At 38.6% G+C, this 72,089-nt stretch overlaps 3 protein-coding genes and 1 pseudogene across 3 annotated transcripts; all 4 read left to right on the top strand.

The window, feature by feature from the left end:
• Window positions 1-8,730: 8,730 nt before the first annotated feature.
• Window positions 8,731-9,313, top strand: LOC149241272 (pathogenesis-related protein PR-1 pseudogene; annotated as a pseudogene).
• A 24,631-nt stretch (window positions 9,314-33,944) lies between these two features.
• LOC149241271 (pathogenesis-related protein PR-1-like) lies at window positions 33,945-34,607 on the top strand. Its single transcript, XM_089370490.1, has one exon. It carries the CDS (start codon window positions 33,945-33,947, stop codon window positions 34,605-34,607), a length of 663 nt encoding a protein of 220 aa, XP_089226616.1.
• Window positions 34,608-40,896: 6,289 nt separating this feature from the next.
• LOC149241270 (uncharacterized) lies at window positions 40,897-41,652 on the top strand. The gene has a single exon (XM_089370489.1). The coding sequence runs from the start codon at window positions 40,897-40,899 to the stop codon at window positions 41,650-41,652; it is 756 nt and encodes a 251-aa protein (XP_089226615.1).
• Window positions 41,653-42,651: 999 nt separating this feature from the next.
• On the top strand, window positions 42,652-45,374 carry LOC149241269 (uncharacterized). The gene is made up of 4 exons (XM_089370488.1): window positions 42,652-43,300; window positions 43,520-44,632; window positions 44,729-45,039; window positions 45,093-45,374. Exons 1-4 carry the CDS (start codon window positions 42,652-42,654, stop codon window positions 45,372-45,374), a joined length of 2,355 nt encoding a protein of 784 aa, XP_089226614.1.
• Window positions 45,375-72,089: the final 26,715 nt, after the last annotated feature.

The raw sequence follows: 72,089 nt of genomic DNA, 5'->3' as shown, positions 1-72,089 counted from the left end.
TCTAACGGGCATCATAGGAATACATCTATGAAGCCATTTTGTAAGCTAGATGTAAAGTTTGATCTTCCCACATATAATGGAGAATCTAATGCAGAGAAACTAAACAATTGGATTATACATATTGAGATCTATTTTTGGATTCAGAAGATCGAGGAAGATGAGGCAAAGATCCAATTAACATCTCTTCCGTTGAGTGGCACCGATCTCATCTAGTGGGAGAGAAAGTCTTAGAAAGGCAACAAAAACTTGGGTAATTTCCTTTCTTCTTCGTCCAATTTTGTTTCTTCATTATAAGATCAATTTTATCCTTTGGGTTATTGAAAAAAGGCTTTAATGGAATGACAATATTTAAGACAAGGAAAGGGCCAAAATTTACAAATATTCATATAAGAGTTTAGAAAACAAGAATTGAATTTGGGCATTTCACGTGATTCACCCTAAATTGTAACAAAGTATATTGGTGCTTTACATAGTTACATAAAACATTGTTTGTTATTATTTGAGCCTAATACTATTGATGTGGTTAGTGTGAAGCCCATTCACCTTGAAAGCAAGTGAAAGAATGATAAAAAAGAGAAACCAAATAGATCATCTTTCAAGCCTCAAAATGGCAAGTTCAAAGGAAAAGGAAAGGGAATAGACAAAAAGACAGCTACAGCCAAGGAGGAAGGAGAAAATCCACCTTTCAAAGATTGCAAGTAGGAATTCCATGATGATGAACATTGTTGGAAGTTTCATCTTCAGTTGAAACCAAAGAGATTTGGTGGGAAGAATAATAAAAAAATGGTGGCAACAGGACCTTGCATCTGATTCTGGTGATGAGACACTGATCACGGCAGTGGGCACACAAGGTACTCTTTCTCTTCGTGCTAATGAAAATTCTGAATTGCATGCAAGTACAAGTTCTTCAAATGAACCTCTTCTTTATGAATGAAAGAGAATTGAATTGTTCTACATTAGAGTCATAATGAAACATACTAAAGTGGAAACCTTGTTTGATCCAAGCTCACAAGAAACTTTGATTTTAGAATACTTGTTTAGAAAGATAGGATTATAAACCAAGCGTCATACGAAGCCCTAGCCTCTTGGTTGGGTGTGTGAGAAAGCAAATTTACATGAAACCAAGAAATGTAGAGCTAGATTTGTGATTGCATCCAAACTAGTAGATGAGGTTGATGTTGATGTTGTACCCTTGGATATATGTGTTATTGTATTAGGGAGTTTGTATTTGTATGACAGGAAATCAATTTTCTTTTGCCATGAATACAAGTATCATCACATGAAAGATGAGGTGGAATACATTGTTAGAGCTCATCGTGCCAAAATCAATGTTAATCTTGTAAGTGCATGTCACATGAAGAGATTGATCATTTCGAGCAAAGGGTGCATGCTTATGGTTGTGAGAGAAAAGGATGTTGAGAGATATAAAGAATTGTAAGGTTGTGATCCCACTCATAAAATGGAATTGTATGAAATTGTTTCTAACTATGATGGGTTTTTCAGAAACCAAGTGGGTTGCCTCCAAAGTGTGAGATCCAACCTGAGATTCACTTAGAGCAGGAATCTCCTTTACCCAACATTGGTATGTGCAGGTTGTTAGCCATTAAGAAGGAGGAGATAGAGAAACAAGTACATGAATTGGTCAACCAAGGGGCTAGAATGCCAAGTTCTTCTCCATGTGGTTCACCCATAGTGTTGGTGCCAAAGAAGGATGGCACGTGGAGGATATGCATAAACTACATAGAAATAAACAAAATAATGGTGAAGAATCGATACCCTCTCCATAGCATTCATGATTTGTTATATCAATTGAAAAATGATGTCTATTTCACAAAACTAGACTTGTGCAACCGTTATCATCAGGCCAAGATTACAAAACAGGATGTATGGAAGACCGCATTCAAGACAAAATAAGGGTTTTTTGAATGGCTAGTGATTCCGTCCAGGCTATGCAATGCTCCAATAACATTCATGAGCGTGATGAATGATATCTTCAGGCCTTTTCTTGATTATTTTTACTTGTGTATCTTTATGAAATTATTGTTTACTGTAGGACATGGGATGATCATGCTACTCATGTTCAAAAGGTGCTTGATCTTTTGTAAAAAGAAAAATTGTATGTTAAAGTGTCTAAGTGTGAGTTTGGGGAAACCTCTTTTGTTTACTTAGGTCACATTGTTGGAGGTGGACAATTCAAAATAGATCCTTATAAAATTAATGTGATTTTAAAGTGGTCGAAACCCACCAATGTTATATAGGTTTGTAGGTTTTTGGGTGCATTACAGTACTTGAGAAGGTTCATTACCAATTTCTCGGCCATTGCATCCCCTTTACAAGCATTGATGAGCATGAAGAAAACATTTTAGTGGGGAGGAAAGCTAAAGAAATCCTTTGATACATTAAAAGAGAAGATCAATACCTCACTAATTTTGGCCTTACCTGACGTCCAACAGCCTTAAAAGATGGAGACCGATGGCAGTGGATACGCCATGGACGTAGTATTGATGCAACTGAGGAAACCTATATGTTACCATTGATAGAAATTCTCCCAAGATGTTGTGAACTATCCCACATACGACAAGGAATTTTATGCCTTGGTTCAAAGCGTGAAGAAGTGGAAGCACTATTTGATCATCAAGGAGACCATAATTCACACAGATCATGAACCCATACAATACCTTTAGTCGCAAGCTAGGATTCAACAAAGACATCATTTCAAATGGATCGGATTCCTCCAGCAGTTTCATTTGGTAATAAAATACAAGAAGGACACTAGGAACAAAGTGGCAGATATGCTTTCTCACCCTCCTATATATGCATCTATAATTTTGCAAAATTCCTCTTTATCTTTTGAAAGTTATGCTTAACAATATGTTGATGATGATCATTTTAAAAAAATTTATGCAAATCTAACTCATGGATCACAGATGGATAATTATTATTTGCAGGGAAAGTTGTTCTATCACCATGGAAATTTTTTTATCCCAACCAATGAATGAATACATGTAATTGAGAGGCACATACCTCTCTTGATTCAAGTCATTTTGGTGTGGGGAAAACTTTGTGTCATTTGCAGAGGTTGTGTTACTGGCCCCACATGAAAAATGTTGTAACTGGATATGTAAAGGGTGTGTGTTGTGTTCAGTTAGAAAGCCCACTAATAGAAAATTAGGGCTCTACAAACCACTCCCTGTTTCAATGTGTCCATGCGAAAGTGTGTCAATGATTTTGTAGGCGATTTTCCTTTGTCTAGGGAAGGTCACAAATATTTGTATTTCATTGTGGATCGATTTAGAAAAATGTGTGTATTAATTCCTTGTAATAAGTAGGTCACTAGAGAGAAGATTGCTCATCTCTTCTTCTAGTTTGTATGGGTCCACTTTGGGTTGCCCACATCCATTGTGTTTGATCAAGAATCTCATTTTCTTGGAGATTTTTGGATAGGTTTCTGATGAATGATGGACACCAAGTTGAAGAGAGCACAAAATTTCATCTGTAGACAGATAGAAAAACAGAGGTTATTAATTGTACAATGACACACTTACTCAGAGGCTATTGTGGCAAGCATCCCAAGTTTTGGGATAAGCAATGTCATTATGTACAACATGCATACAATCGAGTAGTGCATTCGTCCACTCAAAGCACACCGTTCAAGACATGCATTGACTATTTGTCAAAGGATCCCATAGACATGATATTTGTAAGAGATGAAGATTCTAGTGGGCAACATGACAAAGACAAAGCATGAAAGTTCATTTAGTGGATTTAGATGATTCACCAGGTAGTGCAGGAGAAGTTGGAGAAAATTCAAGATCGATACAAATCTCGACATGACAAGCACCGAGTTGATCACCAATTCCAGGTAGGAGACAAAGTGTGGCTCCACATCAGAAAAGATAAAATGAAAAGGGAAGAAGATGATTTGTGACCAAAATGATATGGCCCATTCACCATGCTAGAGAAGATTGGAGACAATGATTTTTGTCTTGATTTGCGAGCATACATGCAGATGTACTATGTGGTGAACATTGAAAACTTGAAGATTTATGAGCCTTTGTTGATGATGGAAACCAAAGAGGTTGGACAAGTTCCTACAATGGATGATTTTGCACCTGAATACTCGGAAGAGCTACCAGAGGATATCATTCTCGACAGGAAGACTAGGATTTCACGACGAGGAGATGTGGAGTAGCTTCATATTAGTTTCAAAATAAAGCATCCAAGTAAGGATCGATGAATGGAAAAGGAGAAATCGAGGGAGCAATTTCCTCACTTTCCAATTGACTCATAAATCTTTTGGCTGTCCAAAAGCTCATTAGTGGGGAGGAATGATCTGGGTGGATCAATAAATAGAAGTGACTATGGAATACCCAAAAAATAAAAGTCATCATATGGAAGTGGAACTAGGACCATATTGTAGTGTTTGTTTCCCTAATTCCAATGGTGAGAATGACACTCAAATTTGAGTTTGAATGCTCAAGTTATAGTTGGTCAGGGTTCTGGTCAGACTTGGCCAAGTGGCAGTCACTAATGAGACAAAAATTTAGAGAAGGGGTGACACAGGAAAAATCATGGTCAGAGAGGGTGAATTTGGCACCTCTTTAATTCATCTAGTAACCCTTAATTTCTAGCAATTTTTTTTAACTATATGGTTCTAAAAAAATAAAGTAAAAATTATGTTTTGTGGTGTCAGATTGCCAACCCTACCACATCCCAATGACCCAATGACATCACTACGTTTATGTTGAATATATGTTTGAATTAAATCGTGGATGGGCCACCCTCGATGGACCCACCCTACCAATATGCAATACAACACAACCACATGGCGGGAGGTTGGCGGGGTTTGAACCCACCCAAACCAGGTTGACCGGCCTGTAAAAGGGCAGCCCCAACTATATACACATACCATTAGAAAAAAGAAATAAATGTTCCATATTCAGGCATGACGAGGTTGATACCGAGATCATCCCCATACTATTTGCCATTGCCACCAACAGGTCAATGACCCCACGTTGGTCGCTCTGCCCACCAACACTACTTAAACCATAACCAAATGCATTTGAGCTAGACCGATGGAGGGTAGACCATCAAAACCTTGAGCGGCCAGGAGGACCTCAACCATGAGCATGGAATCCTGCTAGAAGCTAAATATATTCCCTTAGGGGCCAAAGGTGGCACTGTCAGAATTTTACAAGTTTATAGTCATTTTTCCACGTTTTCTTGCGAGGAGTCCAAACGTGCAGTCCACTTCTCTAGACCAAGTCTCCATTTTCAGGCCATCATCAAAAATGGAGGTATATGGGTTATTATTGTAAAGATTCTTGTAATTCATTTCTTTGCTACCACTAAATGAAAGAAGGCCTCCCCACTTTGAGAACGACCCGATGTGTAGCCCACATTGGGTGAACTCCGTAATCAAATCATTTGTGTGCCTTTGATCTCGTGGTTGCTTTCTGATTTATGTGTCTTTTCCATGTGTTATGTTACTTGGTTAATATGCTATTTTATATGCATCCTTGAATTTAAAAGATCTCAATCGCCAACTAGTTATCTTCGAAGGTTAGTTTATGGTTAATATATTCTTTAAACTGAGTTACTATGTCCAAGATAGTTTGTCTATCTTGAGAAAACATTTTGTGTATTTATATATGTAGTATTACATTGCTTAATACATAGAGCTCAACTTAATTTTATGTATAATAAGCTCTACTTTTGACGTCTTATCAATCATTTGGTTTATTGAACTTTATCAAGTATACTGAATTGTTAGACTATAATAAATTTTTTGAAATATTAATTTAATGTCAACGTCTACAAAACATTCTAAGAGAATATTATATTTGTATTCATTCTTCTTAAACATCAAAAATATGAGTAATTCGTTTAACCCAAATGATATAAGAAATGTCCAATATCCCCTTTTTTTATGCAGTGCATGAGTTTTTTTTTTGAATAATAAAATAAGCAGCAGTTAAATTAAGAGAATGTTGAGTTAAGGAAAACTTAAGATAAAGAAAAAAAAGGTTATGATGACACACATATTGTGTGAATGAGTATCCGATTCTAATCTCGTTTTCACTTGTGGAACAAATTGTTTTATTTAATGGTTGAAATGGGAGATACGAAATATTCATTTTTTCTCAAGAAGAATGTTGAGAGAAAAAGGAGACATTCACAATAGTAGTTGACTAAGGTCTTGAAGTTGGCTAGTTGTAAAAAAAATCTATGTGGATGACCTTACAATTGGATGGAGAGTCATCCCCAAAACTTTGTTACGGTCAACAGGATTTAGGTAGCTTAATGACCCTTTAATTGACAGTGATACATATCATTGTTCTATAAATAAATATTAGCCACTCATGATTTTTGAAAATTATTTGCTAAAAGCCGTTGAATATTTTTGTCAACTATATATAGAACTAATTGATGCAATTAATTTGTATATTTTATTTTTCATTTGTCACCGTATCGAGGGATGTATACACTATTCTAATGTCATTGAAATAATAAGCTAATATTTTCATTGTTGAAAATAGCTGTAGTTAATAATTAAAATTATCTTTGAATTACATAGTACAAATATTTTCATAATATACAAATTTCCGTAGCGAAATACACCATTTTTTTATATTTATATAGTTTTAAAAAACTAGGAAAGCGAACCTCCATAACGGATATATGATATAAGACTTCTAATATTGTATCATTACCATGTATGCATGAAGAATGATTGTATCTCTTTTTAGCAAAATCGGAATGTAATTGTTTTGAAAAGGTTTTTGATTAATAAATGACAAACACGTTATGAAGATACAATAATGGGATCGTAGATTCACAACAATGAAAAGAGTGGTTGAGATAAATTCTTATAGTAAAACAGTGTGTGGTTTAATAAGAGAGAGATAAAATCTTAATTAAAAGGAAAATGAATGTTATGAATATACTTAAAATGGATATTAAGTAACACTATATGATCTTTTTAAAGATAAATCAACCGTAAATAAAATTTAGTATTGGAGTTATATAAGTTAATTATTATTTTTTATAAATAAAACATAAAATGATAATATTTTGTGATATTATGAGATTTTAATGGCATTTATTTAAATGAATGTTATGAATATACTTAAAATGGATATTAAGTGACACTATACGATTTTTTTAAAGATAAATCAACCGTAAATAAAATTTAGTATTGGAGTTATATAAGTTAATTATTATTTTTTTATAAATAAAACATAAAATAATAATATTTTGGGATATTATGAGATGTTAATGGCATTTGTTTAAATGAAATAAATAAAATTTTAGTTTTGGTAATGGTATTGGAAAATGATTTTTATTTTGATTAAATAATAAGTAATAATTATAATAATTTAATTTTAAACTCACAAAGAAATAAGGTACCAAATTAATGCTAAAGAAACATGGACAAGATACCTTAAGATAAGATACCAAATTAATGTTAAAGAGACAGGGAGAAGAGACTTCCTAAATGAGATAATTCTATGTTATGTAAAATTATTTTATTTTATTTTAGATAATAAATATTAATAATAACCATTTAAGTTTAAGATTATAATACAGTGTGGTATCAAATTGGTGTTACTTCTATGTTATGTAAAATTATTTTATTTTATTTTAGATAATAAATATTAATAATAACAATTTAAGTTTAAGATTATAATACAGTGTGATATCAAATTGGTGTTACGAAATTTAGTTAAACAACTCATTTCTAATATTTCATTAGTAAAATTTATTGAGATATATCTATTTTTTATTTTAAAATAAATTTAAAACTTTTTAACAAAAATAAATATTTTTATCATTAAACACATTCATGAAATTTAGTTAAATAACTCATTTATAACATTTCACTAGTAAAATTTACTGAGATATATATATATATATTTTATTTTTTTTAAATGAATTTAAAACTTCTTAACAGAAAGTACATACCTTATCATTAAACACATTCCAATTGTACTCAATCATAACACACTCTCATGTGATTGGATAACTTTCATTTTAAAAGGATATAATTTTGGATTTCATTTTTTATGTCATGTGATTGCATAACATTTACATATAAACTTTCGCATAAGAAGGATATAATTTGTAGATTGATTGGTTTCATTTTTCCTTTTGTTTAACTTTAGGTAGTGTAAATATGTTTTAATGAACAAAACAGTTTTTGTTCTCTGCTTACAGGGTTTTAATGAACACAACGATTTTTGTTCTCTACTTATAATAATTTCTCAAATAGAGAACTCACATGTACTCCCATGTAAGATTTGCAGATTTTTCCCTATGAATAGTAAAGTATAGATGTAAAAAATATGAATTATCCGGAAAGTGATACTATAAGAATAAAATCCTTATAGGACATGCAGCCCAACAAGTCGGGATGCGAACAAAAACATAAAATACATGGGGATCTGCTGCTATGCTGTAAGAACAAAATCATACCATATAAGACATCCAACTCGGATCGACCATGACAGTTGGGATACTTGCCTTGTAAAGTTGCATCACATTAAATGAAGGAAGAGAACCACGAAAAACAACTTGAAAACGCTGACAAGGAATAACCATACATGGCAGTTTTGATTGGAATGTTGCTTATTTAGATGCTGTTCAGTTGTGATTCAGTTTGGAAATTTGATTTAGAACGGCATCTTCTGCAAGTCCCATTCCATAAATTGACGAGGAGGAGAATAACAAAGCTATCAAAGATTGTAGAGAGCAGAGTGAACAGGAGGACTGATCGTGAGACCATGAAGATGAAGTTGTTTCTCCACTTTCAAGCTCTCCTGTCCTTTCATTTGTTATTGTGTCTGGTTTCCAGTGCGGTTCTTGTTGCTGCTGCTGATCGAGCATTGGTGTCCCAATTCATTGGACCCCAAAACAAAGCGAGAGCCGAGGTTGGGGTTCCTCCCCTTGTGTGGGATGAGAAAGTCGCCAGATACGCAGAGGCATATGCCAAGCAGAGAAAAGGTGACTGCGCTTTGCAGCACTCGAACGGTCCGTATGGCGAAAATATCTTCTGGGGATCAAGTGGAGCTGACTGGCAGCCAAAGGATGCAACCAGCGGATGGATCGGCGAGAAGCGTTTCTTCAACTATGCAACTCGTACGTGCGACCAGTTTGAAAAATGCGGCCACTACACTCAGGTAGTGTGGAAGAATTCTGCAAAAATCGGCTGCGCAAAGGTCATCTGCGACGACGGTGGCACTTTCATTACCTGTAACTATGATCCTCCTGGGAATTTCATCGGTGAAAAGCCATATTAAGGGTCCAACTGATCTGAGCTTCACTCTGTTAAATTATCATAAGCATCCCTTCCTGAATAGTGCCCTCATAGCATTGAAACATGTCTAAAACATATGGCTTTTCCTTCCGGCTTCCTACTTGTCAGGCTTAGTAGCTTCATCACTGACAATACCATCTGCTATTACTAAGTTATAATCTAAGTATTTAGTACTTCCGTTTAATATATTAAGGTTTTTCCAGGTTCTAATGTTTAAGAATAAAATTCTCAAGTGAAAGATATATTTTATAAATCGTAATTGTATTGCATGCATTCTTTTGAATGTAGCCTACCCGTAGAGCCTTCTAATCCGTGAATGAATGAGATATTTCAGAGCATAAATAAATTAGACCACTGTGTAGAATCTCATTTTCATGGAATTAAATGTAACTGCATAGAAAGCGACTTATATGGTAATTAGTGGGAAATCTTTTAAAAATATTTATATATCTGGATAGTATTATAAATTAATTGATTAAACAAATGTTGATAGCAATTACAAGATTCATGTGAGATTTATAATGTTGAGAATCTGTAAAGTCAAGACCACAGTGGGGTAGGAAACATGAAAATGATTTAAAAACTTTTGATTTTATTAATTGGATTGTGTATTTCAGGCCAAAAAAAACGTATTTTTACACTACTAAATTTATATCACTTTTAATTTTTTTTATATAAATAAATGTTTAACTATAATTAATGTTTTATAATGTTTTAGAGAGATATATAAGTTAAACTCATTTAAAATAATACAAAAGTAATATTTAAATTTTTTTTCTCCTCGGGTTCATTAAATATAATATTAATATATATTCATAATATAAAAGAATAAATAAAATTATAATAAAATGTATTAAAAAGCTCTATTAAGTTATAACAATAGATAATATTTATTGAGAAAATGAATTGAAAAAAAAACAAACTATTTTTATTTATTGAGAAACGTAATTGTTTTTCCATTGTTTATGTGTTTACATACAATCACTTTAATTTTAATTTATTTCTTAATATTTTTTTTTTTTTTTTTGGTCCAAAGTGACTTCAAAAAGAACAAAGTAATTTTATTTATTGGGAAGTTTAATTGTTTTTCAATGGTTTATGTGTTTATTACATACAATTATTCTAATTTTAATTTTTTATATTCTTTTCTTTGTATTTAATTTCATATTTTTTGGGTTTTTCTTTGATGTTTGTTAGCACTCGAGCTCAGCCTATGAACTTGTGTTGAGTCTTTGCACCTTTTCACTTGAGGTTCACTGGACATCTTTTAGCATGATGATCACAATGTCATGCTTGCAGCCATGTTCTCACTAGGCACGAATTTTGTCTTCATGTGTACAAGTTGTATTCGCTATGTAAGCATATGTCGCACTCACACACGAAGTTGTATACAATATCGCACAACTGTTGTCGCGGTCATTCAATGATCCATCATAAATGTCGTGCTTGTCACTCACTCCCTTCGGTGAGTCACATTGCTTGTATGTTTTCTTGTTCATTCGAGGTGTCTTATCATCAAGTCATATTGAGTGTGTGTTCGAAAGTTCGTGTAGGAAAAAGTTCAATCGCTCACACACTTAGTCATTTTGTTGAAGCTCTAGCGATCGAACCAACCCCAATAATTGGACCTTCGCTAAGCTGCACTGTAGAGTCTCGGCTATCAATGATCATTACTGCTACCCAAAATTGCACACAGCTTGAGGTTGCCTCCCAGGCAGTCTGCAATGCCTAATCTTGTAATCGACCTGACTAACTATCATCGAGAAAAGCACAGAAGTTTCTTAGCAAGCCATCTCAATCTGCGTTGCCCGCAAGCAAAGTCATCAATCCTCCAGCTAGTCAATCAAAGAGTTTAACTGGGTAGTGACGTCGAGCCTCACTCCAAAAAATTGTGTAGAAGCTGCCAAGCATGCCCGCCTCTGTTGACCGAATAAATTGCGTAGACATGCCTGACAAAGACCTACTTCCAGTCATTGTACTGTCCTAAAAAATTACACAGTTCTGTCAGTCAATCACCTTATCAGTCGGCCTGTTATTCCCCCTGAAAACTGCATAGTTTTCATGGGTTGTCTCCCAGTTGTTTAGCATCATGCTTAGCCCATAAACTACGCAGGGATGTCCTGCATGCTAGCCTCCTAGCTCTGCGCAGTTTTGGTCAGAAAGCTCCCGCAACCCACTGCGAGCGTCACTAGAGAATCTGTGCAGTTTTCACTGCCAGTGTCTCCCTACTTCTTACATTCTCTCCCCAGAAAAATTACGTAGATCTATTAGGTCCCTATAATACTAGTGATTCCCCCGTTACTATTGTCATTTTAGCCCCTTATTGTTATTGTTGTGCCCTAGTTGTCCCCACATTGTTATGATTGTGCCCCATAGAAGTCCACTATTGTTATTGTTGTGCCCTTATATTATTATTGTTATGTCGGATTTGATTATATTGTGACCCGTTAGACTCCTATATATAGAAAGGAGGTTTTTTCATTTGAATCATCCAATAATTATGGATTTGTGTAAAGTAAAGGAGGTTTGCCCCATGAAGGGGTTGATTTTGAAGTCGTTTACTTATCTTTGATTCTATTTTGTGAGTTGGTTGCATAATATTTGGTATAAGAGCTTTGGATTCTATGGTTTCGCTGCTCCAAATAGGTCATCGTGGAATTTTCACTATAACTTTTTTTAGACGACGTTTCAAACGAAAAATAAAAAACCCATTTGAGACACAACATTGATGACCCTAGCATCCACATTTCATAGCTTATATTGCTATATTTTCAGAGATATGATCCAAGTTAGGGTTTTTTGTAGGATCTCGAATTACATGCCAAAAAGGCGACCTTGAGAAAATCATCATAACTTTATCTCTGAGTATCAGATTGAAATTTCGTCAAAATTTACAGAAAGAGGAAGAAATTTAGTTTTATGTGCATGTTTTTCAGGTCCGAAGGTTGAAATAGTGACATGTGGCAGTTCATACAATTTCTGTCTACTAAAAAAGTGTAGAATCAGGTCATCTTGGGATAATATGTATTGAATAGTCCTATGCTTTCTATTCCAATGCGTGGTACTGATGTTGTACTAGGGGTCCAATGGCTACAATATTTGTGTACAATAGCTTTTAATTCTCAAGAACTTTTCATGAAATTTTGTTGGGAAGGAAAGAAAGTGCAATTAAGGGGTATCGTAGGGAAACAAAGAAATATAATCAGTTGTAATGGCATGACAAAGGTTCTAATGAAATAATAACGGGGCATAATTGCACAATTATGTTCACTAGAAGTTCCTGCATTGGAATCATCTATTTATCCAGATCTCCAAAATGTCTTGTACGATCATTCCAAGGTGTTTGAGACTCCCAAAGGCCTCCCACCTATTCGTGATCATGATCATGCTATTCATTTTATTCCAGGAAGTGTTCCTCCAAACATGAGGCCTTAAAGAGATCCCTATGCCGAAAAGAGTGAAATTTAACGTATCGGTGCGAAAATGCTGAGCTTGGTATAATTCAACCTAGTCAAAGTTCTTTCTCTCCTCCAGTAGTATTGGTGTACAAGAAGGATGGATCATGTTGCATGTTTCCAAATTATAGGGAGCTCAAGAAGATCACTATTAAACATAAATTTCCCATTCCTGTCATTGATGAATTATTGGATGAATTACATGGAGTAATTTACTTCACCAAGTTGGATCTTCGTTCAGGATATCATCAAATGATAATGAAGACTAAAGACATTCTAAAAACAACATTTAGAACTGATGAGGGTCATTATGAATTTTTGGTCATGCCTTTTGTCGTTACCAATGCACCTTCTACATTTTAAGGTTTGATGAATTCCATTTTCAAACCATTCCTTAGAAAATTTGTTTTAGTATTTTTTTATGATAAATTCCATTTCAAACCATTCCTTGGAAGGATCATGTTCAACATGTTGATAGGGTGCTCAAACTATTGGAGGAGAAACAATTATATGCAAAAACCTCTAAATGTTTCTTTAGAGTACATGATGTGGAATATCTGGGTCATATTATATCTCATGAAGGTGTTAAGGTAGACCCTAGAAAAATTAAATCCATTAAGGAATGAAAATCCCCACATCCATAAAGCATCTGCAAGGATTTCTTGGGTTGACAGGGTATTATCGCAAGTTTTTTAAGAATTATGGGAAAATAACAGCACCTCTAACAACATTACTTAAGAAAGATTCTTTTTCTTAGACTCCAAAAACAATGAAGGCCTTTGAATATCTTAAAGAGGAAATGTGTCAAGCAATAGTCATAGCTCCACCAGACTTCACAAAATCCTTTATTGTGGAATGTGGTGAGGAAATGGAATTGTCAAAGTTTTAATCCAAGAAGGAAGACCCATTTCTTTTGAAAGTCGTCCAATCAAAGGAAAGTATTTACACAAAGCTATCTATGAGAAGGAAATGCTAACAATACTACATGCATATAAGAAATGGTGACCTTACCTAATGGGAAGAAACTTCAAGGTAAAAATAGATCATGATCATCTTAAATACTTTTTAGAAAAAACATTATCTTCAGAAGAGTAGAAAAAATGGGTCACAAAAATGTTAGGTTATGACTTTGAAATCATCTACAAAAAAGGAAAGAAAAATGTTGTTGTAGATGCACTCTCATGAAAGGATGAGGATGTGAAAGCATCGCATTGTGCCATATCTATCATCCAACCAATTTGGAGAAACAAAGCAAGGGATGGATGGAAGAATGACAAAGAAGAGTGGGCACTCATTCAAAAGTTGCAGCAAGATCCCAATACATCTAATACATTTACCTAGAAATATGATTTGTTATGGTACAGAGATCGCTTACACCTTTGTAAAAATTCCCAACTCAAAAAAAATATTCTTCTGGAATTACACACCTCTCACTTAAGAGGGCACTCAATATTTTTAAAAACTTACCATACGGTTAAGAAGGATTTCTTTTGGTATGGCCCTAAATCTGATATTCAAATGTTTGTGGCATATTGTTTGGTTTTCCAACAAAATAAAGTTGAGACAATTAAGACCATGGGTCTGTTACAACTCTTATCAATTCCAAGTCAATGTTGGGAGGAGGTTTCAATGGATTTTATCACAGGTTTACCTAAGTCCAAAGGAAAGAGTATCATCATGGTGGTAGTTGATAGACTTAGGAAGTATGAACACTTTTGTGCATTATCTCATCCATTTAAAGCCAATACAATTTCTATTGCATTTATGGAAACAACTTAAAATCTACATGGAAACCCAAAGATTATTGTAAGCGACAGAGATCCCATTTTCATTGGAAATTTTTGGATTGAGTTATTTTCTTGTTTGGGTACTCATTTAGATCATAGATCATCTTATCATCCTGATTCTGATGGCAAAATTGAGATATTGAACAAATTTTTAGAAGGATAGCTTCAGTGCTTTGTATCTAATAAACAAACACAATGGGTGAAGTGGTTTCCACTAGCTGAATGGTGGTATAACACGTCCTTCCATACTGTAGAAAAAATGACCCCATTTATGACACTTTATGGATATCATCCACCATCCATCACAACATATTTAAGAGAAAATTCTAAGGTTCAAGTAGTAGAAGATCACATCGAGCATCAACAACAGGTTCTCCAACTCTTAACGGATAACCTCACTTTGGCGCAGAATAGAATGAAGCAACAAACAGATCAAAATCGCAGTGAAACAAGTTTTGATGTAGGTGACTGGGTATTTGTACCACTACAACCATACAAAAAAATTTCCACAAGAAAGCTAAGAACGATAATAATAAATTATCACCAAAGTATTATGGTCTATACAAGGTGTTGCAAAAAGATTGGTACTATGGCATAAAAATTGGAGCTTCCTGCATCTTCCAGAGTACATCTAGTTTTCCATGTTTCATGCTTAAAGAAGGTTATAAGAGAGAAGCTCCTAGTTCAAAAAATATTTCCAGAGCTTGACGAGGAAGGAAAAATCATATTCGAACCTGAAGAAGTCATAGAAATAAGAACTCGGTAGCTACGAAATTGATCAATTTTAGAGTATTTCATCAAGTGGAAAACTTACCTATGGAAGATTCCACATGGGAGGATGAGAATTTTATATAGAAGCATCAAGAACTACTCAAGCGTTGAGGAAAACACCTTTTTGAAGGAGAGGAGCACGTTAGGTCCCTATATTACTAGTGATTCCCCCATTACTATTATCATTGTAGCCCCTTATTGTTATTGTTGTCCCCACGTTTTCCCCACATTGTTATTATTGTGCCCCATAGAAGCTCACTCTTGTTATTGGTATATCCTTATATTATTATTATTACGTTGAATTTTATTATATTGTGACCCCTTAGACTGATATATATAGAAAGGAGATTTTATCATTTGCATCATCCAAAAATTGTTCATTTGTGGAATGTAAAGGAGGTTGACCCCTCGAGGAGGTTGATTTTGAGGTCGTTTACCTATCTTTTCTTCTATTTTGTGAGTTGGTTTCATAACAAGATCTTCCCTCCAACCGAGCTAGATCCCATAGATAGTCACTGCTTATCCAGACTTCCCATCTCAAACTCCTAGTGACCTCTGCACAATTTTTATTGGTAGTTCCTAGAGCCCGCATCCCAAACTGAAATGTGTTCTGTGTAGCTTCAAAGCCTTGTCCTCTCTCCTGGCCACCTGCACCTGAAAGCGAGAGATAATGCATCATGTTAGACTAGGATATTTCTAGATCTGATGTTGTCTCGTCATAAGTTTTTGCAGATATAGGTACATGGATGAGACATGGTGCGATGATGAATGAGATGAACATGGAGCACATGCTATGAGACTTGTTCACGAATGGAGAAACACATGGAGCATGCAAAGTACAAGTGAAGGAGAGACATACATGTGCAACATTAAGCGAACACTGAGACCATCGAAGACCTCACACACCTTGTCATGAGGAGGTGAAACTATGATACACCGAGAGCACATCTAGCACTCAGCAACACTGCAACTCGACATGGAAAGCACCAGGAGCATGAACACACCATCTCTGTCATGTCGATTCATATTGGCCACATCACTATTGTGGGTTGCATTATTGTAGTTAATGTAATTTAACACAGAAGTCCAAGAGACCCACATGTAAAGTTGAAGAATCATGTAAGTCAGACAGTCATGGGGGAAGTTGAACAGTCACAAGGGTTAGTTTCACCCTTTGCTATATACACCCCTCATTTGTACATGGAAAAGAATTTTCACCTTGGCTCCTCCCACATAGCCTTGAGAGTCTGTAGTCTTTTCTTTGAGGAGTGAGTAGTGGCTTCAACGCCCCGCTATCAAGGTTAGTGATGTAATGGTGTACCGATGTCCCTTAGAACTTTTGCTTAATTCAAAATTCTGATAATAGGTCAGCATGTTTTCACATATCTATTGTATTTGTTTGTAAGACTATTATTTGGACACTTGTAATTCATGTTGCTTTAACCTGTATTAAAACAATTGAACTATTTTAGTTGTTCTCATACATATGCTTACGAAAATGTGTTGTATAATTTTTTAATGGTGTCTCACCTGTGTGAACTATTCCACTAGACACTCGACATGATCATTCTCATAAACTTATTATTACGACCATCACACTCGTGTGGAATATTCCACTGGGTGTTATATGTGATATCCATTCATAGTGTGTTTGTGACTGCCACATCTGTGTGGACTACTCTACCAGAAGTTGTGCACGTCCTTCTATGTTGTGTGTCTCCGACAGAGTTGGGACTATTCCCTTTCAACTTGAGACTCACTTCCACCCTCTCCCTCTGCGGTGAAAGAACCTTCACACGAGTAACACTAAGAACTCACTAAGCACACAAACCTCATTGTTTGAAGACAAAGAATACCACTCCCATGTGTTGACAAGCAAGAGTTAAGGCAAACCTTTAAGACAATCACAACTAGGCTGCATACCAGATTAGACTCCTACACCAAACGATGAGAGGTATAGTTGGGACTTGAAAATGGGGAGATCCCCTGAATGTTGGTGGGTCCAACACCGTCAACTTTTTTGGCACTAGAAGGAGGGTCGCTAGTTATTTATGGTTGAACTTCCTCTCACCCTCACTCATCAATCATCTGTTCAAGGGAGTAACTCGCACTCCCTCTCACCTACACATAACTATGAAGCTGGTTACTCCTCACCTCCCAAATGTGAAAAAGAAATTGCATATGAGCACCTCTGTTCTATCCATCCCATCACCTTTCAATTTGCAAAGGCAGCCAGATTGATCCCAGGAATACAAGATCTTACATACGCATCAAGGAAGCCAAAGACCACTCCCACAGGAGTTGTTGTATCATTGGTGAAAGAAGCAGTTCTTGCCACACTCGAAGGTCTATTAGAAGTTATTAAGAATGGAGAGGAACCTCCAGTCTTCAAATAGGGATAACGAGACACCCTCATGATATTTGGATCATATTTTGGTACAGGAGGTGGAAGGGAAGGCAACAGAAGAGGCGGAGGCGGAGACAAACCAATAGACTCAAAGCAAAAACTGTCAAATTCTGATGAAGAGGAGGAGGAAGAAGAAGAAGAAGACATGGCTGACCAAAACTTGGAATGAATGACTTAGGGACCATTGGCTCTCCTGGGTGCTTTGCACAGGATGCCAAAACGTTCAGAGAGAATTCTCACAAAGTATGACCCAGACATAGTAGTGAATGCAGAAGATCACTTGGACAACTTCTACCTACAGTTGCAGACACTTGAGGTACGGTACAAAAATGTTGCATGCAGATTGTTTCCATGTACCTTGAATGGCAGCGCAACGATATGGTATCATAGCTTTCATGTCAGCACCATCCATAACTTGGGTATGTTCAAACAGATGTTTTTGCAAAATATTGTTGACGACAAAACCCTGGCCATGTTGCTCAAAGAGTTGGGTAGCCTAAAGATGGAGGCGAAAGAAAAGGTAAAATATTTCAATCAGAGGTTTTTTTTCATGTTGAACAAGTTTGTAGCGGATACAAAACCTCATGACTCCATCACTATTGATTACTATACTTCTGCCCTGCCAACCAGTATTGCACAGTTCATTAAGAAAGATGCAAATCCAACACTGCTAGAAAATTGCATAGAGGCAATCGCTGTAGAAAAAGACCTACACAAGATTGGAGTCATCAAGGATGATGAAACAATGAAGGACTCCAGAGATGCAAGTAGGAAACCACAAGCTACGACGAGCAAGGGTAAAGAAAAGGAACCAAGTGATATTGAAACCCTTATTCGTCTCATAAAGAACTTGACAACATAGGTGTTTGAGCTAAAACAATGAACGATTGACACATATGCAAGCAGTAGGCCTCCTAGACAACATAAAGGAAGCATGTCATTAGGTAGCAACTACTTCATGACTAAAACTGCGTAGGGCTCTAGCTCAGTGTTCCAAATAGAATAGTGCAGAGAAGACGATTTTTGTTCATTCCATGAAGACGATCACCCAGAAGGGTCTTGTTTAGAATGGAAATGAGTTGCATGCTTAATATGCAACTGCACACTAAACGTAGTGAGTAGTACGCAGTGCCAACCAAGAGACACATATGACGATGAAGATGTTCCACCTGATGAGGCACCCAACAATTGGAAGGTAATCAATATATATCAGTGCTCATAGGAAGTGCCAAAAAGAAACACCGAGAAGTAACCCTTAAAGGAAAAATGTCGATACAATCTCAAAATCCAAGGGGCTCCACCTAATTTTGCAGAGATGCGTAAAAAGCTTGAACTGTTGAGGAAGGTTGATCCACTTGCCGTCCAAAAGTAGAAAGCGCAAAGCAATCCTGGGAAGACAGTGGTGGACAAGCATATGTCCATGAGCAGTAAACTGCAGAACACTCCACCAGACAATACAAACACGATTCTGACCCCAGACATATCGGTGAGTCTACCAGCTCCTGCCTACAACATTGTAGAAGACATGAAGAAAAATCATGCAAACATCTCTTTGTTCGAGTTAGATAAGATTAAAAGTCAACAGGATATTCTATAGCATGCACTGAGGAAAACATCTGCAGATAGTACAACCTCTACTAGAAAGGGATTAAGCACATCTCTCAGTTCGCTCACAATTGTGCTCAACACACTCCCGATGAAAGAAGAAAATTATTTTTTCCCGATGAAGAAGATCAATGCACAATGACACAAGACAGATGCGCAGATCATCCAACTTGATCAGACATACGTACCTACAATTGGTGAACTTTAGGATGAGATCATCCATTTATCTCACAAAGTCCAAGTTCACCATTGCATTAAAATTGTTGTTGTGGACATATGGGAAGTATATGGCCTACTTCTCAGTAGAGACTGGTCTGAGAAGTTGAATGGGTACTTTTCTACAGACTGGTCACACCTGTGGCTTTCATATCATGGCAAAAGAAATCAAATCTAGCTATTATCCTAGAGATACATGAGGCACAACATCACTCCTGTTGATGGTGAGAATGAACCATTGCCCTTCACATATCTCATGTTTGGCAACTGCCTCTTGGAAACAACATTGGGGTGTTATCTCTCACAACCATCTCCAACCCCACAGGACATGGAGTTGTGTCTCGTTCATTGCCCAACTGATGTAAACGAAACATCTACAATGCATTGTAACACTAGTAGCAGTAGCAGTAAAGGAAGTAGCAGTAGTACAAGTGCGTCAAACGGTTCATGTACATAGGAGTTATTCACCATGTATTTTGACGAATCAAAGACATAGGATGTCTTTGGAGACAGATGTGTTTTGATTCACCCAAATGATAGGAAACATTTGATCTCTATCCTCTTGGCGTTTGAGTGCACAAATAATATTATTGAATAGAAAGCACTCATGTTGGGCTTGAAAAAGCCCATCCCTCAACATTTCTATGCTCAAAGTGGTAGGTGATTTAGAAATAGTGGTACAATAGGTACGTAACACCATACATTGTTTATCACCTCGTCTCAAAAGATACCAGCAAGAGGTATGGCGACTAATATCTAACTTTGAAGGATTTAATATCACTTTTGTGCTAAGAATGTGTAATGGAGCTACTAATGCTTTAGCAAATGCAACTTCTAGGATGTCACCACTTAGGGATAGATTTACTGTTGAAATTTTGTATAAGCCTTCTATCCTTGATAACATAACTAATCTACATGGTTTTTACTATGATCAATAGATACTACACTTCATGGCCAACATTGATGTCTTCAAAGATCCAACGATTGAAAAAGATGAGCACGAGTAGTCTCTGCAAGATGAGGATGATGACAAGAAAGGAAACCTTATCCTCAAAGGTGTGGTTTCTCTAGAAAATCTCTATGACTTAAAGAACCTATTTCAAGGGCCAAGGAATAGCAAAACCCATAGCTCCACCATGATGCATGGATAGATAAAATTAGGAACAAAACAAGATCTGAAGTTCATCAATCTCGGTATGTGTTGCACACAACAAGAGCGACAAGCCTTTATCTACTTATTCAAACAGTACTAGGCTGTGTTCACGTGGACATATGATGATCTGAAAACATACGAAATGAAAATAATCAAACATGTGATTCCAATAAACGAAGTGGTCAAGACATTCCACCAGAAGCTAAGGAAAGTACATGCGTCACTTGAGCCCCTCATATAGAAAGTGCTGGCCAACATGTTGGATGCACGAATCATATATAGAGTTCGTCATTTCACATGGGTTTCCAACCTTGTTCTTGTATGTAAGAAGTCTGGGGAAATTCGCTTGTGTGTTGATTTTCAAAACTTGAACCGCACCTCGAAGAAAGAAAATTACCCCACATCATCTATGGAGCATATTTTATAGACAATATCTCGGGTAGAGATTCTTTCCTTACTTGACGGGTTTTTAGGATATAACCAAGTGCTAGTAATAAAACCTAATCAAATTAAACTACCTTCTGTACCAAGTAGGGTACATTCACATACAGACGAATGCCATTTGGGCTCATGAATGTAGGTGCAACCTTTCCACATGCCATGAAAATCGCCTTCTGCAGACTCATCGGACAGAGTGTAGTGGTGTACCTTGATCACGCGACTATTTTTTCCATTAAATCGTCAGATCACATACACCATATGAAGAAGAGATTCAAGCGATTCTAAAAATACAAGATTTCCTTGAATCCCAAAAAGAGTGTGTTTGCAGTGTCTAAAGGGAACCTCCTTGGGCACATCATATCCAGAAGTGGGATCAAGGATGATTCAAACCGAGTTCGGACACTTACATAGATCCCTTACCCAGCCAAGAAGAAAGCAATGTAGTCCTTCTTGGGAAAGATAAACTTCCTTGAGAACTTCATCTCGAAATATGCGCAAATAGTGAAACCAATGTAGGACATGATCAAGAAGGATGAAGTTTACGACTGGAGTAGGAGGGAAAAGAATGCATTCACTCGTATTAAGAAGACTAGTGCCTTGAATTTACATCCCATATTTTAACAAAGATTTCTTGATATACACCTTCGCCTATGACAAGTGGCTTGCTGCAGTACTCACTCAGAAGGATGAGATGAACAACGAATGTCCCATCTCCTTCATGAGTAAAAGCATGCAGGGACCTGAACTCAACTACTTTTCCATTGAGAAATAAGAATACGTAGTATACAAGGTAGTGAAACACTTCAGACCCTACCCACTGAAGAATAATTGCATAGTCTGTGTGCCTCACCCAACATTCCACTCACTACTTGTACAACAAAATCTGGGTGAACGACGTGCGAATAGATGATAGCATTGTAAGAGTATGATATTGAAATCAATCCAGTTCACACTATCAAGGGTGATGGTATCTGCAGACTCACAGCTGAGGCAGTCCACGCACAGGAGGAAGAAGAAGAGTTCGCTGGTTGGGAGCAAGAAATCGAGATGTATGATGTAGAGTGAGTACCACCCACTGCATGTGGAAACTCTTGGTATGAAGATGTGCACCAATACCTTGAGAAATGCACCATACCCTCCCACTTCTCCATGAGCCAGAAAAAGGCACTATGCCTCAAAGTTTTATCCTATGAATTGGTGCATGAAGTGCTTTGCAGAAATCACAGTAACAAAATCTTGCTCAAGTGCCTAAAGGCACATGAGTAAGATAAGGTATTGCATGATCTGCATGACAGACCAGCTGGGGCCACTTCGTGGGAAATACCACTGCGCACCAATTTCTAATGGCCCACATTGTTCAAGGATGCACAGGCTTACACCCACAAGTGCCCAGTCTGCCAGCGATGCACTGACAGAACACAAAGGTCAGCAACCCCACTACACCATGTTGTAGTGACTGAACCGTTCCAATAATGGGGCATCGACATCATTGGTAAATTTTCCCACATTCGTTAAAACAACACTGCTATATCTTCATAGCTACTGATTACTTCATGCAATGGACATAAGCAGTTCTGCTCAAGCAAGTGAATGACTAGGAAGTCATCAAATTCCTCCAACTGAACAGCATCTCACGCTTTGGCGTTCTGGTATCACTTGTGTTTGACAATGAAACTTACTTTTCATCTTTGAAACTTTATGATTTTGTATTTAAATATGGTATTGTGTCGAAACAATCATCTAACTACTACTCGCAGGGAAATAGTCTCACTGAATCCACAAACAAAAATCTTATTCACATAATTAAGAAGACCATTTATGCTAAACAACATAACTAACACTTTTCCTTGACGAATTCCTTATGGGTTTATCGTGTAACACCCAAACCCTCACTGAACACTTCACCATACTTATTGGTGTATGGGAAAGAAGCCATCCTATCGCAAAACATCTGCTTTCGTGCACTCTAATTGTCTCAAGAATCCCAAGCCAAACCTTGTCTGCTAGTTCAGCGTAGGATGGATACACTTCACAAGCTACAGGAAGAAAGGATGAAAGCAAAAGATAAATTTACACTCCACCAAAACTGTATCAAGAGATGGTTTGACAAAAGTCTGCAGGGAATGCTAACTTCGATGTTGCTAGCTTGGTTTTGAAATGGGATAGACCCCATGAAGATAGAGGAAAACATACAAAGTTCCAGTCCTTGTGGATTGGTTCGTACACTGTCCACGAGAATATTTTCCCATACACGTACCATCTACAAACACTTGACGGGAGGATTTCCAAACTTCCTGTCAAGGGGAAGGATCTCAATCACTATTTTTAGTAAGTCGTGGCCGCGCCCCACACCATGAACATAGTCTGTTTAATGGTTGCTACTTTTTTCTCTTTGATTACTATTTTTGCTCCATTTTGTTTTGTTTTCTTAATATCATGCAATTTTTGGTTTTGTAAATAAGTGTTTCCCTCTACTGGGTTCTCGCTTTTGAATAATTATGTGCCTGAGATCTAAATAGTCTTGTCACACTACATCGCTTGGCCAATCCTACGTCTGGCTTCCCTATGCTTGGTTATAACTTTAGATTGATGAAGTATTGATGGAAAATATGAGCCATCTGCAAGGTAAGCTTAGGTCCAACCATGAACCTATGTCCACACTAAGAAACCCCATGTCTGTACTTGGCCTTCTACTCTGTGTGTTCAAGCTCATCTGACTAGAATAAACAGAGAAGGGGAAATCTAAACAAGCAAACCCGTGCCAGAGGTCTTACATGCTTCTCTGAAGGAACAACCTCTTTTGCTCTCAATAATTCGGGATCCCTCTTCCTCCCAAAAAATAAATAAGTGTCTATGTGGAGTCCTCCTTTAAAAATGCAAAGGAGAAAGAAGAAAACATATTCCTGTGCAGAGAGGTGAAGCATGCAACTCAAATGGGGTATTAATCAAGCTCGCTGGAAGTGGAGGAATGCATGTTTTTCCACGTGACTTCGTTGGTGTGATGTCTAGGCCTGCTAATAGTGGAGAAACACCAAAGATGAAAACTAATACTCTGAATTTTTTTAACTAACGTGCAAAACTACCCTTCACGATTTCGAAACATTACGATCAAGTTGAAACTTGTTGTTGTGTTTCACTAAGTTGGTGAAAGGTGAACCATGTATCTCCATGGGGTAAGTGTGGAAGCCAAAGTAACCCACACATTGACTCAATACTCGCTAAAATACCATGGCCCTGTGCTGTAAATGAACCAAAATAGAGAAGCCAAAATTCAACCTGTGTGTCGCCAAGTGTTGTAGGGGCTAGAACACTTTCCAAATTTTTGGCCTGCATCCAATTTTGGAGGTTTATTTGGGTTTTTACTTGATTTTTGCAAGCACTTAGGCTCAACCTATGAGCTCATGTTGAGGCTTTGCACCCTCCTCGCTTGACCACTCACCAGACATAATTTAGCATGGTGGTCAAAATGTCATGCTTGAAGCCATGTTCTGGCTATGCACAAAGTTTGTCTTCCTGTGTACAAGTAGTATTCTCTATGTAAGCATATGTCGCACTCACACACAAAGTTGTATGTAATTTTGCACAAGTGTCGTCGCGGTCGTTCAACAATCTATCACAAGTGTCATGGTTGTCACTCACACTCGTCGGTCAGTCACACTAAGTGTATGTTGTCTTGTTCATTCAAGGTGTCTTGTCGTGAAGTCATGTTGAGTGCGTGTTTGCAAGGTCGTGTATGCACAAGTTAACTAGCTCACACACTTACTCATTTTGCTGAAACTTTGTCGACCAAACCAAACCCAATAGCTGGACCTCTGTTGAGCTACACTGCACAGTCTCAACTCTCAGTGATCATGTACTCCTACCAAGAGCTTGAGGCTGCCTACCAGACATTCTGCATTGGGCAATCCTAGAGTCAACTTGACTGACTCTCACCTAGAACAATGCAGAAGTTCCTTAGGAAGCCATCTCAATTTGCATTGCCTGAAAGCAAATCCATCAAGCCTCAAGTTGGTCAATCAAAGAGTTTGACTGGACAGTGACCCCGGGCCTCACTCCTCCAAAAAATTGCATATAAACTCCCAATCATGCCCCCCTCTGCTGACTGAAGAAATTGCACCGAAATGCTGGACTTACACCCGCTGCCTGTCACTGCACTGTCCTAAAAAATTGTGTAGTGTTGTTAGCGAGTCACCCTGTCATTCGGCCTACTCCTCCTCCTGAAAATTGTGCAACTTTCATTAGTTGTCTCCCAGCTACCCAACATCCCACTCAGCCTAGTAGCTACACAGGGATCTCTTACAGGCCAGCCTCCTAGCTCTATACAGTTTTGGAAGAAAGCTCCTGCAGCCCTCTGCTAGCCTCCCCGTTGAATCTATGAATTTTTCACAGCTAGTGTCCCCCTACTGATTGCACTATCTCCCTGCAAAAAAATCACAAATCTGGACTCCAGTTGAGACAGATCCCGCACACAGTCACTACTGATCCAGACTGCACATCTCAGCCTCCCACTAACCTCTGCATAATTTTCATTTACAATGCGGGGGCCTGCATCCTAGCCTAAAATGTGCTTTGCGTAGCTTCAAAGCCTTGTCCTCTCTCCTGGTCACCTGCACTCGAAAGTGAAAGATAATGCATCGTGGTAGACTAGGATATTTCTAGATTTGATGTCGTCTCGTCATGAGTGATTGTGGATACAGGTACATGGATGAGACATGACGCGATGCGAATGGGATGAACATCAAGTGCATGCTATGAGACATTTTCATGAATGAACGAACACATGCAGCATGCCAGGTGCAAGACACTAGAGACATGCATGTGCAACATCAAGCGAACACCAAAACCATCGAAGACCCCACACAACTTTTCATGAGGAGGTGAAGATATGATACACTAAGAGCACATCCATCACTTAGCAACACTGCAACTTGACATGGACACTACCACCAACATGAAGATACCATCTATGTCGCGTCAAGTCCTGTCATGAGTCATATCAGCCACATCACTATTGTGGGTTGTACTGTTGTAATCAATGTAATGTAACGTGGAAGTACAAGAGACCCACATGCAAAGTTGAAGAGTCATGTAAGTCAAACATTCATGGTGGAAGTTGAAAAGTCATAAGGGCCAGTTTGACCCTTGGCTATATATACCCCTCATTTGTACATGGAAAAGACTTTTCACCTTGGCTCCTCCCACATAACCTTGAGAATCTTTAGTCTTTTCTTTAAAGAGCGAGCATTGGCTCCAACGCCCTGCTATCGAGGTTAGTGATGTAATGGTGTACCGATGTGTCTTGGAACTTTTGCTTGATTCAGAAGTGTGATAGTAGGCTAGCATGTTTACACACATGTATTGTATTTGTTTGTAAGACTATTCTTTGGACATTTGTAATGAATGTTTCTTGAACCTGTATTAAAACAGTTGAACCATTTCAGTTGTTGTAATACATATGCTTTCAAAAATGTGTTGTATAAGTTGTTAACGATGTCTCGCCCATGTGGACTATTCCATCAGACAATTAACATGATCATTCTCGTAAACTTTTTATAACAGTCATTGCACTCGTGTGGACTATTCCACTGGGTGTTGCAAGTGTTACCTATTCACTATATGTTTGTGATTGTTGCATCCGTGTGGACTACTTCATCGGAAGTTGCGCACGTCCTACTGTGTTGTGTGTATTTGACAGAGCTGGGACTATTCCCTTTCGACATGAGACACCCTTCCTCCCTCTCCCTCTGCGATGAAAGAACCTTGACACAAGTAACACTAAGCACTCACCAAGCATGTGAAAATCGATGTTTGAAGACAAAGCAAACCACTCTCATGTGCTGACAAGAAAGAGCTAAGGCAAACCTTTAAGGCAATGACAACCAGGCCATCATACCGGATGGGACTCCTACACCAAATAGTGTGAGTTCTAGTTTGGACTTCATACCAGGGAGATCCCCTAAACATTGGCGGGTCGAGCACCATCAACATGTCCAAAATGAATTGAAAATAAATAAATATTTTTATTTATTGAGAAACTTAATTATTTTTCAATTGTTTATGTGTTTATTACATACAATCACTTTAATTTTAATTTATTTCTTTATATTCTTGGTCGAATATTTATATTTGATATAAAATATATGTGTGTTTGTATATGGTGAGAGGAAATATATTTGTGTTAGTAGGTGGTGCAAGGAGTTGGTATTCAGACAAGTTTTTTGAAATGTTAATTAAATGTCAAGAGAATATTATTTTTGTATTCATTCTTTTTAAATTTCATAAATATGACTAATTCTTTTAACCTCAATGATATAAGAAATGTCTAATATCTCATTTTTCTATGAAGCTCGTGAGTTTTTTTAAAGGAATAAAATAAGTGCCAGTTAAATCAAGAAAAATGATGAGTTAAGGAAAACTTAAGATAAAGAAAAATAAATTTTATGATGATAGGTGGATTGTGTGAATGAGGATCTCCCTCCAATCCCCTTTTCACTTTTGGAACAATTTTTATATTTAATGGCTGAAATGTGAGATGTGAAACATTCATTCTTTCAGGAGGAGGATGTTGAGAAGCAAAGGAGACATTGGAAGTAGTAGTTGATCCTACCCGAAACTTTTTTGTGGTCAACCTAATTTAGGTAGCTCGATTGCAGTGTAATCAAGAGTAAGACATATGTTTGCTTTACAAATAAATATTAGTTACTTATGACTTTTGAAAATTCTATACTAAAATCCATTAAATATTTTTGTCAATTATGTATAGCTCCAATTAATGTAATTAATTTATATATAGTAATTTTAAGTTGTTACAACATCAAGAAGGATATATACACTTTTCCTGATGTCATTAAAAGAATAAGCTAATACTTTTATTCTTAAAAATGATTGCAATTGGATATATACACTATTATGATGTCATTAAAAGAATAAGCTAATACTTTTATTCTTAAAAATAATTGCAATTGTTGTATACACTACTCTGATGTCATTGAAAGAATAACCTAATACTTTTATTCCTAAAAATAATTGTAGTGGTTAATTAAAGCTATATTTGAAGTAAATTGTCCGAATTTTCTCATAATATACCACTTTTCTTAATGAAATACCTCCCTAAAGTAAGGGATATATGATATATGAACCCTAATATCTTATCATTACCATGTATACATGTAGAATGATTGTATCTCTGCTTTAGCACAATGGGAATGTACATGTTTTAAAATAGGTTCTGATTAATAAATAACAAAAACGCTATGAAGATACAATAACGGGATAGTAGATTCACAACAACGGAAAGAGTGGTTGAAATAAATTCTTGCAGTAAAACGATCTGCATGGTAAAAGAGGTTCTGATTAATAAATAACAAAAAAGTTATGAAGATACGATAACGGGATAGCAGATTCACAACACTGGAAAGAGTGGTTGAAATAAATTCTTGTAGTAAAATGTTATGAAACCAGCTCAAGAAAAGATAGAAAAGATAGATCAACGCCTTAGAATTCAGCCTCTTCGAGGGGGCAACCTCCTTTACATTACATAAATGAACAATTCTTGGATGATACAAATGACAAAACCTCCTTTCTATATATAGAAGTCTAAGGAGTCACAATATAATCCAGCCGACCTAACAATAATAATATAAAGCCACAAAAATAACAATAGAGGGATTCTATGGGGCACAGAAATAACAATATGGGGGTAATAGGGGCTCAACAATATAAATAAGGGGTATAACTACAATAGTAATGGGGTAATCACTAGTATTATAGGGACCCAACATGCCCCTCTCCTTCAAAAAAGTGTTGTCCTCAACGCTTGAGTAGTTCTGGATACTTCTGCATAAAATTCTCATCCTCCCATGTGGAATCTTCAGCGGATAAGTTCTTCCACTTGATAAGATACTCTGAAATTGATCGATTTCGTAGCTGTCGAGTTCTTGTTTTTGTGACTGCTTCTGGCTCCAATATAATTTTTCCTTCCTCATCAAGTTCTGGCAATATTGTTTAAATTGGGAGCTTGTTGCCTATAACCTTCTTTAAACATGAAACATGGAAAACTGGGTGCAATCGAGAAGCTGCAGGAAGCTCCAATTTGTATGCCATAGTACCAATCTTTTGCAACACCTTGTACGGACCATAATACTTTGGCGATAATTTATTATCCTTCTTAGCTTGCTTTAGGTACATTTGCTTATATAGTTGTAGCCGTAGGAATACCCAATCACCTACATCAAAACATCTTTCACTGCGATGTTGATATGCCTGTTGTTTCATTCTATTTTATGCCAAAACGAGGTTATCCTTTAAGTGTTGGAGGACTTGTTGTTGATGTTCAATGTGATGTTCCACTGCTTGAACCTTAGAATTTTCTCTTAAATATGATGTGATGGATGGTGGTTGATACCCATAAAGTGCCATAAATGGGGTCATTTTTGTTGCTGTATAGAAGGAAGTGTTATACCACCATTTACCCTGAGGTCACCATTTGACCCATTGTGTCTGTTTATCAGATACAAAGCAACGAAGATATCCTTCCAAACATTTGTTTACTATCTCATTTTTCCCATCAGATTGAGGATGATAAGATGAGCTATGAGCTAACTGAGTACCAAGACAAGAAAATAATTCTGTCCAAAAATTTCCAGTGAAAATGGGATCTCTGTCACTTACAATAATCTTTGGGTTTCCATGTAGCTTTTGAATTGTTTCAATAAATGCAGTAAAAACTGTATTGGCTTTAAATGGATGTGATAATGCACAAAAGTGTGCATACTTGGTAAGTATGTCAACTACCACCATGATGACACTCTTTCCCTCAGACTTGGGTAAACCTGTGATAAAATCCATTGAAACCTCCTCCCAACATTGGCTTGGAATGGATAAAGGTTGTAATAGACCCGATGTCTTAATTGTTTCAACTTTATTTTGTTGGAAAACCAAACATTCCGCCACAAAATTTTGAATATCTGATTTAAGGCCATCCCAAAAAAATTCCTTCTTAACCCTGTGGTAAGTTTTTAAAAATCCTGAGTGCCCTCCTAAGGGAGAAGTGTGCAATTCCATAAGAATCTTTTGTTTTAGCTGGGAATTATTACAGAGGTATAAGCGATCTTTGTACCATAACGAATCATTTTGCTAGCTAAATGTATTAGAAGTACTGGAATCTTGTTGTAGATTTCAAATAAGTGCCCACACTTCTTCGTCATTCTTCCATTCCTCCCTTGCTTCGTTTATCCAATCTGGTTGGATAATAGAAATGGCACACAACAATGCTTCCACATCCTCATCCTTTCTTTAGAGTGCATCTGCCACCACATTTTTCTTCCCTTTTTTGTAGATGATTTCAAAGTCATAACCCAACATCTTTGTGACCCACTTTTGTTGCTCTTCAGAGGATAATCTTTGTTCTAAAAAGTATTTAAGGCTATCATGATCCCTTTTTACCTTGAAGTGTCTTCCCATTAGGAAGGGTCGCCATTTATTAAGTGCATGGAGTATTGCCAACATTTCCTTCTCATAAATGGCTTTTCTTAAAAACTTTCCCTTGATTGGACGACTTTCAAAAGCAATGGGTCTTTCATCTTGCATTAGAACAACACCAATTCCATTTCGTTAAGCATCACATTCCACAATAAATGTTTTTGTGAAGTCCGGTGTAGCTAAGACCGGTGCTTGGCACATTGCCTCTTTAAGATGTTCAAAGGCCTTTGTTGCTTCCGGAGTCCATGAAAATGAATCTTTCTTCAATAATGTTGTTAGAGGTGCTGCTATTCTCCCATAATTCTTAACAAACTTGCGATAATACCCTGTCAACCCAAGAAATCCTCGCAGATGCTTTATGGATGTGGGGATTTTCCATTCCTTAATGGCTTTAATTTTGCTAGGGTCTACCTTAACTCCTTCATGAGATACAATATGACCCAAATATTCCACCTCCTGGACTCCAAAGAAACATTTGGATATTTTTGCGTATAATTGTTTCTCCTCTAATAGTTGTAGCACCCTGTCAACATGTTCAACATGATCCTTCCAAGACTTGTTGTAGATTAGTATATCATCAAAAAATACTAACACAAATTTTCTAAGGAATGGTTTGAAAATTGAATTCATCAAACCTTGAAATGTTCAAGGTGCATTAGTAAGGCCAAAAGGCATGACCAAAAATTCATAATGACCCTCATGAGTACTAAATGCCGTTTTCGGAATGTCTTCAAATCTGCCATCCCTGTCTTCAAATTTGTGTTCAAATCTATATTCAAATTGTCCATCTTAGCTTCCATGCCATTCATCTTAGCTTCCACGCCATTTATCTTAGCTTCTGTTAAATTTTGTGAGCGTGACATTTGTTGCACTTGTTCTTGTAATTTTGATATATCATGTAGCATTTCTTCCTCTTCTTCATGAGTCATGCTAGAGCTTTCAGGTTCCTTACTAGGTGCTTGCGTTTTCTTTCCTCGGGGCATCAGTTACCGATAATAATGCTCTACAATGCCCTTTGAATTCCTTCAAAATAAATTTTCAAACCAAGCTTAAGAAAAAAAATTAAAAAAATTTACACACCTTTTTTCACTTTCTAGGAGCTTGATATTTCCTCTGATATATCTCTGTACTTTCCAATCATCTAGTTCTGAATTTGTGATCTGTAGTAGCTCTCTGTGTCCTCTTTCCAATGCCACCAGTCTGATCCAAATTGGATTCTCCAAGAAAGAGTTATGCACAATCTCCCAAGATGACCTGATTATAGACCTTTCCAGAAGAGCGAACTTGTATGAAGTGCCACGTGTACAATTTTCGATCTTTGGTTCTGAAAAAGATATACAAGAAACTACAGTCCGTCCTGTTTCTGTACCCTCTGACGAAATTTCAATCTGATTCCTAGAGAGAAAGTTATGACGATTTTCCCCAGGTCACCTGTTTTGAATGTAATTCAGGAGTCTGCAAAAAGACCAACTTCCTCAGATCATATCTCCGCAAATATCGCGCGAAAAGCTCTGAAATTCGGACCCAAGGTTCAACGCGATTTCTTCTCAAATGGGTTTTTTTTGCGACTTCTGAAACGTCACAGAAAAAGTTATAGCGAAAATGCCACAATGACCTGTTTGGAGCAGCGAAACCCTAGAATCCAAAGCTCTAATACCAAATGTTATGAAACCAGCTCAAGAAAAGATAGAAAAGATAGATCAACGCCTTAGAATTCAGCCTCTTCAAGGGGGAAACCTCCTTTACATTACATAAATGAACAATTCTTGGATGATACAAATGACAAAACCTCATTTCTATATATAGGAGTCTAAGGAGTCACAATATAATCCAACCGACCTAACAATAATAATATAAAGCCACAAAAATAACAATAGAGGGATTCTATGGGGCACAGAAATAACAATATGGGGGTAATAAGGGCTCAAAAATATAAATAAGGGGTATAACTACAATAGTAATGGGGTAATCACTAGTATTATACGGACCCAACATAAAACGATCTTCGTGGTTTAATAAGAGAGATAAAATTTTAATTAAAAGGCAAAAGAATATTATGAAGATAGTTAAAATGGATATCAAGTAAATTGATTATTAAGGTAACATTATAAGACTTTTTAAAGATAGATCAACCATAATTAAAATCCAGTAGCTTAATTTTTACTTTTTATAAATAATACATAAATTAATAATAATTTATATTTTAGTTTAGATGTAGGTGATATAGTAAATTGCTGTTATGAGATTTTAAAATAAAATTTTAATTTTGGTGCGACTTATTTGTGTTTTTTTGAAAATTATTTCTATTTTGATTAAATAATAAATAATAATTATAATAATGTAAGTTTAATGTTATATGCAAATGAGATACCAAAATAATGTTAAAGGAACATGGATAAAGAATTTTTAAATGAGATATTTTTATGATATGTAAGTGTTTTTATAATAATAATAATTTAAGTTTAAGATTTCAATATAGTTTGATATCAAATTGGTGTTATAAAATTGCAATTTATAATAATAATAATGTTTTGTTTTCAATATTTAACTAATAATATTTATTGAGATATATACTCTATATTTTATTTTTTTAAATTAAGCTTAAAACTTTTTAAGAAAAATTAAATATTTTTAATCAATAAACACATTAAATTCAAATTGTACTCCTTAAGCACACTAAGATGGTACTCCTTTATACAATCATAACACACTCTAATGTGATTGCATAAGATACAATTTTGTAGATTGATTGGTCTCATTTTTTCTTATTCCTGTATACCATCCTAACACACTCTCATGTGATTGCATAACATTCGCATACAAACTTTCACATAATAAGGATATAATTTTGTAGATTGACTGGTTCCATTTTTTCTTTAGTTTAACTTTTGGGTCGTGCAAAGAGGTTTTCATATTTGTTCTCTGCTTACAATAATTTCTCAAACAGATAACTCACATGTACTCCCATGTAAGATTTGGAAATATTTCACTATGAATAGTAGAGTATAGGTAAAAATTATGAATTATCCAGAAAGTGATATTATAACAATAAAATCCTTACATGTAAGACACGCAGCCCAACAAGTAGGGATGAGAACAAAATCCTAACCTGTAGCGGGATCTCCTGCTACGATGCAAGAACAGAATCATACCATATAAGACATCCAACTCGGATCTACCATTACAGTTGGGATACTTGCCTTGTAAAGTTGCATCACATTAAATGAAGGAAAAGAAGCACGAAAAACAACTTGAAAACGCTGACCAGGAATAACCATACATGGCAGTTTTGATTGGAATGTTGCTTATTTAGATGGTGTTCAGTTGCGATTCAGTTTGGAAATTTGATTTCGAACGGCATCTTCTACAACTCCCATTCTATAAATTGACGAGGAGGAGAATAACAAAGCTATCAAAGATTGTAGAGAGCAGAGTGAACAGGAGGACTGATCGTGAGACCATGATGACGAAGTTGTTTCTCCACTTTCAAGCTCTCCTGTCCTTTCATTTGTTACTATGTCTGGTTTCCAGTGCGGTTCTTGTTGCTGCTGCTGATCGAGCATTGGTGTCCCAATTCATTGGACCCCAAAACAAAGCGAGAGCCGAGGTTGGGGTTCCTCCCCTTGTGTGGGATGAGAAAGTTGCCAGATACGCAGAGGCATATGCCAACCAGAGAAAAGGTGACTGCGCTTTGCAGCACTCGAACGGTCCATATGGCGAAAATATCTTCTGGGGATCAAGTGGAGCTGACTGGCAACCAAAGGATGCAACCAGCGGATGGATCGGCGAGAAGCGTTTCTTCAACTATGCAACTCGTACGTGCGACCAGTTTGAAAAATGCGGGCACTACACTCAGGTAGTGTGGAAGAATTCTGCCAAAATCGGCTGCGCAAAGGTCATCTGCGACGACGGTGGCACTTTCATTACCTGCAACTATGATCCTCCTGGGAATTTCATCGGTGAAAAGCCATATTAAGCATCCAACTGATCTGAGCTTCACTCTCTTAAACTTCACTCTGTTAAATTGTCATAAGCATCCCTTCCTCAATACTGCCCTCCTAGTATTGAAACATGTCCAAAATATATGGCTTTTCCTTTATGCTTCCCATTTGTCAGGCTTAGTAGCTTCACCATTGACAATACCATCTGCTCTTTCTATCTAAGTATTTAGTGCTTCCCTTTAATATATTAAGCTTTTTCCAGGTTGTAATGTTTGAGAATCAAATTCTCAACCTATTTATAATAATTTGAAAGATATATTTTACAAATCGTAATTGTATTTCATGCATTCTTTTGAATGTAGCCTACCCGTAGAGCCTTGAATGGAATTAAACATAACTGCGTAGAAAGCCATTTATATGGTTATTATTGGAAAATGTTTTAAAAATATTTACATGTTTGTATAGTATTATAATTTAAATGATTAAATAAATGTCGATAGTAATTATAAGATTTAATGTTGAGAATCTGTCATTACAAGATTTATATGTGATTTAAGGTTGAGAATCTGTAAAGTCAAGACAACAGTGCGCGTAGGCAACAGGAAAATGGTAAATGATTTAAAAACTTTTGATTTTATGGATAGGAATGTGTATCTCATCCAAAAACATTACACTATTAAATTTATATCATTCATAATTTTTGTCCTATTTAAAAATTTAACCATATTTTACATAAATATATATAATTTAAACTCATTTAAAATAATATAAAAGACATATTTTATTTTCTCAGAGCATTCATTTTATTTATTTATATATATATATATATATATATATATATATATAATAAAACAAATAAATAACAATATAATAAAATATTCTATTAAATTATATCAATAAATATTGCTCTATTGAATTATAACAATAAATAATATTTATTGAGAAAGTTAATTGAAAAAAACAAACTATTTTTATTTATTGAGAAATTGGATAGTTTTTTAATTGTCTATATGTTTATTACATACAGTCACTTTAATTATAATTTATTTCTTTATATTCTTTGCCCAAAATTTATATTTGATATAAAATATATTTATATTTGATATAAAATATATGTGTGGTACGTGGGGAGAGGAATTAATATTAATGCGGTATAAAACATGTATTTTTGTTTTTTATTGGTTTTAAGAAATGATATATATAAATAGTGATGATGATGAAGATGGTGGTGGTTAACGTTCACTGAGACCAAATAATGGTCTATCGGACCTAAAGAAACAAATTATCTATTTTGATTTAAGATTTTATTCCTATGCTCAAAAAGCTTGGAGAGAAGCCTCCCGAGCTCACTATAATTTTGACATTGTAAAAGGCTAGGAAGGTCAGTATTGTAACAAAGATTGTGAAACTGAGATCTAATGTGGTTATACGCGGGGCATTCTAAGAGGAAGTGGTTTTCATCCTTGATGTTCCTATTCTCACATATATGGAAGATCCTTTCCGTCCATGGCGTTTTAGGAATTGCCCAACGACCTGTTTCACTATGGAGCTCATGAGAATTCGTTCTAATCTTTGCTATATTAATTTTCTTCTTTGAGCTAGTTAAAATAGAGAGATACTTTTGATCTTCTAGGGTGGGGTTGATGACCTTCTTATAATAACTTAATTTTCTTTTAGCCGCTAAGTCTTTCTCTCACCACATTTTTTCTTTGAACTTAGAAGTAACAATATCTTTAATGTTATTTATGTTTTTCAATGCATCATTTTCGTTGATCTCCCAATAGTTTAACCAAGCCCTTGTGTCTTTATGCCACCCTCGATTGAGCCTTAGGTGGTTTTGGCTAGAATTTAAAGCTAGCTTAGGAAGTCTATGATCGTCTATGTTACTGATTTTGTGCTTGTACAACAGAAACCTAAGCATAGCTAGGCTCTCAATAGGGGAAAGACCTGCTTCTATAAGGAGAATATGATAGGGTGTATTACTTTTAATTTTCAGGTTATAAGTTATAAAACGCTTATGGATTTGTTCAATCTTTCTCCATGATTCTCTGGAGATGCTGCAACCCCAAACCTCACAGCCATATAAGATAACAGGAGTGACTAAAGTTTCAAAGAGGAACTTCTTTTTATCCCACATTACAAGGTTTACTATTTTACAATTATTTTCAAGACCAAAGTAAGCTTTCCACCCCCCATTAATCCTTTTCTCAATGCTATGGTTCCAGTTGAGCTTGTGATGAATATCAATTCCTAGGTACTTGTAAGAATACACTTGCTCCAAGTTATTATTGTCATACATAAAATTAGCATAAGTGTCCTTCTTGGATTTGATAATCATAACTTTTGTTTTGTCAGTGTTAACAGTCATACCCATGGTAGAGCAGAAATCCTTAAGAAGCTTGAGTTGCTTATTAAGATCAGATGGGCACCTTGCCAAAAGAACAATATCGTCAGCATAAAGAAGAAGGATGACGACTATCCCAGCTAAGATCGTGCCATCACATCTTGCTTCCTCTAAATAGCCTTCGAGCTTATCGGTGTAAATTCCAAATAGGGTAGGGGAGAGGGGGCAACCTTGTTTAACTCCGATGTTACACTTAATATCTTTCGACCACCTTTCATTGCTCTTTAGCTTGGCAATTACATTCTCGTATAACCTTATAGCGGAAGCTCTCAACTCGAGAGGAACCTTTAGCTCTTCTAATCTATTCCAAAGGTTGTATCTAGGTACCGTATCGAAAGCCTTTCTAAAGTCCACAAAGCAACAAAATAAATTGGATTTATCATTACGACATTCCTCCGCAATGATCCTAAGTATAACAAGGTAGTCTGTTGTTGAGTGATGCCTTCTGAAACCTGCTTGGCCTTTAGCCTGCTTACCTTCACTTTCAAGCCATATGCTTAACTTCTTTTCCAAAATACTACCGTATAACTTGGCTAAGAGAGGGCTGATCATAATTGTTCGATAATTACAGGGGTTATTTGTATCCCCACTTTTAAAAGTAGGGATAATGAGGCTCTCAGTCCAAGGTTTAGGGAACCCTTGCTTGACTGCTTGATTGAAAATCTTGTGGATGTGGGGGATGAGGACAGGACCTCCAATTTTTAAGATTTCCGCTTGGTAACCTTCAATGTCCTTAGCTTTCCCATTAGCAAGGTGATTAACCCCAAACTTAATGTCTTCTAAAGAGAAAACTTCTTTCGTTGTGAGAAGGGTTTCCAAATTATCCATGACATTTGGAGATTCATAAAGCTTTTTAAGATAGGAATTCCAATCGTGAAGAGCAATTTTATTATTATCCTTAGTCTTCCTAGTTAGAATCTGCCTCCAAAATTTCTTAGGAGCTACCTTAGAGAGGTGTAAGAGATTCTCCTGTTTTTGACGAATGTACTGCCTCTTTTTCCTTTTAGTTAGGGCTTTGTATATTTTTATCTTGTCCATTTTAAGAGATTCATCAATAACTTCCTTAATTGCTCTCCTTGCACTTTTACAATCTTTATCATACCATGGATTTTGAAATTAAATCTTTAAAAATATTTTAATTAAAAAAATTAATACATAAAATAAAATTAATATATTAAAAATTATTTATTTAATAAATAATAACGCTATAATATTAAAGATTGTGTTTTGTAAATGATTTATTTTCTATTTATAAAACTTTTCCTAAAAAACAAAAATTTTAAATCAAAAAATATGTAAACCATCTAGTCAATTGGATTGCATGAAATTTATTAGACTTTTAATTGACGAACTCCATAAGAAAAAATTAGACTGAACCAAAACCCCATATCACAACCTATTCTACATCTCATGAATTAATTGACATAAAAATATTTAAATTATATTTAAATTAATTAAAATATAAATATTCATATTTAAATTATATGTAAATTAATTAAAATATAAATATTCAAATTATACCATCAATTTGAACTCTATTTTGTAAATTTCTAATCGACTATATAAATTTACAAATTATTTTAATAAATTGTTCTCCAAACAATGTTACAATATAGATTAATTGATTTAATTTAAAGCCATAAATAAAACTATATTTAGGCTTTTGGTTCCGGAGATGAGATTTTTATCTATGGATTCAATAGTGTCTACTTGCATGTGACATATTTTGGGTTGAAATCATTTAATTGACTGGGATTTGATTTTCTATTATTTTTTATTAGGGATAATTTAGTATAAGTAGTAATATTAAGTATTTTGGTTTTCCATCTTAAATATTAAGAATTTTAGTATTCAACATTAAATCGTAAAGGTTAATATATTTCTTTAAAGGTTAATATATTTTTTTGAATTATTAGTACATACAAATAAATGGTTAATAATGTCAATATAATAATGTATAATTATATATATATGAATTTTATTTCATTGTAATTATATTAATAGACATGTTTATTTTTTAATAGGTTTTACAAAATTTTAATGTAATTGATACTAGATGTTGATAGGTATCATTTTGAGAATACGATTAAGGGATTTTGGTTTGCACGGAGACGAGAGGGAGAGAGGAGCTAGGGTTTATGCGTTTACGCAGCTGGTTCAAGCCTGGAATTCCACAGATTCAGACTGGCAGCATTGTTTCGAAAGGGGCAAAGGCTGTCGGACTGGATGGGAGCAGAGGGGTCCAGTGGGACCCCAACTTCTAAGCAGATTGTTCTGCAGAAACAGCTACAGAAAATGAAAGAAGGAGTCAGAATCGAAGGTCTAAACAGCACGATGCATAGCAGCAGGAAAAACAAGGAAAAGAGACCAATGAGGTCTGACAAGATAGACAACACCTCAGAAGACAGGGATAAAGAGAAGCAGAACCGTGCAAACACTCAAGACAAAACTGCTGCCAAGTCACAGCCCTCAGAAAACGAGGAGGAGCAACCAACAAAAGACAAAGAACCAAAAATCAAAAGTATAATCCAACCGGAGAAGGAGGGGGAGACCAGCGCGATCCCCAACAGACCCCATGTGACCAGAAATGCATGTAAGCCAAAGAAAGAAGATGACCTACGGGTGAAAATCATCGACCCTGAAATCTAGGCCTACAGGGAACACATGACTGAACATGCCATCATTTGTAAATTTATGGGAATCTGGCCATCTGAGAGGACTCTGTGCCAATGGATAAGACAGCAGTGGAAGCCAAAAGGAGATGTGCAGTTACATCTGGGAGCCAAAGACTTTTTTACAGTCGTCTTTACAAGTCTAGAAGACAAGGATAGAGTTTTTGAAGGTGGCCCGTATTTCCTAGCAGCAGCAGACTTATACATGAGACCTTGGAAGCCAAACTTTGTCCCGGAGAAGGAGTCCTTCACTCAAGTGCCGGTATGGATTAGACTCTTCTCTCTCCCAATCGACTACTGGGGTTTGAATGCCCTAAAGCAAATAGGGGACAAGCTCGGCACCTTTGTTAAAGCATCGGAGGCCACCATACAGAAAAGATACACAACCTATGCTAGAATCTGCGTAGAACTGGACGTATCAGGCGCTTTACATGAAGGTGTATGGCTCGAGTACAGGGATGAGGAATACTATCAGGCTTTAGACTATGAGCAGATACCTTTTAGGTGTCGAAAATGCCACGAGCATGGACATCTGGTAAGGGACTGTCCCTTGAACAGAAAGGAGGCAGAAGAAGAGAAAACACAAAATAACAGAGACAAGAATAACTTCACCAAACCAAAGAACAGGCAGCGTGCCAACAGGAGAAGGAACACTAAAGGAAACTCAGAAAGAAACTACTTCAGTAACCCATTTGAGATACTAGACCTGGAGACTGACTCGGAGGAAAAGGAGAACATACCCAATGTGGAGGCAGGTCGAGAAGGACAGGAAGAACCCTCAGGAGAAGGAACGGTGGAAGGAGTCTTCACTGATGAAATCCACATGCAGGACAGAACAGCAGAAACGGAAGAAGAAACAGAGATGTTAACAAGTGAAGCTGGGAGTGAGGACTTGGAGCTAGAAGAAACCCTAGCTATGGAAGGGATGGACCTAACTGAGATTGTAGAAAGTTGGAAAGCCAAAGGGATTGAAGCAGTACCAGAGGAAGAAATTAGGAAGGTCAATGACCTCCTTATAGCACGGTAGAAAGCAATAATGGAAAAACAGAAGAGAAAGTTAGGCATAATCAAAGGAAGCACACCACACTACAAAACAACACTGGGTAGAACCTCGGGCTCAAGGCACAAACGCCGCAGAGGTCGCAAGACAAGTATGGAACACCTGCAGGAGCTCAGAGAGATGCTGATCAACGCTGGTAAGATAAGGCAGCTGAGTGATTACCCGTCCTTCCAACCAAATGTTTAAATATGAAGATAGTCTCATGGAACGCTAGAGGAATAAGCAGCCAGGCCAAACAGAGGATTCTGAAGCGGCAGATGGAAAAATACAACCCGGACATGTTGTTTCTTCAAGAAACCAAATGCAACAGTGCTCTCATAGAGAAGCTACGAGTTAAGTTAGGAAGAAATTTTGAGGTTTTAGAGATCGAGAGCAAAGGGCGAGAAGGAGGCTTAGCAACCTTCTGGGACACAAGAAGATACCAGGTTATAACAGCCGAAGCCAGCAAAAACTACCTGGCATTGGAAGTGCAGCCTACAGGTAATTCTTCCTCTTTTATTTGCATCAATATCTATAGTCCTCAGAAATTAGAAGACAAGATCAGTTTCCTAGCATCTTTAACCAAACTCATAGATAGGCACCGTGATGCTAAATTCATATTGGGGGGAGACTTCAATATGATAACTTCCCTCCTGGAGAAAAAAGGAGGCCTCAGGAAACTCCATAGGGATGGGGAGGCTTTCATTAGTTTCATAGAAAATGAAAGAATGGTTGATGTATATCCCAAGAGTGGCAAATACACATGGAACAACAGAAGGGGGGGCGACAGGCTCATCTCTTCCAGACTGGATCGCTTTTTAGTCTCGGAAAGCCTACTTTTAGATGGGACGGTAGTTGAATCCAACATCCTCCCTAGTGGGGGGTCGGACCACTGGCCGATCTCACTAGCTGTTGAGCTTCAGGGCATCCCCAGAAATAAACCCTTCAGGTTTGAAAAGTTCTAGATAGAACACCCAACCTTTCTCACAATGGTGGAAAAATGGTGGTCAGAGCCATCATATGAGGAAGGATACAAGATGTATATTCTTCAAAAGAAATTAAAACACATCAAAATGAAATTGAAGGATTGGAACAAAAATGTTTTCGGAAATATATTTCAGGAGAAGGACATCATCGAGAATAAGCTGGAACAGATTCACAAGGATGGGGCGGCAGGACACAGAAATGAGGAAACCAGCAAACAAGAAAACGAACTAACTCAACAATGGCACAACAGATGCAAGCAGGAAGAATCTTTGTGGAAGCAGAAATCTAGAATCTTATGGCTGAAGGAAGGGGAGCAAAATACCAGGTTCTTCCATAGATCAGCCATGGACTACAGAAATGCTAACAAAATCCTGGAACTAAAAAACAGTGAGGGTGATCTCCTCAGAAACCATAATGAGATATCAGCCTCCCTTTCAGACCATTTCAGCCTCATAGCGCAAGAACCAGGGATTAAAAGAGAGGAAGCCATCAAAGAAATAACCAATGTTATACCTAGAACAATCACATATGATCAGAACTGGGCCCTAAGAAGAACAATCACAATGGAAGAAGTCGAGGAGGCAGTCAGAAGCATGCCCAACGATAAAGCTCCGGGACCGGATGGTTTTACCATTAACTTTTACAAAGCCTGCTGGAACATTGTTAAGCAAGACATATGGGAGATTGTGGAAGATTCAAGACAGTCCAAAACTATCCTCAAATCTCTAAACTCCACCTTCATCGCTCTTGTTCCCAAAGTGGAGGAGGCTAATACCCCAGAAAAATTCAGACCCATAGCACTCTGCAATGTCATCTATAAAATCATATCAAAAGTCATCACTAACAGGCTGAAGGCAATCCTCCCCGGCATCATTTCGCAAGAACAGTCTGGCTATGTGGAGGGTAGGCAAATTCTAGACAATATTTTGCTTGCGTAGGAGATGATTCACTCTCTACATTCGAGAAAAGAAGCCGGAATGCTCATACAATTAGATCTTTCCAAAGCTTATGACAAGGTAAGCTGGTCTTACTTGGAAGTAGTGTTAGAGGCTTTTGGTTTTAGTAGACAATGGATCAAATGGATTCTAGCCCTCATTAAAACGCCTAGATATTCCATCCTTGTGAATGGCGTTCCCTCTGCTCCCTTCTGCCCTACCAGAGGCATTAGACAAGGGGACCCCTTGTCCCCTTTCCTGTTTGTCATTCTTATGGAGGGCCTAAGCAGATTAATAGCCAGGAAAAAAGCAGAAGGTCAAATTAAAGGTCTGCAGCCCATCAGAGCCTGTCCAGCCACAACTCATCAACAGTTTGTGGACGATACCATGTTGCATGGTACCCCGACAGTTAAAGAAGCCTTGGCCTACAGAGACATCCTCAATATGTTCAGCAAAGCCTTGGGCATGGAGATTAATTTCTCCAAATCCACCATATTCTTCTTCAACACGCATCAAGCCATCCAATCTCATCTCTCTAGGCTTCTGGGGTTTAAAATTGGTTCCTTACCCTCAAGATACCTTGGTGCCCCCCTGACTCTCAAACCGTGGCAAAAGATCCATTGGGAGAAAGTCCTCGCCAGCATGGAAAGGAAATGCAAACATTGGACCAACAGGGCTCTGAATTTTGCAGGTAGATTAATTCTAACAAAAGCGGTTTTGCAGGCCATCCCTCAGTACATGTTATCTATTCTTCCTACTCCGAAAGGAATCTTAAATCAAATAAGAATCATTCAGCGCTCCTTCTTATGAAGTGGAAGCAGTAAGAAGAAAAAGTGGTCTCTGGTAGCCTGGCAGAAATTGTGCAGACCCAAGGACAGGGGGGGTCTGAATTTGGTTGATCCCTTAACAGTAAACAAAGTCTGCGGAGCCAAAGTGTGGTGGAAGTGGATCTCGGACACGAGCCTACCTTGGGCCACACATTGGAAGAAGAAGTACATGCCGAACAGCAACAATCAAGACCTTGTAAGAATGCAGGACAACCCCAACGGTTCAGCGATATGGAATCACGCTCAAGCCAATAGAAGCATTGTTCAAGACTATAGCTTCTGGGAGATATGGAATGGCACTCAGGCACTCTTCTGGGAGGATGCCTGGCAGCAGTCTCCAAAACTTGACTCCCATCAACTCCTTCCCCTGAAGCAAAACCATCAAAATGAGGGCAGATTCAAAGTAAATCATTACTGGAACCCTAACAGTGAAGACCCGGATTGGAGGGTGTGGATGGTTTTCAACTCTAGCCACATTGAAGACATTCAGGAAACCATTCAAGATCTAAATCAACAAATCTTAAAAAGAAAAATTCGAGTTGCTGCTGAAAATGACAAGCTCAGATGGGGTCCTAAAGGCAACGGGAATTTTTCCCTCAAAGAAGCCAGGAGCATCCTAGAGGGGGAAGAACAGCCAGATACAATGCCCTGGGCCAATAAAGTTTGGGATAGCCTTCAATGGCCGAAAATCAGAACATTTCTATGGCTACTTATGCAGAAGAGAACTCTAACTTGGGAGAACTTATTGAAAAAAGGGTTCAGGGGACCATCCAGATGTCCTATGTGTCTACAGGAGGAGGAAACAATGAATCATCTTTTTAACTCCTGTGATTGGGCCTCCCAGCTTTGGCACTGGATGGAAAGCATTCTTGGAGCTTCTGATCGGAACAGGGACTCCATTCAGGAGACTATTACCAACTGGAGGAGAAACTTTTCTAGAATTAGAAGAGTGGAAAGTATCTGGAAATCTGCCCCAGGCTTTATAGTTTGGACAATCTGGAAAGAGCGAAATCGGAGAATTTTCAACGAGGAAGTCAGAAACATAGAATTCGCAAAAGAATCTATAACAATCAACATTAAACAGCTCATACAGGCAAAATGCAAGGCAGAAGCGAATGAAAAACCCACGAATCAGGACTTACACATTTTAAAGGTATTTCATTTGGAGGCCTCCAGCAATCCACCTTCTGGGGGAAGTCTGCATCAACCTTCATCGCAAATCCTTAGATGGTAGTGCCCTCCTGAGGGCGGCTTGAAATTGAACTTTGATGGGGCTTCGCGGGGCAACCCAGGCATAGCAGGCATCGGAGGTGCCTTTCGCAATCAGGCTGGGGAAATTGTCCATATCTATTGCAGAGCGCTGGGTGAAAGCACGAACAATGAAGCAGAGTTTGCGGCGCTGGAGCAAGGCTTAAAAATTCTACGAACCTTCCGGCGAGGGAATGTAATTGTCGAGGGGGATTCACTCTTGGCCATCACGGCGGCTAAACGCCTTCAAGCAGGAACAAGCATTAGCAAGGCCACCAAGCACTGGAGGCTAGCCAAGGCAACGGAAAGCATAGCGGAGCTAATTGCAGGGATGAGAGGCATTGTCTTCCAGACCGTAAGGAGAAAGGCGAATGGATTGGCTGATTTTTTGGCTAACTATGGTGCTAGCAACCCGAACAATTCAATGGACAGGTGTTGGCAGGAGGTCGCTTGCCCAGTCATCAAGGAAACATGCGTACAGTTGGCAGAACAAGACTCACTCCAGGCCAGCCCAAACTAGTTGGTGACGACATCAGGCCAAGGTGCCGGAATGTGGAGGAAACCGGTAACAGATATAAGGACATACCAAACAATGGAAAGATAGGACGTCTCAATCGGTGGAAATCCTGGCGGCGGCAAGAGCTCAGAAAAGCGATCATTACAGATCGAGAAACAAAGTTCACAACATAAGCAAGATCACGATTAAAACACATGGAGGGGATCCGTATAGCAAGGCTTCAATCACATTTATGGTAGTTCTGAATGAGGAGGGGTGGATCGAGGTTCCGCGGAGGAAAGCCGAGCATGCAGGCTTGCGGGGCTTTGCAAACACTACCATCCACCATAGCCACCGATGGAACGTACATTACACATGGCACCAGATCAGTAGGATTGGGTGCAGCCACTTACATTCCAACTCAACTTGCATCGGCTCCGCTTGTGTGATCTCCAATCATACTAATTATCATAGTACTCCCACCTCCAAAGACATTAATACCATCCTTATGAGGATTTACAAGAGGAAACGCTATATAGCAGTGGGCAGTCACTCTGTTTTCCCCACAGTCTTTTATGTTAGAGTCGAGCACGAGACCGTGACCGGGTATTGTGTAAGCTGGGAGGAGCACGACGTTTTAGCTATGGAGGCGGGTGGATGCCAGTGCGCTGCTGCTAATCGGGACCTTCAGGAGGCAAAGGGAGGTTATGAGACCCAAACAACAACGAGGAACAAACGGAAAATCGCTGAATTGGAGGCAAAAGCCAAGCAGGAGGAAGAAGGGCGAACGGAGGAGGAAATAGCAGAGGAGGTAGATTGGCTGAAGGACCCGGGAACCCCCTCCAAAAGGGCAACTCAGTTTGTCCGAACAAAGGCGGAGAGCTGGCGCACCAAAACTCTCATCGCCAAGGCTCTGGAGTCGATGGAAAAGGAGAAGCAGCACATTGTGACTGAAGTAAACCTCACGGAGGCTCAAATGGATAAAATTATTGACTATAATAGCTCCCTGGATGGCCGTATCTCCACTGTGCATGAGGCGGTTCAGACAGTTAATAGGAAGCTAACTTTACTCATAAGGATTCTGCGAGACACGGTTAATTCAGCTCCCCTGAACCCGCAGCCGGCTACTACTGAGGCGCAGGAGCCCGAATCCCTTGAAGCCATGCAAGCGAAGGTGGACCGTCATGTACGTGAAATAGGGCTGGACACCATCAGCCAGATGGGCAAATATATCTAGGGCAGTTCTTCTGTTGCTCTCTTCGGCTTTCTCTGTTTCGGCTATAGTCTTTCTGTGTTGCTGTCTTATTCTGTAATGTGTCGGTATTCTCGGTTTTAAGGAACTTGCTTTGTTTGGGCCACCCTGCGCGGTGTGCTTTTTGCAGTTTCTTTCTGTCTGAACTCTTGAGCAGGTGATTTGCTTTAGACTTTTGGTTATCCCTGCTCTCGATCTGCTACTGCAGATTTTTGTACTATATTTTGTTCCATAATATAAACTTCTGACTTACAAAAAAAAAGATAGGTATCATTTCATAATAAGTATTAACTTTATGATACATGTTATCTTGCTAAAATTAAAAAATATAATAACTAAATAAATTGCTTAGATTCATCTTAATTTTACATCTACCAAGTGTTGAGAGGGATCATATATCTTTTTACTCTAAAAGATGTTTGTATCTCAAGAGATTTGATCCCTCTTGAGGCTTGTAGATTTGGAGTTAAAATGAATCTAGGTTGGGTTAATTTCCCCCTTGAAATATGTGATATTTCACATATTGTTTGTGTGTGCATCTCTGATTTCTTTTTGGTATTAAAGCCCATATAAGTTTGACTCCCTCATGGGAAATATATTTGATCCCTCTCAAGGCTTGTAGATTCAAAGTTAAAATGAATCTAAGTTGGGTTATTTCCCCCCTTGAAATAAATAATATTTCACATATTGTTTGTGTGTGCATCTCTGATTTCTTTTTGGCATTAAAGCTCATATGAGTCTGACTCTCTCATGCGAAAGTCCGGGTCAGAAACATAGAATAAAAAATAGAGTAATAATCTAGCGTAAGAGTAGGCCCCGAAAAGCCCAGTGCCTACCCAAATGATAGCCAACTTCATCAATAGAGAGGTAAGCATTGTGGAGAAGATAGTGAGTACAATACTTTGAAGGAGTTGTGAGGGTCTAATTTGGAGCTTGAGTAGTTGAGATATGTGTGGCACACGAACTGAGATTGAGGTGGATCTGTCTACTCAGCAAAACCCTAAGGAACACTACGTGTGGGCTCAAGTTGTGCAAGGACTTGAAGCTATTGTTGTATAAGTCCAAGTTGTAATTTTGCACACGTTGTGGGTAGGTGAGAAGGGGCCAAAGTTGATTAGGGTTCAAGATCCACGTCATAGCATTGAATCCACTATTATATTCAAATCAAATACGGAAGCCAAGAGAGTAGGTAGTATGGAGGTTGGAGGAACTTTTGTTGTACATTTCATCTAAAAATGAGCCAAACACTCAAAGCAAGGAGCTAACAATGCGTGTAGACATGCGCATGGAGACTGTACCTATTACTGATGGAAACCATTAGATCTACTGCACTGAATCATGTATTTGATTCAATTTTACATGCCAACTACATATACTAGCAATAAAGAATTGCAAAGTGTGACACTCCAAGTCTAGTTGTGGCAGCATAGATCCATAAATTTAAGTTTTTATTCATTTTCCTACCTCAATCCACTATCTGTTATCAATTTCATAGTGTCATACTATACACAATCTTGAATTCTTCTTCACCTATTACATTACTAGAATTTATGCATCTGCTAGTATAGTGTCGTTGTCAGAATGCATTTGTTGCTCCATTTATGTGTGAAAGGTAGGAGAATCCTTAACAATTAGGACATGTTGTTGTTCGAGTTTGGAGTTCATTAATGTTAGGAGCGACTGAAAAATATTCTATGCATTTGACATGCAAGAAAAAAAATGTCAGCCCCAAATGTTTTAGGAGATTCATTTCTACGTGAATAATAGTGGATGTTTTGATGTTTAAATACCCTTAGTTTTATTGTGAACTCCCATTCAATATGCTTTCATATTACCCTGATATTTTATCTCCCCTCATCTACTCGAAACTTCTTCATATCATCCTCGTTTTTCTCACTGTCGTATTCATTTTGGTATGCTTCACTAGGACACACTCTACTCCTTCTTCCTAACATACAGATGCCTCTCTAGACTAACCTTTTGCATAATACCTGCCCAATTCAATCCCAAGTGGTGGATTCATGTTTTTAGACTCTTAGTTTCTATACATGCTGGTGTAGATGGTGTAATTCTTTCACTATTTCACAACCATGCAAGGATTTTGGTTTTCATTTGTGCTATCAGTGGTGGTCTTGTTAGGGCTATTTCTATATTTCCTGCTGTGAGGGTGATCCAAGATCTTTTGCTTATAGATGTATTAAAGAATCACATGGATAAATTGCAGCTTAACCGTAGAAATTTATGTGCACATGACAAAAGAGGAGAAACACATAAAAGCATGAAAAGAAGACAAGAGACTTGATAATGGAGTTCATCCAATTTTGACTACATCTCTGGGCCCTGCTCAATCAATGGTAAGGCTTTCATTCATTTAATGACATGAGAAATAATAAGTATAATCAACATTTACAAAAGGAGTCTCATACCTCCAATCTGAAAAATGGAGAGCTCTATTGCAAAAACTAGCATCCCCATTGAGTTCTCATCGCTGAGAGGTGAAAAATCGATATAAAACTTGCCCAATTCAGACACTGGACCAAAAATGACTCACTGGAAAATGTGCTTAGATAAGGTTCCGCTCCCTTCTCACAAGCCTACTCACGGTTCTACCTTCTGCAATTCATCTACCTCAAAAAATGTGTTGCGCTTTCTCCTCTGGGCGCACTGTACAGAAATGTTTATGTAGAAAAATGTTGGTGGACTTACAAACAGAGGTCGTTTGGTGTGTTGGTTAAAAATGTGAAATGGTTGAGGAGGGGCTGGGGGATCAAATCCCGCCCCTAACATTTTTAACATAACATATATTCATTGTTTAATTTTTCGGTGGCGGGTCCGCTGTGCTGGTGGCCCGCTCCCTCATCTTCGTTGGCAATTACGTTATGGAGGTGGGGTGGAGGCGCGGCAGGGTTGACAACCCACCCCCACATTATATATATATATATATATATATATATATATATATATATATATATATATATATATATTAAGTGTGGTGGTGGTTTCCCAGGTGGTGGATTCATGTTTTCAAACTCTTAGTTTCTATACATGCTGGTGTAGATGGTGTAATTATTTCATTATTTCACAACCATGCAAGGATTTTGGTTTTCATTTGTGCTATCGGTGGTGGTATTTTTGGGGATATTTCTATATTTCCTGCTGTGAGGATGATCCAAGATCTTTTGCTTATAGATGTATTAAAGAATCACATGGATAAATTGGAGCTTAACCATAGAAATTTATGTGCACATGAAAAAAGAGGAGAAACACATAAAAGCAGGAAAAGAAGACAAGAGACTTGATAATGGAGTTCATCCAATTTTGACTACGTCTCTGGGCCCTGCTCAATCAATGGTGAGGCTTTCATTCGTTTAATGACATGAGAAATAAGAAGTATAATCAACATTTAAAAAAGGAGTCTCATACGTCCAATCTGAAAAATGGATGAAAAATGGAGAGCTCTGTTGCAGAAACTAGCATCACCATTGAGTTCCCATCGCTGAGAGGTGCAAAATTGATATAAAACTTGCCCAATTCAGACATTGGACCAAAAATGACCCCCTGGAAAATGTGCTCAGATAGGGTTCTGCCCCCTTGTCACAAGCCTGCTCACAGTTCTACCTCCTGCAATTCATCTGCATTGAAAAATGTGTTGCACTCTCTCCTTCGGGTGCACTGTACAGAAAGGTTTATGTAGAAAAATGTTGGTGGACTTACAAATAGAGGTCGTTTGGCGCGTTGGTTAAAAATGTCAAATGGTTGAGGAGGGGTTGCGAGATCAAATCCCCCCCTAACATTTTTAACATAACATATATTCATTGTTTAATTTTTCGGCGGCGAGTCCACTGTGCTGGTGGCCCGCTCCCCCATCTTCGTTGGCAGTGACGTTATAGAGGTGGGGTGGAGGCACGGCGGGGTTGACAACCTGCCCCCACATTATATATATATATATATATATATATATATATATATATATATATATATTAAGTGCGGTGGTGGTTTCGTGGGCGACGGGCTCATCGCTGCCTACCCCATAAATATATTAAATTTGTTATATGGTGGTTTTGCGGGTGGCAGGGGTTATGGCCTGACCACCCCCCCCCCCCCCCCCCCCCCCATTTAAAAATTTTCTCGAACCTTAGATGATATTAGGAAAATTAATAGACCCATAATTTCTCTCGGAAAACTGGCTAGATTCCGGTGCCAGATTCTTTCCGAATTGTGCCCTCCTTAAGCCTTCCACATGGGTAAGTCAACCTTGAACTTCCACTGCTTCTATCTTCTTCATACAGACTCTGATTGGAGTGTTGTTTGCACTGTTGGAATCGGGTGACAGCCAATTCGATCTGATGTCAAGTTAATCGACTTTCTGCCACTTTGAATTTTAAGCCTTTTTCATGCTACTAGTGTCTGGAGATCCACCTAGATCAATCCTCCCAATTAAGGATCTTTTGGACCACCAAAAGCTTTATTCGTCAAATGGAAAGTGAGGGAATTTTTCCATCACCCTTTCCTTTTCCAGCCATTTTGCCTTGCTATGGTGCATCCCTTTGAAACCAACTTGAAGGTATTCCACATTTCCCCGTCATGAAGTCCTGGTTCTTTTGTCAAGGATGATATCCTCAGTCAACTCATCGAGATACTCTGGTACAAAATCATCAACTGTACGAACTGATCCCACCTCTTCGGTGTCCATAACCAATGGTGGCTCATAAAACTTTAATTTTTCCACATTCTCTATGGAGTACATTTGCATATATGTCGGCAAATCAAGACAAAAGGCATTGTCTCCAATCTTCTCCAAGATGGTGAATGTACCATAACGAATTGTCCGCAACCTCTTCCCTTCTCCCTTCATTCTATCCTTGCTAATATGGAACCACACTTTGTTGCCCACTTGAAATTGATGGTTGACTCGGTCTTTGTCATGTAGAGCCTTGTATCAGGTGTGACTTTTCTCCAATTTCTCCTGTACTTCTTGGTGAATCAACTAGATCCACTGAATGAACTGTTGTGCTTTGTCCCTCTCATCATGTCCACTGGAGTCATCTTCCCTTCCAAAGACCATATCAAAAGGATCTTTGGGCAGGTAGCCAAAACATGTCTCAAATGGTGAACGATGCATAGATGAGTGCACTCCTAGATTGTAGGAATGTTTCACATATGAAAGATACTCATCTCACAACTTAGGATGTTGTCCACAATAGCCTCGAAACAAGTGTAACACGGTGCGGTTTACAACATCTGTCTGTTTGTCGATCTGTGGATGAAATGTCGTGCTTCTTTTCAACTTGGTGTCCATCATCTTTAACAAGCTGGTCCAAAACTCTATGAGAAAGTGAGAGTCCCGATCTAACACAATCGATGTGGGCAACCCAAAATGGACCCAAACATGCTAAAAGAAAATATAAGAAACCTGCTCAGCAATGATCTTCTTTTTACAAGGCATTAAAATACACATCTTACTAAAATGGTCAACGACGACATACAAATAGTCGTGAAATTTTCTATACAAAGGCAAACCTCCTACAAAATCCATCGACACACTTTCCCATGGACGACTCAGAATAGGGAGTGGTGTGTAGAGCCCAAGTTTTCTATTAGTGGGCTTTGAAACATAACACATCACACATCCCTTTACATAGCAAGTCACAATGTTCTTCATATGAGACCAAAAGAAAAATCTTTATACATGACAATGTTTTTTCAACACCAAAATGACCAAACACAAGGGAGGTGTGGGCCTCCTGGATTACATGTACCCTTTCCCCTGTGGGTATGCACAATTTTCCAAGGTGATACAACAGTTTCACCTCTAAGTGATAGATATCCACTTGTCAACCATGGGTTAGCATTGCATAAATATCCTTAAAGTCATCATCATTAGCATATTGTTCAGCATAACTTTCAAAATATAATGAAGCATTATGCAAAATAACAGAAGCAGAAATAGGAGGGCGAGATAGCATATCGGCCATTTTGTTGCTAGTGCCCTTCTTATAATTTATTACCAGATGAAATTGCTGAAGAAAATGCATCCACCTGAAATGACGAGCTTGTTGCAACTTGGTTTGTGACTGAAGATACTGCAATGGCTAATGATCCACATGGATGATGGTCTCCTTGTCGATCAGGTAGTGTTTCCACTTTTTCACACTCTGGACCAAGGCATATAACTCTTTGTCATAAGTGGGATAGTTTATCACAGCCTGAGAGAATTTCTCTGAATGGTAACATATCAACTTCTTTTGTTGCATCAGTACAACTCCCATGGCATATCTGCTGGCATCTGTCTCAATCTCAAATGGCTGTTGGAGATCTAGTAAGGCCAAGACCAATGCAGTGCTGATATTTTCTTTCAATGCTTTGAAGGACTTCTGCTACTTTCCTCCCCATTGAAAGACTTTCTTTACACATGTAAATGTGTGTAGAGGTGCTGCAATAATAGAGAAATTGGTAATAAATCTCCTCCAGTACTGTACTGCACCCAAAAAGCTGTGAACCTCAATTACACTAGTAGGCTTAGGCCAATTTACAATTGCTTCAACTTTAGAAGGATCAATTTTTAACTGACCATGACCAACAATATGACCTAGATAAACCAAAGAGGTTTTCCCAAAGTCACACTTTGACAATTTTACATAGATATTTTCTTTTTTCAATACATCAAACACTTTCTTTACATCGCATACATGTTCATTCCAATTTTTACTAAAGACAAAAATATCATCTAGATATACAAGAACAAATTCATCAATGAATGGCCTAAAGAGATCATTCATGACCCTCATGAAAGTGGCTGGAGTGTTTCAAATTTTGAATGGCATCACCATCCATTAGAAAAACCCCTATTTGGTCTTGAAGATGGTTTTCAACAAATCCTTCTCTACAATTCGGACTGGTGATAACCACAATGCAAATCCAATTTGGTGAAATAGATAGCATTCTTTAGCTGATCTAGTAAATCATCAATGCACGAGAGAGGGTAACGATTTTTCATCGTGATATTTTTTAGTGCTTAGTAATCCAAGCACATCCTCCATGTGCCATCTTTCTTTGGCACTAAAATAATTGGTGAGCCACACGAAGAAGTGCTCGGTCTAATGACCCCTTGGTTCAATAGTTCCTGCACCTACCTTTTGATCTCCTCCATCTCAATAGTCGACATCCTATACATGCCAATGTTTGGTAAAGGAGTGTCATGCTGCAAATGGATCTCATGTTGGATTTCCGTCCTCAGAGGTAATCCCCTTGGTTCTTGAAACATCTCATCATAGTTAGAAATTAATTCACATAATTCCTTTTTATGCACATGATCACAACCATGCAAATCATCGGATAATTCTTCATCTTTCCTTATTACAACCATAAGCATGCAACCCTTACTGGAATTCCCCAACCTCTTCATTTGTCCTACACTTACAAGGCTGTCATTGATTTTAGTTTTATCAGCCCTTACAATATATTGTACCCCATCTTTTGTGTTTTGGTATATGTTTTCATGACCGAAGAAGACTAATTTTCTATCATATAAATATGGATCCCCTAACACCATGCCACATATATCCAATGGTATTACATCAAGTTCTACCTCATCCACTAACTTAGACGCGATCACAAATTTAACCTTACACTGCTTAGTTAGATTCAATTTTTCTTTATCATGTATCCATCCAAGCGGGTAAGGTTTTGGATGTGGTTTTGTTTCTAAGCCTAGCTTCTTTACCAAATACACTGAAATTAAATTTTCTTGGGATTCGGTATCAAATAGTGTTTCCACTTTTGTATGATTTATGACAACTTCAATATGAAATAACTCAATTCTCTTTTGTTCACTAGGAAGAGACTCATCTGTTGAACTATTGCTTTCATGTGATTCAAAATTAACATGAGGTATAAGAGTACCTTCTTTTCCTGCTTCCGTGATCAATGCTTCATCTCTAAAATCGGGTCCAAGGTCTTTATGCACAGTTTCCATTGTCTTATGCTTTCCCTTTTCTCCGTACTATTTTGGTCTTTTTTTCAGGTACAATTTCCAACAATGATCATCATCATGACCTTCCTTTTTGCAGTGAGTGCAATAAGGACTTTCTCCTCCATCTTTCTTGGTTGATGTTGTCCTCTTCTCCTTTCCCTTTCCTTTCACTTTGGGTTTTCCATTTGGAGGTTTGAAATGTCGTTTCTTGGAATGATCATCTCTTTCATTTTTTCCCCTGTTCTCAAGATGAATGGCCTTTACACTAGCTGAGTCAATAGTAGTTGGTTCAAATAATAATAATGAGTGCCTAATGTAACTATGTAATGATCCAATATACTTAGTTACTACTTCAGGTGAGTCAAGTGAAATGCCCAAATTAAATGCTTGTTTTCTAAACTCCTCGGTAAAGTTTTGAACATCCTCACCTCTCCCTTGCCTTAAGTATTTCCAATCCATTAAGCATTTTTTCTTATAACCCAAGGGATAAAATTGTCCCTTTAATGCAAAAATAAAATTGGGCCACGAGGAAAGAAGATTACCCACACTCTTACTACTTCGCAATTTTCTTTCTCACCAAACAAGAGCGGTGCCACTCAGCCGAAGAGAGGCTAGCTAGATCTTCACCTTGTCCTCTTCGATCTACTAAATCCTGCAGTAGATTTCAATATGCCTAGTCCAGTTATTAAGATTTTCTGCATTACTTTGACAATTATACATGGGAAGATCAAATCTAATTTAAAGAAAGGTTGTCAGATGCATCCCTTGAATTCCTATGATGATGGTGATGAGAGGAAGAAGAAATTTCACTCGTGGAAGGAGAAGGAGGGGGTTCTTCTCCACCATTTCCATGCACTGAACCTTGTTCTTCTGCCCTTCTCTCATCTACCTTCTTTAGCCTTGAAAGCAACTAATCGACCTTTTCTGTCATTGTATAGAAGGTTTTGTGGTAATTGTGCTCCTCTTCATAATGAGCCTCTTCATCTGCTATGTCACTCCTTCGATGTGCACACCCCACTTCGGGATCGAAATAATTTAGCTTACCTTCACCTCTTGGGAGCCTATTTCTTATTAGCATACAAAAATGCAATTCACATCTACAAAGACCTACTGTGATACCACTTGATCCAAGATCTTTTTCTTATAGATGTATTAAAGAATTATGTGGATAAATTGTATTTTAACCATGGAAATTTAACGTGCACATGAAAGAAGAGGAGAAACACATAAAAGCATGAAAATAAGACAAGAGACTTGATAATAGACTTCATCCAATTTGGACTACGTCTCTGGTTCCTGCTCAATCAATGGGGAGGCCTTCATTCATTAAGTGGCATGAGAAATAAGAAGTAAAATCAACATTTACAAAAGGAGTCTTATACCTCCAATCTAGAAAATGGCTAGAAAATGGAGAGATTTGTTGCAGAAACTAGCATCACCATTGAATTCTTGTCACTGAGAGGTTCAAAATCAATATAAAACCTGCCCAATTCTGACACTAGACCAAAACAACCCCCTAGAAAATGTGCTTAGACAAGGTTCTGCCCCCTATCACGGGTCTGCTCATGGTTCTGCCTCCCACAATTCATCTACCTCGAAAAATGTGCCATGCTCTCTCCTCCGGGCACACTATGCAGAAAGGTTTATGTAGACAAATGGTGATGAACTTATCAATGGAGACCGTTTGGCGCATTGGTTGAAAATGTCAAATGGTTGAGGAGGGGTTGGGGGATCAAATCCCACCCCTCTCATTTTTAACATAACATATATTTGTTATTTAATTTTTGGGCGATGGGTCCGCCGTGCTGGTGACTCACTCCCCCATATCCGCCAGAAGTTATGTTATAGAGGTGGTGTGGAGGGGCGGCAGGGTTGATAGCCCGCCCCAACATTATATATATATATATATATATATATATATATATATATATATATATATATAATAATAATAATAATAAATGCGTTGGTGGTTCTCAGGGCAGCGGTGTCATGGCTGCCACCCCATTAATATATTAAATTTGTTATATGGCGGTTCTGGGGGTGGAGGGGTCATGATCACCCACCCCTCTTTTTTTAATGTTAATTTGTTGCAGGCTCCACCAAGGGCGACCAGGGTTATGGCCTGCCGCCCCATTTGAAAAATTTATCGAACCTTAGAGGATATTAGGCAAATTAATGGACCTTGAATTTTTCCCAGAAAATTGGCCAGATTCTGGTGCAGGTTCTTGCCAAATTGTGCCCTCCTTAAGCCGTACACATGGGTAGGTTAACCCCAAACTTTGACTACTTCTATCTTCTTCATACGGTCTCGGATTGGAGTGTTGTTATCACTGTTGGAATTAGGGTGATGAGCACCTCGATCTGATGTCAAGTTAATCGACTTCCTGCCACTTTGAATTTTGAGCCATTTTCATGCCACTAGTGTCTGGAGATCCACCTGGATCAGAGGGATTCTAGTTTTACAAAAGCCAATGATCAGATGCACTAAATTCGGGTGGTTTTTGAACTTGGTTATTAGCGGTAGGCTAGGCATTAATTTATGATTAAACATGGGACTAATTCATCACACAGACAACACAGGTATCCTCTGATGCCCTGGGCCATGAATGCTTACGTGTTGATCCTCTTGATTGGGCACTATTTGTTTTTGGATATCTGGCGCACATATTTCCATATCTCACCTTTGTTTCAGTGGCGGTTTTGACCTCAGCTAGCATGACCATAAGATATTCTTACAATATATAATCTCAGTTGGCAGGACGCCACATATCCTTACATTATTCATGATAATTGGAGGATTTCCTAGATGGACCCATTCACATCTGACACATTAGCCCACTAGGCCTTCATTAGGGCCACCATGGATGCTGAGTCAGTTCACCATTCATTCTCGGGGACGAGGCTGGGCATGGGCTACCCTCCTTAGGTGGTGATCCTTGGGGATGGACATGATCTATGGGAAGATGGTCGACATGCTCTGTATGGTTCAAACGAGGCTCATTACAAGGGTGGTGGTAGGCAGGGTGGCCAAAAACATCGTGCTCTCCAAATTACATCCCCAACGTCTTTCTTGTGTTTTGGCCAAGATGTGATCATTGATAGAGTTATCATCTTACAGAAGAGAGGACTGGTTGGAAAATGGTATTTTGTTGAGGTAGATGAAGGCGCGATAAGGGGATGGGTTGCTGCAAAATGGAAGTCTTTACTCGGATATATGCCCACGGTGGTTCGATTAATGGGTGGTTGGTATAGTTATCATTTTCTCAGTGAGGATTATTTACAAAAAATACTAGCTCTTCCATGGGTCAAGGGTCGTGGGTTTGTTGCTCTTCATTCCTGGTATGTTGGCTTTAATCTTCTGAAGGAGACATCGAAGAACAAGCTTATCTGGGTCAAGCTACCAAGATTTCCAATTGAATTTTGGATCAAACAAGCTTTTACAGATAGTGGGAATACTATGTCGACCCTCAGTGTCTGGGTGCCTATGACAAAAGAGTTGCATGGATATTGATCGAGAAGGATTATTGTGGGGAATTTCCTAATCATATCAAGTTGATATGGGAAGATACCAATCTAATTCAGTGTCTAGACTTCTAGAGCATTCCTTTTCAATGCTTAATTTTCCCTCACATAGACCATATTATGGGACAATGCCAAAGAGGAAAGGGTGGTAGTCAGTACCCTCATGGCTATCAACAGTGTAGCTCCAAGAATATGATGGAGGGTAGACCTAAATATTACAAACCGAATCGAGGAAGGAACATCACTCAAGGTGGTGAGCATATTAAACTGGTAATCCTAATCACCCTTCACTATTATTTTTTGAACTACCCCCTCATTTATAAAATAGCGTGTATGTTCCTATGTATGTTCCATCATCTCCTTGAACGTCAGAACACTCTGGCTCCCCTACCATTGCTAACTCATCCCCACGGGAACAAAATCCTCTTCTCTCCACCCCTGTATCACCTCCTTTGGAATCTGTTCCAACTTAGAGACCACCTTTCGACGTTCCCTCCACATCTTACATCACATACAGCCCGACACACAAGCCCTCCCACTCTACTAGCCACCCTATTTTTACCCCTACTCAGCCTATTACTCCGAGATCCCTGGTATCCTCACCAAATAACTCGGTAGATAGTGATTTAGACTTTCTACTTCAGAGGAAGACTCTTGACCTTCACTCTCTCACTATCCATAAACAACCAAGCTCATCATCCCTAGTCATTAGTCCATCTTCTGCTGGTAACATTACTATAAGAAGGAAACAGAATAGAGGAAGCAAATGTTTTCGTGCACATCCCTGCCATACTAATACCACTCTGATGAATTCTCCTTCTCTAATCAATATTCCTATTTCCTTGTCTATCTCTCCTCAAGCCCTTAGAACAAGCATGCATGTATCACACCCCACATGAATTTCATTCTTTCTATGAACATTCTAGGATTGGGGCTCTTCCTAAATTCCTTGCCCTCAAGGAGCTTTTCCTTTCTTCTTGTACTATCATCATTAACATTCAAGAAAATATTCATATGGCTCAACAGTCGATCGACTACTTCCATCAGATGCTCCCTACTTGACATATGGTGGCTACTGATGTTACTAGGAGGTCGTGGGGTTGGTAGCATTATGGGGGTCCATGCTGGGTCAGGATGAAGGATTTCTCTTGTTGATCGGGTATTCTTTTGGCTGGAAACATTATGGGTCTTCTAGGGAGGACTCATATACTAAGCATATATGCCCCTTACAGGGTTCAACACATGTTTTGGAGTAACATTGAAGCTTCTGGAATATTGCATCTGATTTCTCTGATATTGAATGGTGATTTAAACTGCACTACTAGACTAGATGAAGAGCAAGGATAGTCCCATAGTATTGATCATATGATGGACAAGTTTAATGATATTATATTTGAACATAAGTTGATTGACATTTTCCCTACTAAGATTGCACCTACCTGGGATGATGGAAGGGATGGCGTGGATTGCAAAGCAAAGAGACTGGATCGTTTTCTTATACATGAATAAATGGTGGAAGAACTCGGCACTGTGAAACCTTGTATTGTTAATAACTACACATCAGACCACTAACCTATTGTTACACAAAAATATCGTCACTATGATTATTTACAGTCAGTATGGGACTATCATCACTTGTACTGACCTCCTAAGCAAGTCTAAGACCTCGGCTCTTCAAATCAAGCTTTGGAAATGGGAGAAAGACATTAAAAAATCAATGTAACTCTAGTTCCGCACTTTCTCTCATGGTCACCTGTGGTCCCGCACCTTCTGTGTATAAAAGCTGCGTACCTACCCGCTCTGTCCCTAACGGTGTAGGTGCGGACCCTTGTGAAAGTCAAAAGGCGCAAGTTTTATCTTAAAAAACTCACTTTGGGTTATTTCTAGAGTTTTCTAGAAGGAATTTTGACGTGGATTGTTCGCTCTGAGGTGGTTCATGCATCCCAAAAGAGAAGGAGCTAATCCCTTGACTAAAGGAGCTATCCCTTTGAAGAAGGGCTTTATCCCTTTGAAGGAGGACCTAGTAACTTCCCTCCATTGCACTATAAATACAGGCATTGGGGTGAGGACTAGGGAGGTTAGAAGCTGAACATTTTGAGGGTGAATGCTGGTGAAATTAAGACTCTTTGGTTGAGCTTGAGAGGAGAGATCAAATACCTCTTGGTTCCATTAGAGAGTGAGTGAAACTTGTCAAAGTAGAGGAGACATCTTGTTGAACCTTGGGAGGAGCTTGTACAGCGTCAAGGCAAAGGTTGTAAAGTTCTTCTTCTTTTGAATTAATACAATCAAACTCATTTTTCTCAACAAGTATCTTATGCTATTTGTTTCATGGACTCCTTGACTTTCATGTTAAATATGTTTTATGCAATTGGCTTTTCAGGTGCTATTTAATTTGTTTGCCTTGTTTGTGTTTGCAGATTCGCGAAAAGGAGCTCATTTGGATCAAAGGAGCGAGGGCATCCACAAGCTTGCGTTGGACCAAAGGTAGGCCCTAAAAACACTTGTTTGCTATTGTTTATTAAAGCATATTTAGAGAAAGATAGTTTCTGGTTGGTTTGCTTGTCGTTAGGTATTCTTTAGATTCTAGGAAGGTCTATCTTGTTCGCAAGATCGACTCATTCCGTGCGACAAAATGGTGACTCCGCTGGGGACTTGATTGTTTTCCTTGTTTATACTTTGACTTGAGAAACTGTATTTTCTGTTTCTGTTTTTGACTTGATGATTGTGGGATTGGGTGAATTTAGTTAATTTTGAGTCAGTTCTTATTTTTCATAGTTTAGGGAGAGGTACGCACCCTCTAAGTTAGGCACAGTGCGTACCTGTATGCACTTTTCCTTTGTGCACAGAGCGTGGACGCACCTGTGTAAACAGGTTTCCTGCGTACCCTGTCAAAATTTTGAAAAATTTTAAATTTTTCTCTTTTTTATCAGTTTAGAATTTGTTTATAGGTTTTAGCCATTGCCCAGACCTGCTTGTTCCCTGTCAAAAAACTTTCCTTGGTTTAATTTCATTAGTGTTAGGGTTTTAGGTGGAATTCCTAGGAATTTTTCTTGTTGGGTTTGTTTTTCGTTTCTGGTTGTGTAGTGGCTGTGAGCTTAGAAGCCGTAGGGACCTCAGATTACCTTGGTGTCTACTAGTCTTCTTATGAGTCTGACCATTTATGAAATCTCCCCTTGTTGAAGAATCTGCTTTGTGTTTTCTCATTTCAAAATTTCGAAAAACGTGTATTTGAAAGTTGGAATTTTCATTTTAAAAAAAGGAAAACGAGAGATTGGTTGTTTTTTGACTAATTGTGATTCTGCATAAATTAGTCCTTAGCTCACATTTAGCTAAGTAAAACATCCTCAAAAAGACTTTTAGTAGGCTTTGACTTCAAGTAGCTTTTTATAGTTTGTAGCTCTCAAAGTTAGTCATTTTCATTAGTTTTGAGTGTTTTATTTACAAAAATAAAAAAAATCTCTTTTGGAAAAAGTTTGTTTTTGTAGTGATTGAGTGCTTTGAAAAGAAAAGGGAAATTTTTGAGAAATAACTAGTTGTCTCATTTTGAGTGCTTTGGAAAGGAAAAAGCTCTTCTTTAAATTTGTTTAATTGAGAAAGATTTGTGTTTACAAAGTATTTGCATTCTCAAACTCTTTCTTAGTGTAGAAGTTCATCGAAGAGAAAAGATTGTTTAAATCATCTTAGGTGCATCTTTTTAGTGATTTCGAGTCGAGTCTTTACACCACGAGTTTCATCTCCACCACCTCTTAACTTAAACAATAACCACTAAAATTAACGCTTAAAGTAAAATTCACCTAGTAACATTTTATTTCTAGGGCTCTGATACACCAACTTAGCTTAGGCTAGTGTCTTGGAGTAGGAGAGTAATTAACTCTCCAAGACAGTAAAAACAAACAAGTAGCTATATCTTGTGGTAGGAGGAAATCCAATTGTTGCATTTATGCTCTGGGAAAGCTCCTTTTAAAGGAGAAGCACGAGATCATGTCCGAACCAATGTGGGAATAAATCCTTCCTCATTGGGAACGACGCCAGATATTCACGTATTAAAAATGATAAACCTCAGATTAACCATTGTCGAGGAGCCTGGGGTCACTTGTTGGTAAACCTTGGATTATGTCAAGGAGCCTTCAAGGGGATTGAGCTTGCTACTCTGCCCTTGCGTGCGTATCGGATCGTAGACTGTTCCCCCAGGTGTATTTGTCTCAGTTGGTAGCCTTAGTGACCATATTCTTTAGGATTCTTCCTAAGGTGACAGTGTTGGGAAGATCCCACTGTACCTGGAGCAGATGTCGACTAGACTCACTTGGATTTTCTAGGGGGTTCACTTCACTCGAGACGGTTAAGTGGAGGAACTTGGTCTATTCTATTCATTAAGCAGGTTGCCGGGGTAACTATTCCAACCACCATTTCTGTACAGAATTCTGCGACGTTGGATTTCATCACCAACTAGTGTTTTCGGTCCGGAAAGTTACTATTTGTGTGTGTTTGATCTCTAGATTCTTTAGGCGTGTGATTCAAATTTGTTTGGTTCTTTAGAGGCTTTAGGTGGTTTTCATTGATATTTTACGTTGTTTGCGTGTGAAGTAGTTAAAAGTTTTTAACTGTGGCTGAATTACCAAGACAGTCCCGTAGACTTCGGGGCCAGTCTCCTGAGTTTGTAACTGTGGCTGATTTACTGAGGAAGTCCCGTAGACTTCGGGGCCAACCTCCTAAAGAAGTCCCGAGCCAGCTTGAAGGCTTGAAAGTCCTCGTAACTCCTAGTGGTAGTAAAGTTGGGTCACCTGAGGAAGGAGAGTCTTCATTGGTTGTACATCCTGATTACCAAACTCTAGTAACATGCTATAATCCTGAATCTATTTCGGTTTCTGAACTTGCTGGTAGCTTTTCATCTACTAGTGATATAGGTGAAGAACCTGAGATATCTAAACCTGTTACTCCAACATCGAGGTTTGTCTCTCCAACTTCTAGTCGTCCTAATTCACCTAGGGTAGAAAGAGTAATCACCAAAAATCTTCCTTCTGGTTTGATAGCTATTAAAGAACTTGCTCCGGAAGAAGAAGTAGGCATCCCTGTCCCTGAAAATCAACCTGTTATTGATCTAAGGGAGCGTGAATCAATTTTTTACAGTCCACCTAGAAGTACTACTTGGTATCTTTCTTTGACTAATTATTTGGAAAACCCAGTGTTAAGTTTTTCACCACCTTGTGCTCCTTATCATCCTAGAGGTTTCTATACTCCCGTAAATATGTCAGGTCAGTCGTCCATGTTTACTCAATCGCCTGAATCTTTTTTGTACGGAGGTCCTTCTGTTCCCTCTGGGTATCAGTCACTTTCTGGTACTTTTTCGGGAGCATCTCCTCAACCCATTGAACAAGGGTTATTCACTGGAAGCAATGGTGCAAATTCGTTGAGCGTAGAAGACATTCTTATGATTTCAGGTTCTATTCCCAATTCTCAACCTCAAGGTGGCCAGTTACCACCTGGCGGGCAGCCTCAATTAACGCCTGGGGGGAAACCTCAAGGTACACAATTTGCATCTGGGGGGTAACCTCAAGGACAATAAGTACCTACGGTACAATACGTTCCTCAAGGTCAACCCCAGACTCAATATGTACCCCAAGGTCAACCCCAGTATCAATTTATACCTCAAGGTCAACCCCAGTATCAGTACATGCCTCAAGGGTATCTACCCCAAGGTCAATACTCGAACCAAGGTTTCCAACCACCCCAAGGTCAATCTTATGTTCAAGGAACGGGAAATGTACCTTTCAATTATCAATCCTACCCTCAACCTAGTTATGGTCCTCAATATTCTCAACCTGTTATGGGTCAGTACCCCGGAATGAACATAGTGTGGGATCCATCGCAAACTCAACAAGTGTTGCGGCCAAGTGTATAGTTGTCATCTCAAACTGGACAACCCTTAGTTTCTGGTTCACCCCAGCAACCAGTCCAGTCTAACATTCAAGCTTCTATACCTTCGGTAGTTTCTCAGTCTGGGCTTACTGCGCCTCATACTCCATCTCAAACGACTGCTGCAACTGCCGCAACATCTGTTCAATCTACCCCACCTACTTCTGGAGTATCGACAGCTCCGGTTTCTACTGTTCCTGTATCTACTCCTCAGACATCTTTACCACTGTCTAGATCTATGATTCAAACTACGGTTCAGATGCCTGTAGGAAAACCTGGTTTAAGTACGGTTGTCACAAGTCAACCACAATTCACCTATCAACCGTACCAGGGACAGTACCAATTCGGTCCTGCTGTCCAGCAGCCAGTTTATCAGTATCAACCATATCTTGGGTACACTTATCAACAACCTCAACAACCCCAGTATGGTCCGGTTAATCCTGGTTTTCCGGGAGGATACAATATCCCGAATGCGATTCCTATTCCTAGTTATCCCGGATATTCTCCTCCTGTGGCTGGTCTCATGACCCAGAGTTTTAGGGATCCTAATCGGCAGTTACCATTTATCACAACTTTGGACTTACCATACTTGTCACGCCTAACGAACGATCCGATTAATTATCTTCCGTTTTGGCCGCCAATGCTGAATAAGTTGCCCAGTGACATTCCCAAGTTCGAAGGTAAATCAAGAGAGGACCCGTCGAACCATGTGATGACTTACCACCTCTGGTGTGCATCTAACTCCATCACAGATGATTCGATCCGTCTTAGACTTTTCCAGCGCACTCTAATTGGTCTCGCGGCCAAGTGGTACATTGAGTTACCGCGAGGCACTTTTTATAATTTTAGTCATTTAGCTACCTCGTTTTTAACTCATTTCCAGTTGCTAGTCCAATATGACAATGGCACGGAATTGTTAACTTCGCTAAAATAGTCAACATCCATGTACATTTCAGATCATATTCATGAGTGGAGACGTCGACGACGTTTAGTGAAGGTATTTATTCCGGATCAAATCTTGGCTGAGTGGTTTGTCAAATCTTTGCTGCCATGGATCACTGAAGATGTTGCTAAAGCCGGAGTTGTTACTGAGGAGCAAGTGATTGCTCAAGCACAGTACCTTGACTTGGTCTATACTCAGTCAGGTACGTTACACGAAAAGGTCCCTGATCTTCCCAAGTCAAATCAAATCACTGCAGCTCCTTCGGGATCTCATGCCGCTAACGGTATGATTGGTACAGTTAACACTAAAAGTAAGAAGAAGTCTTCCAAGAATTCTTCTCCTATCATAACCTTGCCTGATTCCCTAACAGGAGATTCTTATGCAGAGGTTTTCGCCGATATTCACGTTGTAGATTCATCTACAGCTAAATCAAAATCTGGTGGGAAGAAGAAAGGAAAGAAGAAGAATAAAAAAGACAAAAGTTCAAAGGAGAAACCTGAAAAGGCGGAATCCAATGATGAAAAGCGTAAACCTCGTTATCCTTGTCTCATTTGTGACAAAGAACATTTTACAAGAGACTGCCCTCATCGTGCAGAGGTTGCGAAGATCGTCAAAGGTTCCCAAACTCCTGATGTCTTGAAGGATCCATTTCCAAGTCAAGACAGTAAGATGATAGGTTCTTCCTCGAGTGCCAATGAAGAACCCATATTGATGATGTCCCATGTTAGGATTGCGACTCGATCGCAAGATTATGGTAGTAAAAGTCCTGTTGATGGCAAAGAAGCAGAATCTTCTCATTCTAATCCATCAACCTTAGCTCCCGGTTTCGATCCACTACAGATCGAGAAACCTAATCCAGACTTAGTAATCAAACCGCCTGCCAAGGGTATACTTCGAAAGTCAACTTTCAATCCACATGCGAGAGCGGCTCAGAATTATAACATTGTTGAGGATTTAGCTATTTCACCCTCAGCAATGTCGGCTTTGGAAGTGCTGCAATCATGCCCAGCACAATGTAAATTACTTTTGTCGGCTATAGGAGCTGTTGACGTTCAGGACCTGAACCTAATAATCTTTGATCTAGAAAATAGTACACCGCGTTTTCCTCATCAAATGGCTTTCCAGATCCCAGTGATAGTCAAAAACATGCCTATTCATCGGACTGTAATTGATGAGGGAGCCTCAACATGTATTATGTCGATACAGTGTTGGAGATCGCTTGGTTCTCCTTCATTAAATCAATCCCCGACAATTCTTAAGGCCTTTGATGGCCGTGGGTTTCATCCTTTTGGCATTCTACAAGATTTGCCTATAGGGGTTGAAGGAAAAACCATTAGTCTAGATGTGGAGGTGGTTGATGCCCCTCTAGACTACAACCTTCTCTTGGGTCGAAGTTGGTCTTACGCTATGACAGCAGTCGTTTAATCGGTCTTTCGAGTAATAAAGTTTCCACAGAATGGAAAGATCGTAACAATAGACCAGCTGGCTTACTTTTCATCCGACCCAGCCTCTTCGGAGAGTATTCAGCATGTCGGTAAATCGACTATCCCATATAAGGATGTTGGAGTAGTATTAGTTAAAGATGCCAGTTTACTGGGAACTTTTCCTTTTCCTCCAATCAATGCATCATCTTCATTTTCAACCATTCATATGATTACATCAGACACCATTTTTTATGACGATCCTTGGATCATTCCTTCTGAATCTGAAATAGACCCATTTGGTAATTCCATGCATTTGAGTCCATATGAAATTGCCTATGAAGCCGTGCAGTCTTTTGCCGACCTGTGTTCAACCGAAATTGACTTAATGAATGTGGTCCGTGAGGAATCACTTTTCACATCAACCTCGGATTTAACTACGTTTTCTAAACTTGTTCACTCTGATGAGCAAATTCGTGAAATCCTATGTGTAGATGATTTACCATGGGAAGATCTCCATCACAGATCTTCGTTTTTACCCGAGAATGATCGTTTAGAAAATGATTTCTCATCAATTTTTACAACTGAATATGTCAAGGAACCTCATAATCCAATGAAACATCCCGATTCAGAGTTAAATTTGGGAAAAATCTCTCGAACTATTCCCATTGACATTTTGGTTAAGCCCGGAATTGTTGAGAAAATTCATATAGGTGCCTCGTGTACAGATGACGAAATTCAATTATATAAGGCCCTATTTCAAGAATTCCGCGACGTGTTTGCCTGGTCCTATGAGGAAATGCCAGGAATTGATCCCGCGATTGTTGTTCATGAGATCAAGACTTACCCGGACACTAAACCCATCCAGCAACGTTTGCGTCAGATTCACCCACGTAAAGCTGCTGCAATTAAAGCAGAAGTTGAGAAACTATTGAAAGCAGGTTTCATTTATCCGATCCCATTAACGGATTGGGTATCGAATATTGTTCCGGTTAACAAAAAGCAGGGAACAATAAGAATATGCATCGATTATAGGGACATTAATCGAGCCTGTCCAAAGGATGACTACCCAACTCCCTATATCGATCAAATCATCGATGATTGTGCCGGCGGCGAAATATTTTCCTTTATGGACGGTTTTTCCGGATACAATCAAATCAACATTCTACCTGCCAATCAACCAAAAACGGCTTTCATTTGTCCATGGGAGACATTTGCTTATTGCAAGTTACCTTTTGGGCTTAAGAATGCCGGAGCAACTTTTCAGAGGGCGATGTCTTATGCGTTTCATGACATCAAACACATTGTGCAACCGTATCTCGATGATTTGCCTGCTCATTCATTACATCGAGCTGATCACCTCGTTCATTTACGAGCAATCTTTATGAGGTGTAGGCATTATCGTATTCGGTTGAACCCACACAAATGTGTCTTCTGTATAGAAATGGGTCGATTGCTGGGATTTGTAGTTTTGAAAGCCGGCATTCGCGTTGATCCCTCGAAGGTCGAAGCTATCATCAATTTGCCTCCTCCTTCGAGTCTTCGCCAACTCCAAAGTTTGCAGGGGAAAGCAAACTTTTTACGACAATTCATTCCTAACTACGCCGAGGTTACAAAGGGTTTTACACGGTTGTTGAAACAGAACACTCAATTCTCTTGGGATGAGCTAGCTCAGAAATATTTTGATGCAATCAAACACGCGTTGACCCATGCACTGTTGTTGCATCCTCCCAACTACAACCATGATTACTTATTGTATCTCGCCGCCCCCCATTCCACCATTGGAATGGTCTTAGTTCAGTAAGATGAATTCGGAATGAAACATGTGATATATTACCTTAGTCGAACATTAAATCCAACTGAGCTAAAATACTCACATGTGGAGAAATTGGCATTGGCAGCCGTTCAAGCTGTCCAACGTTTTCGTCACTACATTTTACTACGTAAAACTACGGTAATTTCGGATTGCAACCCTATGATCTACATTTTGACCAAACAATTGCTAGGGGGCAAGTACTCTAAATGGATCGTTATCCTGCAGGAGTTCGACTTGGAATTTGAAAAATCTAAGTCTAAGAAATCTTTAGTTTTTGCAGAGTTAATGTGTGACTTCCCGCGTGCTGACACGGAAACTGTGGCAGAGGAGCCCATTGCGGATGAATATTTGTTTCTAATCAGCACTTTAGATCCGTGGTATGGGGATATCATCGTCTATCTCCAGACCCAATCCTTTCGGCCAGAAATTTCAAGGTCGGAACGTCGGAAAATTCGGTTCCACTCCCAACAATTCAAAATTATTGGAGATACTCTTTATCGCCGTGGGGCGGACTCTATTTTTCGACATTGCTTAACTCACGAAGAGGCTGAAAGGGTTCTAAATGACTATCACTCTGGAGCATGTGGCGGTCATATGTCTGGGTATGCCACAGCCCAAAAGATATTGCGCGCTGGCTATTTCTGGCCGTCCTTGTTTAAAGATTGTATTACCGTGGTCCGAAAATGCCACAACTGCCAGATTTTTTATCGTAAGATGCGCGCTCCACCTGCTCCTCTCCACCCTATAATTGTCGTTGGTCCTTTTTCCAAATGGGGTATCGATTTTATTACATGTAACCCTCACTCGGCCGGGGGGCATGCGTATATCATCCTTGCGGTAGATTATTTTACTAAGTGGGCTGAGGCGATGCCTACATTCGAGGCAGACGGCAAGACAGCTGCAATTTTCATGCTCAATCATATAATTACTAGGTTTGGTGTCCCACAAGCGATAATCACTGATCATGGGCGTCATTTTCGAAACGTTATGATGACCGAACTTACAGGCCAGCTTGGTTTATGTCACGATAGTTCAACCCCTTATTATCCACAAGCGAATGGTCTGGTTGAATCCATCAACAAAGTTTTAGTTATCATGATCCGACGAATCATTGGGATTCATTGGTCGAATTGGCACAACATGCTATTTTCAGCGCTTTGGGCGTACCGAACCTCAGTAAAAAGATCAACAGGGTTCACTCCTTTCCAACTAGTCTATGGTTTGGAAGCCGTTTTACCGATTGAATGCGAAATCCCATCACTGCAAATGGCCATCGAGTTACTTCCAGCCACTTCCGAAGAGGAAAAGCGTTTATTATACTTAGCTCAATTAGATGAGAATCGACGTGATGTTGCATTGGCGATCGAGACTCACGCAAAGCGAATGAAAGCTCAGTATGATCGAAATGTGACCCCTCGAAATTTTTCAGAAGTGGATCTAGTCTTAGTTTATGATCAAGCTAATGATAAATTAGGCGCTGAAAAATTCGTTCCTATGTGGCATGGTCCCTATGTTGTCAAGCAAAAGCTAGCCAAAGGGGCTTATGAATTGGTAGACTTTGATGGGGACTCTTTGGGTAAACCCAGAAATGGCCTTTACTTGAAGAGGTATTATGCTTAAAAGAATGGGGTATGGAGATTTTTAGTTAGGATAATTTTTCTTTCTAGCTTGTGTTTTTTAGTTTAAAAAGTGTGCTTAGCTTAGAGAGTGTTTTTTCATCATTATTCCTACTTATCTTGGTTTTACTCTTGATATTGCAGATGTCAATAACTCTCCAAACATACATTGGATTTGCTGATGGTGCTTGTCGTAATACACAGAACATCTCTTCCGCAACTTGGGTTATCTATTCGCCCTCTGACGAGTTAGTTTCTATGCATGGGGTAAGCCTCGGTCAAACAACAAACAACATTGCAGAGTATAGTGCAGTGATTGAGTTATTATCTGAATCTATTTCATTTGGGATTCGGAGTTTGATAGTGAGGTTGGATTCTGAACTCGTTGTGTTACAGCTTAATAGAGTGTATGCCAATAGAAATCCAGTGTTATTAAGATTATTTTTGAGAGTGCATCTCTTGGAACATGAGTTTGATTATATTGAATATCAGCATATTCCAAGGTCTTTAAATACATTAGCAGATGCAATTGCTTCTCGAATATTAAATAGACATTTGCAATAATCATACATGTAAATTTAAAACCATTCCATAACATGATTTACAAGATAAGCCGGTAATAGTGATATATATATATATAGGAGTGTGTCAAAAAATACATCGTCTTTGATCATAGGTTGAAAAACACCTTATGATCGGCAAAAATGATAAGTACAAAAAACAAAAATGTCACATGTGCCCACAATAGGCGATCATCCTATCACTGGTGATGATCTCTATAAGAAACCACTGCACGGGCCACCTTGCAAAGGAACCTCCTAAAATGTCCCGGGACTCCAATCACATAGCGCTGAAGTCGACGAGGAATGTCGTCTATAGTGGTCTCAGGAATATCTCCTGTCAAGCGCTCGAGATGACCCTTCAACTCTGCTAAAACCTCTGCCGATTCGTCCTGTGGGGCTGGCGCGGGTGCAACTGGTTGCCTCCTCTCGAAAGGCCGGAGAGTAGCTGGTCACTATGGACCCACATCTGCATTTGAAATTTTTACTATCAGTTTTGAGACGATGGAAAAATAAAAAAAATTAAAATAGGAAAAGTTGAAAAGGATTTTACCTGACTCATCCCACTGCTCTCCTGGTGGAAGAGCCATGTCTAGGTCACCACGGAAGTCTATCCCAGCGTAAGGGAAGTCCTGAATGGAAAAGACCTAGCTTTCCAACCATTGGAAATACTCAGGTTTGAACCGAGCAACTTCTGTCCTCTCGTCCGTGTGATGGGCCATGACTGCGATCCATCGCATCAGTTTGGGCTCTCGAGGAAGCCCAGCTCCAACAGTAAGGTGCTGTGGGATCAGCATAGGAACCCTCTCCAGGCCAAAACTCATGACCAAAGCCCCATAACCAATGGTCTTTAGTCGTCCGCTCTTGGCCCTGGTCAGTTGGCCTTTCACATTGGCCAGCACAGCATTGCACCAGTTGAAGATGGTGCCTCGAAATCAATCAACTGCCATACGCATCTAGGATCTGGTGGCAATATGTAATGCGGCAGCTCTGCAAAGTCTAGTGACAGTAAACGCAATCACCATGAGCTTAGGACGGGATATGGTCTTTATGTCTATCCCTTTGTCTTTAACCTGGCTGTTGCAGTACTCTAGCCGGAGGCTATCGAAAGACTGGCCACCTGGCCTAGTCCCGTACAGAGTCAAGTCTTCACCTCTCTTAGGCAAACCAGTCAAGAAATAAATGTCCGTCGGCTCGATTTCAAGCCGGTGGCTGCCAATGAAAAACACTGGTCCTGTATGCTCCATCTGTCAACCAGCCACTGTAAGAAATCCACCTGAGCCCTCATGCCAGGAATGGTACAGAATTTGTACAGTCCGCAGGCCCTCAAAGCATTAAGTGAAGGCTGATGATTCCATGCGGCAGTATCCACGTCCTCATGCTCTCGTTCACGCCAATCTAGCATGATATACTCTCTGCATCAAGTATAAAGATTAATTAAATTGCTAGAAAACATTTTGATTGGTCCATTTTTTAGAATTTTTGGGTTCAAAACCCTTACAACGGGGTATGCACCCTCCAAGTTAGACACAGTGCGTGGGTCCGCACTTTGTCCACATGGAAGGTGTGGACCCCGAGCTTTTTCCCAATGGAGAAAAATTCGGGGTCCGCGGGTCCGCAATGGTAAACCTGCGGACCCCCGCGCGTGGGTTTTGCGCCTGAAAAGCCTCCCAAAAAATGAAATGAAGGACTAAATCAAAAAACTAAACTGTTGAAAATGAAGAGTAGGATGATGTGGATCACCTGGAGAAGACGGCGCTCGATTCCAATGGTTGGATTTTCCACAATCTTCACGGGAAGTTTTCGAAGCAAAAGCACTATTTTCTCACCCAAACTCAAACGGTAAAAATGAATCGACAAAGGCCCTTTTTATAAGTTTTTTGAGTAAATAAAT

The sequence above is a fragment of the Pinus tabuliformis genome, chromosome 8 (assembly GCF_031772625.1).
Source record: "Pinus tabuliformis cultivar Carrire ecotype Pingquan chromosome 8, CPIR1, whole genome shotgun sequence".
Lineage (NCBI taxonomy): Eukaryota > Viridiplantae > Streptophyta > Pinopsida > Pinales > Pinaceae > Pinus > Pinus tabuliformis.
Note: the sequence above shows the minus strand (reverse complement) of the source record. Positions and strands in the feature narration are given on the sequence as shown.

Excerpts from the sequence above, each read along its gene's own strand:
- LOC149241271 (XM_089370490.1), top strand. The coding sequence starts at position 33,945 with ATGGTGTTCAGTTGCGATTCAGTTTGGAAATTTGATTTCGAACGGCAT.
- LOC149241270 (XM_089370489.1), top strand. The coding sequence starts at position 40,897 with ATGAAGATAGTCTCATGGAACGCTAGAGGAATAAGCAGCCAGGCCAAA.
- LOC149241269 (XM_089370488.1), top strand. The coding sequence starts at position 42,652 with ATGCTCATACAATTAGATCTTTCCAAAGCTTATGACAAGGTAAGCTGG. Across the intron at positions 44,633-44,728 it reads CAATCCACCTTCTGGGGGAA|GCATAGCAGGCATCGGAGGT; the intron begins GTCTGCATCAAC and ends GGGGCAACCCAG. Across the intron at positions 45,040-45,092 it reads GAGGCATTGTCTTCCAGACC|CAACCCGAACAATTCAATGG; the intron begins GTAAGGAGAAAG and ends CTATGGTGCTAG.